Source organism: Urtica dioica, chromosome 3 (genome assembly GCF_054948205.1).
Source record: "Urtica dioica subsp. dioica isolate 48M chromosome 3, U.dioica_male_clone48M_v1_H2, whole genome shotgun sequence".
Classification (NCBI taxonomy): Eukaryota; Viridiplantae; Streptophyta; class Magnoliopsida; order Rosales; family Urticaceae; genus Urtica; species Urtica dioica.
This window is the reverse complement of record NC_142758.1, coordinates 36,906,672-36,978,760: the sequence shown is the minus strand read 5'-3', so window position 1 is coordinate 36,978,760 and position 72,089 is coordinate 36,906,672. Positions and strand designations below refer to the sequence as shown.

The window sequence follows — 72,089 nt, the reverse complement described above, 5'->3', positions numbered from 1 at the left end:
AGCGACGTCGATGGCATTGCGTGGCTCATTGGCGATGGTTATGGCGTTACATGGCTCTCCAAAAGTGGTGATGACTCTATGTGGCTCCTTGTCGATGTCAACGATGCTGCGTGGCTCTCCGGCAATGACGACGACGCTGTGTGGCTCTCTGACGATGACGAGATGTAGCGTGGTTCCTCGACGACGTTGAGAGCACTGCGTAGCTCTGTAGCGATGGGGGCTGAGCGACGTGGTTCCTTGGAAGATGGATCATAGGTGTTGTTTTTCAAATTCTTGTGGCGAGTTTAAATTTTCTTTTGATTTTTTTTTGTTTTAAGAATATTTGTGAATTTTTTATTCTGTTGCTGTGTTTTGTTTGGTTTGGTTTGTTATGGAGTCGGATTAGTCGTCGTCCACTATCCCTGTGTGGATTTCCATTTATATTTTGATCTATACAGGTTGAATAGTCATCTTCTTCGTGATCATCAGACCGAGGTTGTTTGGATTTATCCATCATCCATTATAGGTTTATTGAAAGAGCCTTGTTGTGCTCGAATTTTATTGTGCTCATTGTTCTTCTTTCTGTCGAAAGCACGCATAAAATGTGCAATCATATATGAACATAGTGGTAGATTCACTTCGGCTTAGATCTGTGGTATTCCTTGCACTAAGAGGTTATTCTCCAATATTGATGAGTGTTTGACCCAATTTCTAATAGAAAATCCGTACGATTTAAAAAAAACAATATACGAAGCCTAATATGTAAAGATAGAAATACCTTTAAATATCATTTAAACAAGTATGAAAAGATTTCTCTTAACTCACACACACTCTCTCATTCTTTCTCTCTCTCTCTCTCTCTGTCTCTCTCTCTCTCCCCCTCCCTCTCTCTCCCTCTATCTCCTTTCCTTCCCTGGTACGCTCCCTTTATTTCTGACTCTCTCTCTCTCTCTCTCTCAACTTCTATCATTTTCTTTCTACGCAAAAAGGAAAAAATAAAATAAAATATCATAGAAACGGGAATCGAATCCAATGACGAGGCCAAGAAAAGAGATTTTGTTGTTACATTATGTGTTGGCTTATTTTTTTACTACAAGTTGTTGATGGAAGATGTCGATCTTCATGTCACGATAAGTAGAGACATCTTTCTCTTTGTGTGCAGGCTGTATTTATGGCAAGTTTCTTGTTTTACCAGATCGTATCGATGAAGACTTTCCTTAATGATCTTCACGCGTTTATGGGTAAGGAAACCCTAGATTGACTTCCAGATTTGTATGACTGCTATAAAAGCCGAGTGCTACCCTCTTAGCAGTTCTTGACACTTTATCAAAATACTTAGGGTTCCTAGACATGCATGATTGGCAGACTAAGAGACTATTTGTTTTGTTAAGAGCAATGTAATTATACAAACACTATTCTAGAAGTCCGAGTGCTTGTGAGATTGGGTTTTGTGATTGCGTGATTGAAGTCTTCGCGTGCGTTTGTGTTCTCAATGGTGCCCACAAGAAGAGTTGTAATCCTTATATTGTACATTTGATGTAATAAAGTCTCATGAAGACTCTTGCTTGTAATTGCTTATTCATTAATAAAAAGTTGAAACGTTCATTCATTCTTCCTTGTCTGTTTGAATCTTTATGATAAAACATTAGTCTTTAGTCCATAAACAAACTTAACAACTTACGAAGAGACAAATGTAGATTTGCATGAACAAACTCTTCGTAGTTTGCTTAAAACGATATATTCGCAATCTAAGGGTCAAAGGACTATTGACCTCAGTACGATTGTTAGGAGAATCTATGATGTCTGGTTATGGGGAATTGAGAGTTGGAGACTCTATAGTTCTTCTAGGTATCTTCCGAAGGTACTGAATTGACCAATGCACTTCTAGAGACAAAATAAGAACAAACCATTTAACCTCTTATGTCTCGAAGGCACTACGTATGAATTGCATCGTGCTTACCTTAATCCTGAAATGAGGCATGCCATCTCACACCTTACGTATTCTCGTTTGAGAAAGTCAGAGTTCGGACTCACTATGTGATTCCGAACAAGGCCTATTGGTGAAATACTAAGTTGTGAGAATTTCATGAGTAACTTTGTGAAGTTCTCATAGATATGGAATTCATGTTCAAGATTGCTGAAATGCAATGTATATCACCTCATGATTTTTTCCTTGGAATGTGAATAATTGAACTGGCCAGTGTCCAAATTGAGTCTTGACTCTTTTTGGATGAAACAATGTGACTTGTTAGCTCCTCGTCAATACATTGTTTCTAACTTATTCACAAGCGACAAAGGAGTTGAGGAAATAACAGCTAGAAGGGTAAAATGGTAATTTCGTAAATCCCGACTAGCTGATGATATTCATGAAGGGTAAACATAGATAATATTCAGTGGATCCGTTCATCATAATTTGGTTGAATTCTTGAGTAGAAAATAAATTCATTTGAACCGAGAGATTTTCAGTGTCAACTCTTTAGTGGAGTCAGTTGACATTAAGCTAAACTTGGAAAAGGTTTGTGAACTTTTGAGTCCAAGTGTTTAGCTCAAGCTTTGTTCATTTGGATCCATGAGGTCACTGTCACAAATCATATCGAGTAGGAATAGTTAAACTAGAAGCTAAGTCAAAACAAGAACGAGACAAGTTCTGTGAAAATTGTCAAAAGGGTATTTTTGTCTTTTTAGACGTAGGATGAAATGAATTTCAATAAATTTTTTTGACATTGTCATATGATGACAAATGAAATTTAAATCACACGGCCAACTTAAAGAATTTGGGCCTTGAGGATTAATTTCATTTCATAGAATTTTACTTGAAAATTCTTAATGGGCTTTTCTTATGTTGTCATGAACAAATAAAGAAACATCTAGAAGCTCCTTCTAGAAGCTCAAATTTTGTCCAACCCAAGGAAAATAAGGCTGAATTTCGTTCATGCCATAGTGGGAAAGGGAGTTTATTTTGTGCATTAATGTATGAAGATACTTGCCAAAAGAAAAAGAGGAAACAAATTTCCTCTAGAAGGAAAGTGCTTTTTCGGCCAACTAAGAGAGAACAAATGAGGAAATAAATCCAAGGACTTGCATGACATGTCATGAACGTCCAACATGGGTAGAAAAGAGGAAATAAGATTTGCTCATGCCTCCCTATAAATAGAGACCTCATTCCTCTCATTCTAGTCATTCCACATAAGTTAGAGATTGAGAGCTTCTCTCTCTAGACCTTGTGGCCGATCCTCTCTCTCTCTCTCTAGTTATTTTTGGTTTTGTTTTGGCACCTAGGTCCACATTTGACCTAGTGTTTTAGCTCTTCGACTCTAAGACTTGTTCTTGAGTTGTCGTGTTTAAAAGTGCCCACACACTAATTCCTTTTTTCTCGAGTGATTTAGTGATAGAAACTTTCGTGGTTGCTCGAGTTGCCGAGGAAGGAAGAGAGACGTGCTGCGAGGGGAGACGAACGTTGCAACCTTTTTCCAAAAGCTTCTCAACGTTCAAGCATCTAAAAAGGTTAGTAAACTTCTATGCTCATATTAGTTTTTATTTACATGTGCTTGCTCTTTGTCTAGGTTAGTAAAAAATGTTTTGCTTGAAAAAGAAATTTTTTAAAATTATGCCGCTTAACGAAGCGTTAAACTTTTTCTTAAACCCTAGATCAATTCCAACAGTTTGACATTGAAGCTGACCAAGTATCGGAGCGTACTTGAAGAGTGGAATTGAGAGGGGTCTCAAATTCAGGGGAGTCCCTGTTTTGGTAATCACTTGTAGTAAGAGTTTATAGGGCATTGATATTTGCGTTGTTCATATAAGTCCTTGTTTGTACTATTGACTACTTGATAGTGAATTCCTTTCTACTGGCTGTGAGTCCCCAGACATAGGTGACATTGCACTGAATTGGGTAACCATATCGTGTGTCTTTACTTTTACGCCTTGCTTTGTTCATTATCCATTATCTGTGTTAAAACAAGTTGTCGGACATATTGCTGCTACATTGTGTGCTACATCTTGCCTTTCACTCTAAACAGAATTTCAATCGGTATAGGAGCGGCCATATCTTAGGGTGGTTTCTTATTTAATTTGTTCTGTTTTGTAATGGATAGTTTCAGGGAAGGAGGATCGGTTAATCGTCCTCCAATTCTGGATGGAAATGAACTACGGCTATTGGAAGGCTCGTATGGGTGCCTTCATGAAATCTCTTGATAACAAGACATGGAAGACTGTTATTCACGGTTGGGCTGCCCCTATCACTATTTATGATAAAGGGATAGAAACCGGTCTCAAACCTGAGAAGGACTGGAGTCCCGCAGAGGATGAATCAACCTTGGGTACAATGGGATCCCTTATGGCATTCGAGCTGTCCCTTCCTAAGCTAGAGAAAAAGAATAAAGGAATGGCTTTCAAGAGCTCTATCCTGGATTAGAAAGAGCGGTATATTCTGACTCAGATAAATGAGATTGATGACACTACTACTATGCTTGCAAAGAATTATAGCAGGGTGATGAAGAAGTTCAACCAGATGACCAGGAAGAATGTCTCTCAAGATGTCAATGACAACTTTCAACAAAAATTTGAGAAGAATGGAAATTTTCAAAAGAATGGTAAATGTGGAGATCGTACCTACAACACCATTGGTAGTGTTATGAATGTGAAGGGTATGGACATATTCAGAAAGAATGTCCAAATTTCTTGAAGAAGCAAAAGAGAGGGTACAATGTCACTATTTCCGATGATGAAGCAAATGAGAGTGACTCTGACAAGATAAGCAATTTTGTTGCCTTTACTGCCATTATTCCTAATCAAACTGTTCATAATCATAATGATACTGATAGTTCCTCAAAGGTTAATATTGTTTCTTTTGATGAGGATGACCTATCTGATGATACTCTTAATGATGTTTATAGTGTATTGCATACTAAGTAGGTTGAAGAATCTCAGGTTCTAGACAAGCAGAATGATCTAATTCTTGTTCTAACGAAGGACCAAGCGAGGCTCCTGGAAACCATTATTGATTTAAAGCGCGAAGTGAGCAGTCTAAATGGAGAACTTGACTAGATGACCGAATCTGTCAGAATGCTAATCTCAAGCACAGACAGCGTTGACAAAATTCTTACTACTGGAAAGCCTGATAAGAATGTGAAAGGCCTTCGGGGTATACTCATGGTGGATCTACTTCTCAGACCACTTTCATTCCTCAGAAAGACAGCTCCCCAGATGCCTCACAATATGTCTCTGACATCTGTCACTGACGAGTATCAGAATCAGCTTCAGCGGCAGCATAATAGACCAACAAGGTTTCATGTCAACAGACCTCGTCGTGGTCACATCCGCCCTTTTTGTTATCGTCTATATGGGAGGAAACTTCATCAGCATCAATCCTCCCATAGGAAACCTCGACACAACCTACCACCACAACAGGTGTGGAGAACAAAGTCAACTTCGCACCGTGCCAATATTGCTTATACCTCACTTTGTGCCTCTACCAGAGATGATTGGTATTTTTTATAGTGGGTGTTCTCGACACATGACAGGAGTTAAGAGTTTTCTATCCAACATAAAACATTACTCAAATTGCCATGTCACTTTTGGTGATAGAGTCAAGGCCAAGATTATTGGTAAAGGTCAGCTTAACTATCCTGAATTATCTTGTTTAACAGAAGCTTTGTTGGTCGAAGGTCTAACTGCAAATCTCATAAGTATTAGTTGTTATCGGCCCGACCCCAGTCGCGGCAAATCAAAGGCAAAACAGCGATCAAACTTGCCCCAGCCATTGATCGGCCCATGGGCCGGCTCGGCCAAGGGCCGACCCAATAGCCTCGGCCCAAGACCGAGCTCGACCTCGGCCTCACTAGCTCGACTTCGGCATCACGAGCTCGACCTCGGCCTCACGAGCCCGACCTCGGCCTCACGAGCTCGACCTCGGCTTCACGAGTCCGACCTCGGCCTCACGAGCTCGACCTCGGCCTCACGAGCTCGACCTCGGCCTCACGAGCTCGATCTCGACTTCACGAGTCCGACCTCGGCCTCACGAGATCGACCTCGGCCTTACAAGCTCAACCTCGGCCTCATGAGCTCGACCTCGGCCTCAGAAGCTCGACCTCGGCCTCACGAGCTCGACCTCGGCCTCGCGAGCCTATCCTCGGCCCTATGCTATCCTCGGCCGAGCCTATGTTATCCTCGGCCGAGGGGCCACCAATGACGCCATCCTATGCTATCCTCTGCCGGGCCTATGTTATCTTCTGCTAAGGGACATACCAATAATGCCATCCTATGCTATCCTCGGCCGAGCCTATACTATCCTCAGCCAAGGGCCGAGCCCATGTTATCCTCGGCCAAGGGGCCCACCAATGGCCCCTTGGTCGCCTATAAATACAGGCGCCCCTCACCTTCTCTAGGTAATCCATTCTTGAGGACTGAAACGCTGCCGAAGTCACCTCTCGCTCGTTTCTCTCAAGTCTCGGCCCCTAAACACTTAAACCCTCTATTCTCCACCTCAATCCCACTAATGTTGAGCGTCGGAGAGGTAAACAGAGGCACCCCCTCTGTTTTCCCTTCTTAGCTCACGGTTCTCTTATCCTTTCTAGGTACCCCGGCGAGCTCAGACACCATCGACAGCCAAGGGAAGATCTGGGCAACCAGGTCCGACACGCTCGAGCCCTGGCGAGGCCACTTGGTCCGGCCTTGGGTTTAATCGCCTGTGGCTCCTAAATCGTTGTCTGAAGCACGACGACAACATTAGTCAACTTTGTGATCTAAACCTGTCTGTTAACTTTACTTCTGATGACTGTGTTGTGACTAACAAGGAACATGATGAGCTGATGAAAGGAAACAGATCTCAAGAAAACTGTTACATGTGGTCTCCAAGAAAAGAATCACATGTCACAACGTGTCTCATTTCATAAGTTGATGAAGCTAAGCCATGGCACCAAAATCTTGGTTATCTAAACCTTAGAAGCATGAACAAGATTGTTTCTGAAGAGGCCATTGTTGCACTCCTTGACGTTAAGATTGTTGAAGGAAAAATCCGTGGTGATTGTCAGATAGGAAAACATGTCAAGAAGTCTCACAAGATGGTGCAACATCTTACCACCTCACATGTTATGGAGCTCCTACACATGGACTTGATGGGTCCTATGCAGATTGAAAGTCTCAGTGGAAATAAATATGTGTTTGTCTATGTCGATGACCACTTCTCCATGTACACTTGGGTTGATTTTATTCGTGAAAAATCTGACACTTTAACTATTTTTGAAGCCCTATGCAAGCAAGTGAAAAGAGAGAAAGGTGAAAGTATTGGTAAAGTGGTCAGAATTAGAAGTGATCATGGGAGGGAGTTGAGAACAATAGTTTTGCTAACTTTTGTATTGCAGAGGGCATTGCTCATGAATTCTTTGCTCCTATTACTCCACAACAGAATGAGATTGTAGAAAGAAAGAACCATACTCTTCAGAAAATGGCGAGGGTAATGATGCTTGCCAAAGACATTCTTCTACACTTTTGGGCCGAAGCTTTCAATACTGCTTGTCATATTCACAACCGAGTTTCCATTCGCCCAGGCACTACTGTAACTAATTATGAGATATGGAGGGGAAGGAAGCCAAATGTTAAATATTTTCATGTCTTTGACACTATTTTCTATATTCTGGCTGATCATGATCCTCGACAGAAGTTTGATCAAAATAGTGATAAAGGTATTTTCCTTGGCTACTCTAGAAACGTCGTGCTTATACTGTCTATAATAAATGCACTAAATCCATGATGGAATCCATATATGTTGTTGTTAATGATTCCCCTGATGTTTCTATGAGTATTAATGATGATGATGAATCTATACCCAGTAGTTCAGATGTCAGGACAGATGTTGCTGATAAGTCTAACGACATTGTGTCTTAAGATGATTCCTTCCCTGATGACTCATGCCCTGACAAGGAAACATAAGCTTTTCTTGAAAGACGTGCGTCAGAAGAATTCAAAAAATCATCTTGTTGAAGAGGTCCTTGGTGATATTAAAGATGGGATACGTACTCGGATGAAGAATCCTGTCAACTACAGAGAAATGGTTGGTAATGTCTGCTTTGTCTCTAAGATCGAACCTAAAAATGTTACTAAGGCTATTGTTGATGAATACTTGATTAGTGTTATGCAAGAAGAACTTGTGCAATTTGAAAGAAATGATGTATGGGAATTAGTGCCTAAACCGAAAAATAAATGTTATTGGAACTAAGTGAATTTTCAAAAATAAATCTGATGATCAAGGTAATATAACTTGAAACAAAGCTAGACTTGTGGCACAGAGGTATACACAGGTGGAATGGGTGGATTTTGATGAAACTTTTGCTCATGTGGCTCGGCTTGAAGCTATCAGATTATCACTTGGTAGCTCTTTTCATCTTCATTTCAAACTATTTTAGATGGATGTCAAAAGTGCCTTTCTGAATGGGTACTTGAATGAAGAGGTGTATGTTGCACAACCTAAAGGATTTGTTGACCTAACTTGCCTCAACATGTGTACAAGCTTAGAAAGGCGCTCTATGGATCCTACAACTCTTTTCAATGAAGGTATAGTTCTTTCAAACGCTGCCGAACTCACCTCTCGCTCGTTTCTCTCAAGTCTCGGCCCCTAAAAACTTAAACCCTCTATTCTCCACCTCAATCCCACTAATGTTGAGCGTCGGAGAGGTAAACAGAGGCACCCCCTCTGTTTTCCCTTCTTAGCTCACGGTTTTCTTATCCTTTCCAGGTACCCCGGCGAGCTCAGACACCATCGACAGCCAAGGGAAGATCTGGGCAACCAGGTCCGAAACGCTCGAGCCCAGGCGAGGCCACTTGGTCCGGCCTTGGGTCTAACCGCCTGTGGCTCCTAAATCGTTGTCCGAAGCACAGCGACAACATTTTGGCGCTAGAAGGAGGGGACCACCAACCTTAGCGCGCTTTCCCTCCCATTCCACACTCTCACTACTCTTACGACTCTCGAGAGATGAGTCACATTCCAGCGACCTCCGCCGGCACTCGAGCGACAAGCTCGAGGTACGGTCTCCGGAGCCTCGCTCACCGTCTTGAAGGGCAACCTCGTGATAACGAGAGCCAGCCCCAAGACCCGACGAATGACCCCGAGGCCACGCTCCGAGAGGACACGGCTCGGCAACTCGCAGAGCTTCTAGACCGTCCCGGCGTCGACGGCTCGCTTATTGCCGATCTCCTCGGCTACGATGTCGAGGATCGATCTGCCCGTAATGACTCTGACCCCGACTATGCGGGGGAGTCAAGGACCGACGAGGCGACTCCTAGCCTCGCCCACTCGCGGTCCGAGAGGCCCAGTGGTGCTTTGGCCGGTCCGTCGCGTCCGGCGCGACGACATGCACGGTCACATTCCCAGGGACTCGCCCCTTCGGTTTCAAGAGGCGAGGAGAGAGCGACTCTGGGCAATGATGGGGCCGATAGCCAAAGCGCTCGCCGCGCGGCCCGACCAAGGGCGAACTCGCCCCACCACGCGCCAAGCGTGGACCTTAGGGAGAGCTTGACGGCGTAGAGAAACTCCCGAGGGGAGAATCTCCGCCAAAGGCTCAACTCTCGGAGGGATGCGCTCCCCGCCGCAACTCTCGGCCAACCTCAGGCCAATATCGTGGACCAAGCGTCCAACGAGCGCCAGCCGGCAACTCCCGTGGCCCCGGCGGTCAGCCCTGCTAACGGGCTTGACATGGTCACGATGATTCAGAGCCTCCAAAACCAAATCATCGAGATGAGGGAGTCGGGGAGGCAGAGGCCGTATGGAGGGATCGAGGAATCGTACTCTCCCTTCGTCGCACAAATCCTCGCGCAACCTTGCGTGGGGAACTTCAAATTGCCGTCCATCCCTCCCTATGATGGGCGGACTGACCCGAACTTCCACATCCAACACTACGAGACGTGGATGACGATGCAAGGGCAGCCGGACGCGACCCTATGCCAAGCCTTCAGCCTAACCCTCACGGGGTCGGGCTTTGAATGGTTCCGGAGCTTGAGACCCGGGAGCATCCCGTCCTTCCGGGCTTTGCAAGAGGCTTTCCTTGCTCGCTTCGCCACGCTCGTGGCACAAAAGAAGTCGAATACCCACCTCATCTCCATTCGGCAAGGGAGAGATGAGACGTTGAGGCAATACCTCGCTCGCTTCACCGAGGAGTCTCACAAAGTCGAGGGGTTCGACGACAAGGACGCCATCACGGCGATCACCGAGGGAGTTCGCACGAACGACTTCCTCAAATCCATTGTTGGGAAAGTCCCGCGGAGCATGGCGGAGCTGATGACGAGAGCCCGCACGTATATGGGAATCGAGGACTATCTCGATGGCCGAGATGGCCGGAAGTCAGGGGGGCAAGGTAGTCGATGCCGCGACGACCAAGATGGAGATCGTCCCGACCCTCGAAAGAGGAGGAACAAGGGAGGCCAGGCCCCCAACGGCCGCTCCCTCCCCGGGCCGAGACCATCACAAGTCGATAGCTTCCGAAAGTTCTCGACGTTTACCACATTGAACACCCCACCAGAGCGGATCCTAGCTCTGCACCGAGACAAGCTAGCGAGCCCTACTCCTCTCACAAAGGATCCTGCAAAGAGGGATCGAAACAAGTTCTGCGAATACCACCAAGATCACGGGCATCTGACATCCGAATGCTATCAACTCAAGCGTCAGATCGAGGCCCTGATTCAAGACGGGAAACTGAAAGAGTACGTCCTTAGAACGATCGGGACGGCCGCGGCGCACGGTGAGCGTCCGCGGCAGGAAAGGAAGGGTCCGGCAACGGTGACCGTCACGGACCGAGCAGCAATCGAAGAACCGGAGAGCTCACAACTGCACATCGTGGGCTCAATCATGGGCGACCCGGAGTTTGGGGACTCGTCCACGCAAAGGAAGAAGTACGCACATGAAGTTTCCCCAGGGAAAGTAGCGCACTACATCAACCATACGTACGAGGCTCCTCCTCCGGCCCCGTTCGAGTCCATGTTCTTCACTGGCCAAGAGGCGGCGCGAGTCCTCCACCCGTACAACGACGCGATAGTCGTCTCGGCCCCGGTCGCCAACAACCTCGTCCGGAGAATCCTAATCAACAATGGGAGCTCCGCCGATATAATCTTCGAGGCGGCGCTGGACAGGATGAAGCTATCTGGGATGAGCCGACCCCGATCTCGACTCCACTCTTCGGCTTCTCCGGGGAGAGGGTCATGACGGAGGGAACCATCGACCTCCCGGTGACCTTCGGGACACCGGGGGGGCTCGAGGTCACCCACATCGTATCGTTCTTGGTCGTGGACCAACCCTCCGCCTACAACGTCATAATCGGCCGCCCGACCCTCAACCGGTTGAAGGCCATTACGTCCACTTACCACCTAATGATGAAGTTACCAACTGACAAGGGGATAGCCATGATGTTGGGAGACCAATCGATGGCAAGGATGTGCTACATCCAAGGCGTGGACGGGAAAGAAAAGGGAAAGACGGTGAGCACCGTCTTCCAGCTCGGGGACAAGTTCCCGTGCAAATTAGAGGAAGGATGAATCTTTGGAGAACTGGACCAGAGGAACGATGTCGAGCGTCGAAAGGTGGAGACACCGGACGACCTTGTTCTCGTCGTGTTGGACGATGCCAAACCCGACCAGGTAGTCAAGGTAGGAGCCCAGCTCCCATCCGAAGTCCGAGACCAGCTCGCCACCTTCCTCCGCAAACACAAGGACGTCTTCGCGTGGACACACGCCGACATGCCGGGGATCGACCCCGAGATAATGGTTCACCGTCTCAACGACGACAAGAGAGTAGCCGAACGCGTTCAACCGCGGCGGACGTTCAGCGGGGAGAGATACCAAGCCATCGGTATAGAAGTCGACAAACTTCTCACCGCCGACTTCATCAAGGAGGCGGAACACCCCAAGTGGGTGTCCAACGTGGTGATGGTCAAGAAGCCAAACGAGAAATGGCGGATCTGTATCGACTATAAAGATCTCAACAAGGCCGGCCCGAAAGATAGCTTCCCCCTCCCGAGGATCGAGCAGCTTGTGGACGCTACGGTGGGCCACGAGTTGTTGAGCTTCATGGACGCCTACTCAGGCTACAACCAGATCCGCATGCACGAGCCGGACCAGATCAAGACCACCTTTGTTATGAACCGCAGACTCTACTGTTACAAGGTCATGCCCTTTGGCCTCAAAAACGCGGGAGCAACGTACCAAAGGTTGGTAAACCGAATGTTCGCCAATCAAATTGGAAAAACCATGGAAGTTTACGTGGACGATATGCTCGTCAAAAGCCTCAAGACCCACGACCACGTTCGAGACCTGAGAGAGATGTTTGCGATCCTGCGACGCTACAAGATGAAGCTCAACCCCAACAAGTGCGCTTTTGGGGTCGAGTCCGGAAAATTCTTGGGCTACATGGTTAGCCGCCGCGGGATCGAGGCTAACCCTGAGAAAATTAGGGCGATCTTAGAGATGAGGTCGCCGCAGAAAGTGAAAGAAGTTAAGAGTCTGACAGGAAGGATCGCCGCCCTGACGCGATTCGTGTCCAAGGCCACCGACAAGTGCCAACCGTTTTTCAAGGCACTGAAGAAGACCGACGGGTTCGTGTGGACGGAGAAGTGCGAGGAAGCATTCCACGAAATGAAAGCCTACTTCGCCTCCCCCCCGTTCCTTGCAAAGCCAAAGAATGGCGAAACCTTGTACATCTACCTCGCGGTTTCCGACAGGGCCGTGAGCGCGGTTCTCATACGCGAAGAAGACAAGGTGCAATGGCTGGTCTATTATGTTAGCAAGGCGCTCCTCGACGCCGAGACCCGATACCCGGAAATCGAGAGATTGTCCCTCGCCCTTGTCATGAGCGCGAGAAAGCTCCGACCCTACTTCCAAGCGCACCCCATTGTGGTCCGCACGGGACATCCCATCGAGAAGGCCCTTCAAAAAGGGACCTCCTCTCGAATGACGATATGGTCCCAAGAGTTGGGCGAGTACGGGGTCGAGTTCCAACCGAGAACCGCCATCAAGGGCCAGGCCCTCGCCGACTTCATCGCCGAATTCACAAGCGCGCCCCCGACCGACGAGGGCGATGAGAGTAGTAAGAGCACGAAAGACAAGGAGAACGACCACAGCGAGTCATCAAAGAAGAGGACCAACAGCCCGATAGGGCCGGTCTGGGACTTACACGTAGATGGAGCGTCAAACGCCCGGGGGGCTGGCGCCGGTGTTGTGCTCACAAATCCCGATAGGGAAAAGATGAGATATGCCATGCGGTTCGAGTTCAAGGCTTCCAACAACGAGGCGGAGTACGAGGCTCTGATCGTTGGCTTGGAGCTAGCGAACAAGCTAGGCGTCCAAAACCTGTGCATCCACTGCGACTCGCAGTTGATCGTGAACCAGGTTAAGGGCGACTACGCCGCTAAAGAGCCGAACATGATCGCATACTTGTCTAAGACCCAAAAGAACCTAGAGGCCCTGTCATGGTTCGAGATCGTCCAAGTTCCTCGAGAGGTGAACATCGACGCTGACGCCCTGGCTCGCCTCGCGTCCGGGATAGACGAGGAGGGCGAAGGCAGCGTCCCGATCGAGGTGTTGACTCGACCCTACGTTTCGAGAGGCGATGTAGGGGTAGTTGACGAGACTCCGCCTCCCTCATGGATGACACCGCTCGTGGAATTCCTTAAGCGATGAGTCATCCCCGAAGACAAAGGAGAGGCCAAGAAGCTGAGAAGCTTGGCGCCGAAGTACACGATGAGGGAGGACAACTTGTTCAAGAGAGGCCACTCTATGCCCCTCCTCCGCTGCCTGACCGAGGTCGAGGCGAAGAAAGCGCTCCGCGAGGTGCACGAAGGGGTGTGCGGATGTTGGAATCGATCTAGGGTTTGAGAAAAAGTTTAACGCTTCGTTAAGCGGCGGAATTTTAAAAATTTTCTTTTTAAGTAAAACTAGTTTTTACTAACCTAGACAAGAGCATATGCATGTAAATAAAAACTAATATGAGCTATAAAAGTTACTAACCTTTTTGATGCTTGAACGTTGATGAGCCTTTGGAAGGTTGGCAACGTTCGTCTCCCCTCGCAGCACGTCTCTCTTTTCTTTCCTCGGGAACTCGAGCAACCACGATAGTTTCTATCACTAAATCACTCGAAAAGAAGGAATTAGTGAGTGGGCACTTTTAAACACTACGACTTGAGAACGAGTCTCGAAGTCGCAGAGCTAAAGACTAGGTCGAGTGAGGACCTAGGTGCCAAGACAAGAGAAAACCGAAAATAAACTAGAGAGAGAGAGAAGAGGACTTCGGCCAAGTTCTAGAGAGAGAGTCTCTCAAATCTCTTAAACTTGGATGAATGAATTGTGAGGAAATGGGGCTCCTATTTATAGGAGAGGTCTCACCTTCAATAAGGTAGTTTCCTCTTCTATAGAATATCACATATTCATGAGCAAAAATCCTTCATTTCCCATTCCTTGTTGGGCGCCCAAGGCTGCCTCCTAGAGGCTAGGATTTGTTTCCTTTTTTGTTCCTTGGCTTTCCCTTTTCTCACTTGGCCGAATTTCCCACAAGCATGTGTGGGAAATTTGTTTCCTCTTTTTCTTTTGGCAAGTATCTAAATACATTTATGCACAAAATAAACTCTCTTTCCTTGGGTATTATGGGCGCCCATTTCACTTCTAGAAGGAGCTTCTAGAAGCTTCTTCATTTATTCATGAGAACATGAAAAAGGCCCATTAAGAGTTTTCAATAAAATTCTTATGAAATGAATTTAATTCACAAGGCCCAATTAATCATATTATGGCCGAGTGACATTAAGTCATCAAATGAACTTGTCAAAATTTATTGACATCCATTTCATCCTTATGTCTCAAAAGACAAAAATACCCTTTTAACTATTTTCGTTCTTGTTTTGGCTTAGCTTCCAGTTTAACTATTCCTATCGATGTGATTCGTGACAGTGACCTCATGGACCCAAATGAACAAAGCTTTAGCTAAACACTTGGACTCAAAAGTTCACAAACCTTTTCCAAGTTTAGCTTAATGCCAACTGACTCCACTAAAGAGCTGACACTGAAAATCTCTCGGTTCAAATGAATTTATTTTCTACTCAAGAATTCGACCTAATTATGATGAGCGGATCCACTGAATATTATCTATGTTTACCCTTCATGAATGTCATCAGCTAGTCGGGATTTACTAAATTACCATTTTACCCTTCTAGCTGTTATTTCCTCAACTCCTTTGTCGCTTGTGAATAAGTTAGAAACAATGTATTGACGAGGAGCTAACAAGTCACATTGTTTCATCCAAAAGAGTCAAGACTCAATTTGGACACTGGCCAGTTCATTTATTCACACTCCAAGGAACAAAGCATGAGGTGACATACATTGCATTTCAGCAATCTTGTACATGAATTCCATATCTATGAGAACTTCACAAAGTTACTCATGACAGACTCACAACTTAGTACTTCACCAATAGGCCTTGTTCGGAATCACATAGTGAGTCCGAACTTTGACTTTCTCAAATGAGAATACTAAGGTGTGAAATGGCATGTCTCATTTCAGGATTAAGGTAAGCATGATGCAATTCATACATAGTGACTTCGAGACATAAGAGGTTAAATGGTTTGTTCTTATCTTGTCTCTAGAAGTGCACTGGTCAATTCAGTACCTTCGGAAGATACCTAGAAGAACTATAGAGTTCCTAACTCTCAATGCCTCATAACCAGACATCATAGATTCTTCTAACAATCATACTGAGGTCAATAGTCCTTTGACCCTAAGATTGCGAATATATCGTTTTAAGCAAACTACGAAGAGTTTGTTCATGCAAATCTACATTTGTCTCTTCGTAAGTTGTTAAGTTTGTTTATGGACTAAAAGACTATGGTTTTATCATAAAGCTTCAGACAAGGAAGATTGAATGAACGTTTCAACTTTATTAATGAATGAATAGGCAATTACAAGCAAGAGTCTTCATGAGACTTTATTACATCAAATGTTCAAAATAAAGACTACAACTCTTCTTGTGGGCACTATTGACAACAAACTCCCACTTGACTCAAAGAAGGTGTGTGTAGTCCTTCATGCCTAATCCCTCACGATGTTGGTCGAAGACCTTGTTCGCTAGGGCCTTGGTGAATGGATCTGCGAGGTTGTCCACCGTTGAGATCTTCTTCACTTCCACGTCTCCGCGCTGCACGATCTCTCGAATCAAATGGTATTTCCTCTCAATATGCTTAGAGCGCTTATGGCTTCTAGGTTCCTTTGAGTTAGCGACAGCCCCACTATTATCACAATAAAGGGTCATGGGCTCGTCGACGTTTGGAACAACTTCCAAATACTTAAGGAACTTTCTAAGCCATACAGCCTCTTTGGATGCTTCACAAGCAGCCACATATTCTGCTTCCATTGTGGAGTCAGCAATGCAAGATTGCTTAATACTTCTCCACACAACAGCTCCACCATTAAGGATGAACACAGATCCCGAAGTGGATTTCCTGGAATCCTTATCCGCTTGAAAATCGGAGTCGGTATATCCCGTCATAGTCAGGTCAGTACCTGAGTATGTAAGCATCAAGTTCCTAGTTCTTCGAAGATACTTAAGAACATGCTTAACAGCAATCCAGTGCTCGGGTCCAGGGTTGGATTGGAAACGACTAACTACGCCAACGGCGAAACATATATCAGGTCGGGTGCAAAGCATAGCATACATGAGGCTTCCTACGGCAGAGGCGTAAGGAATTTTCCTCATGTCTTCAATCTCTTGTGCAGTCTTGGGAGACTGGTCCTTAGAGAGTGAAACTCCATGCCTAAAGGGTGTTTGACCCCTCTTGCAGTCTTGCATCGAGAAGCGATCCATCACCTTATCAATATAAGATGCTTGAGAGAGCGACAGGGTCCGGTTTTTCCTATCTCGAAAGATTTGGATTCCCAGAATGTACGCGGCTTCTCCTAGATCCTTCATATCGAATTGCTTTGCTAGCCAGACCTTAACCTCAGATAACTTACCCACGTCATTACCAATGAGTAGTATATCATCGACATATAGTACCAGAAACACAACTTTGCCTTCGTGTATTAACTTGTAAACACAAGGCTCATCTATTGACTGTTCAAAGCCGAAGCTCTTTACCGTTTCATCGAATCTAATGTTCCATGACCTAGATCCTTGCTTTAGTCCATAAATGGATTTAAGCAACTCACAAACCTTGGTCTCTTGACCTTTATCCACGAAACCGTCTGGTTGAGCCATGTAAATGCGCTCGTCAAGATTGCCATTCAGAAAAGCTGTCTTGACATCCATTTGCCAGATCTCATAGTCGAGAGCTGCAGCTATGGATAGGAGTATGCGGATGGATTTAAGCATCGCGACTGGCGAGAAGGTTTCTTCATAGTCAATCCCTTCTTGTTGGGTATAACCCTTCGCCACAAGTCGTGCTTTGAACGTCTCAACGTTCCCATCAGGACCCCTTTTCTTCTTGTATATCCACTTACACCCTACGGGTTTAATCCCTTCAGGAAGGTCTACAAGTTTCCAGACTTTGTTGACATACATCGAGTGCATCTCAACTTTCATGGCGTCAAGCCAAAGGTTTGATTCAGAACAAGCCATTGCTTGGCTATAGGAAACAGGATCATCCATGTCAGAGACGGCTACAAGAGAGTCTCCATAAGACATGTACCTGTCAGGCTTTTGAGTAGCCCTCCCACTACGTCGAAGTACTACTTGACGAGATTCTGATGAGTTAGGTTGTGTTTCAGTTGGGGTAAGAACAGTTCTTACAGATGAGGTAGAAGCTTCCTCACCCAACTTTTCTTCAAGCACAATTTTGCTTCTAGGTTTCGCATCCTTCATAAAGTCCTCCTCGAGGAAACGAGCATTCGTGCTAACGAAAGTCTTATCGTCCTCGGGACTATAGAAAGTAAAACCTTTGGTTTCCTTCGGATATCCTACAAACAGGCACAATTCTGACCTACTAGCCAACTTGCTAGTCTTTTGCCTTAGCACGTGTGCAGGGCAACCCCAAATTCGGATGCGGCCAAGATTCACTTTACGGCCAGTCCATCGTTCATAAGGAGTACCAGGAACCGTTTTGGACGGAACTTGGTTCAGAATATAAGCGGCTGTTTCGAGGGCATATCCCCAAAAGGAAAGCGGGAGTGATGAGTAACTCATCATTGATCTAACCATCTCCATAAGAGTTCGGTTTCTTCTCTCTGACACTCCGTTTTGTTGAGGTGTGCCAGGCGCGGTAAGCTGAGAAGCGATACCTTCTTCTTTAAGAAAGTCATCGAACTCTCCAGACATATACTCACCACCTCGATCAGATCGAAGGGTTTTGATCACTTTGCCAGTTTGCTTTTCCACTAAAGCCCTAAAGACCTTAAATACGTTAAAGGTCTCGGATTTGTGTTTAAGCAAATAGACAAACCCATATCTTGAGTAATCATCAGTGAAGGTAACGAAGTATTCGTATCCTCCACGTGCATGTTGGTTGAGTGGACCACATACATCAGAATGTATTAGTTCCAGCAACTCAGTGGCTCTTCGACCCTTATCGGAGAAAGGTCGCTTAGTCATTTTTCCTTCTATGCAGGATTCACAAGTAGGTAGTGAACCTATTGCAGAGGCTTGGAGTGGACCATCCCTCACAAGTCTCTTAATCCTATCTAGACTGATATGACCAAGTCTTAAGTGCCAGAGGTATGTTGATTTTGTTAGATCGGAGGATTCAGAAAGTTTGATCCTCTTTGGCTCCCTAATTAGATCGTTATCTATTTCGGTGTCTAAGAGAGAAGGTTGAGTGGGATAGATGTAAAAAAGACCATTCTTCATACATGCATCAGTGACGAAAGAATTAGAAAAAGAAATACGAATTCCATTCTTTATAAACTTTAAATAATAATCTTGCTCGAAAAGTTGAGCAACAGATACTAGGTTTTTCCCAAAGGAAGGAACATAATAAACATTATTCAAATTTAAAGTTCGATCTTCAAAAGATAGCGTCACGGATCCCACAGCCTTCGCAGACACCACGCTCTCATCACCCCACTTGAAGCAGAAGTCGCCATCCTCTAAGCTTTTGCTTTTCCTAAAACCAGTCAAGGAGCAGCAAATATGGTTAGTAGCAGCGGAGTCAATAATCGACGATGATACATTATCAGCTACTAAACAGGCTTCAGTAACAAGTACAATACCTTTAGCTTTGGTTTTGAGGTAGGCGGGACAGTTCCTACGCCAGTGACCAGGCTCGTTGCAGTGGTGGCACTTGTCTTTAGACTTGTCCACCTTCGGAGCCTTTGGCGCCTTCTTCTTCGTTTGAACCTTAGGTTGGTTCTTTTTCTCGGCGTTGCGAGGTCTCTTCTTAGATCCAGAGGTGGAGGCAGTAGCATGTACTTCTCCTTGAGCCCTCTTTTTCTTAGTGAGTGCCTCAGCGGTTTGAAGTTCCTTCATGAGCTCGGTAACAGTGTACTCCAGCTTGTTCATGGAATAGTTCAATTTGAAGGTATCAAAGGTTTCGGGGAGAGTTTCCAAGATCATATCTATTTTGGTCTCCCCATCAATCTCAGATCCAAGAATCTCCATCTCGTTGAGATAGCTAATGATCAGCATCATATGATCTCTAACGGGAGTTCCAGCCTTCATACGACAGTTCATGAATTGTCGGACCGCTTGTTGCCTAGCTTGACGTCCTTGCCCTCCAAACATCTCATGGAGATTGTAGAGCATATCGGTGGCAGTTTCGAAATCACGATGTTGTTGTTGCAACACATTGTTCATCGATGCCAAAATATAGCATCTCGCAATCTCATCGGATCGAAGCCAGGCCGCCAGGACGTCTTTCTCCTCTTGCGTCGAATCATCATTCGTTTGAGGACAGGGGGTGGTGAGAACCCATTTGTGCTTGTCGACAGTAAGGACTATGTCGAGGTTACGTTTCCAGTCGACGTAATTGTCGCCTTCGAGTTTATTCGAGGAAAGAATTGTTGAGAGAGGGTTGAGAGACATATTGCCTATAACAGTTGAAACAAGTTTATGATTAGTCTTTGGTTTAGGATTTAAGTTTTATTAAGACTTTTGTAAAACCCAAAGGTGTTATAAACTAAACGATAATTTACTCCCTCAAGAGAAGGCCGCAAAAAATCTCCATTTATAAGTAAATGACACATCATTAATGCTAAGCCAAGACGTCAATACATCTATTTTGACTAGCCACCTTGTAAATTGGTTTGATCACTCACATCCTTTCGCAGAGCCTTAAGGAAGGATACTAGGGATTGAGCCTAAGTGTGCAACCAACCACTTAGTCCAAAAGATCAGCTTTGAAAAACAATCCCCCAAGGGGAGGCCTTGCCATCATTGCATCACTCTCGGACGTAGCTCATTGAGCAATGATCGAAGCAACAACGCCTTGGAGTACTCACATTTAAGTGAGGGTCGCAAGAGCGGCTCTTAGTCCCACGTTATTGCATCTTTCACTAGTGTTGGGGATCGCGGGTTACAAACAACGAGTATAACCCTCCCACTTAGTTTTTGGAGTTGGTTCATCGACTCTTTTAAGTTCGGAAACAGATTTCCTAGTTAGAGAGCGACAGAGCGGACAACTAGAAGAGAATCCTAGATCGACATGTTCAGAGCAGTATTAGTGCATAAAGGCACAAGGGACATACTCGATCTTTTCCTATTTTCTATTTCGGGAAAGTGCGTGAGGGAAGTGTGAACTTCAACTCACTCGAACACTTGAAAGTTTGAGATTACACATCTTTTTATTTTTCGGTTTTGTCTACAAAGAGACCTCCCACTCAAAATTTCAAGAGCATATAGATTTTGAACATATGTGATATAGATATAGTTTTGAAAACATTTTGAAAATTTATTTGATTTGGATGACAAAATATTTTCAAGTTTGAAAGTGAAAACGGTTTTTCAAAATTCAAACTAGTTTTGTAAAAATTCAATTTCAATTAATCTTTCAAAAAACAAAACTTTTAATCTTTACACATCATGTTTATAATCATATGAAAAACATTTTTGCTCAAGAAAGTTTTCTCATTAGAGTTCTATAACTCATGGTAGTGGGGTTTGAAAATCCGGATTTCTAAAAAAAACTGGAGTTTCAGACAGCCGCGCACCTCGGAGTAAAATCGCCATAACTGGCGGCTCCGATGTCCTTTTGAGCCGAAACCGGTGGCATTGGACAGAGGACAGACAGAGCTTTAATTTGATTCAAGAATCATTAAATTTCGATTTCTGAGCAGAGAGTTATGCCGCTTTTAATGCGGGTTTACATTCCAGCTCGAAGAAAAAGAAATAAATTAAAGCTTTGTCCTTTTAGATGCGAAAAAGAATCGAGTGTAACGGAACGTTTTATGAAGTTGTTTAAAGCTTTTATTTGTGTTTTATTAGCAGGGTAATAACATAGAATAAAAGAAATAACAACATGCATAAAACGATTCAAGTAAATAAACGAAACTAGCAAGAAAATAAAACTAGTCACAAAATTTACTCGAAAAATCTCAAACCTTTAAAACACGTTTTTCAATATAAAAAATTAAAAACTTTTAGAACTGATTCTAATGTGTTTTAACATCATCCCAAAATCATAGAAAAACAACATGGTTTTTAATTTAAAGGCATGAGCAATAAATTAAAAAAAATCTAAGATTACAATTCTAACTTGTCACAAAATTAGTAAACTTTCGAAAACGATTTTCAAGCTCATAATTTAAAAACATGCACATGCATTCCTTTGACCATAGCTCTGATACCATTTGTTGGAATCGATCTAGGGTTTGAGAAAAAGTTTAACGCTTCGTTAAGCGGCGGAATTTTAAAAATTTTCTTTTTAAGTAAAACTAGTTTTTACTAACCTAGACAAGAGCATATGCATGTAAATAAAAACTAATATGAGCTATAAAAGTTACTAACCTTTTTGATGCTTGAACGTTGATGAGCCTTTGGAAGGTTGGCAACGTTCGTCTCCCCTCGCAGCACGTCTCTCTTTTCTTTCCTCGGGAACTCGAGCAACCACGATAGTTTCTATCACTAAATCACTCGAAAAGAAGGAATTAGTGAGTGGGCACTTTTAAACACTACGACTTGAGAACGAGTCTCGAAGTCGAAGAGCTAAAGACTAGGTCGAGTGAGGACCTAGGTGCCAAGACAAGAGAAAACCGAAAATAAACTAGAGAGAGAGAGAAGAGGACTTCGGCCAAGTTCTAGAGAGAGAGTCTCTCAAATCTCTTAAACTTGGATGAATGAATTGTGAGGAAATGGGGCTCCTATTTATAGGAGAGGTCTCACCTTCAATAAGGTAGTTTCCTCTTCTATAGAATATCACATATTCATGAGCAAAAATCCTTCATTTCCCATTCCTTGTTGGGCGCCCAAGGCTGCCTCCTAGAGGCTAGGATTTGTTTCCTTTTTTTGTTCCTTGGCTTTCCCTTTTCTCACTTGGCCGAATTTCCCACAAGCATGTGTGGGAAATTTGTTTCCTCTTTTTCTTTTGGCAAGTATCTAAATACATTTATGCACAAAATAAACTCTCTTTCCTTGGGTATTATGGGCGCCCATTTCACTTCTAGAAGGAGCTTCTAGAAGCTTCTTCATTTATTCATGAGAACATGAAAAAGGCCCATTAAGAGTTTTCAATAAAATTCTTATGAAATGAATTTAATTCACAAGGCCCAATTAATCATATTATGGCCGAGTGACATTAAGTCATCAAATGAACTTGTCAAAATTTATTGACATCCATTTCATCCTTATGTCTCAAAAGACAAAAATACCCTTTTAACTATTTTCGTTCTTGTTTTGGCTTAGCTTCCAGTTTAACTATTCCTATCGATGTGATTCGTGACAGTGACCTCATGGACCCAAATGAACAAAGCTTTAGCTAAACACTTGGACTCAAAAGTTCACAAACCTTTTCCAAGTTTAGCTTAATGCCAACTGACTCCACTAAAGAGCTGACACTGAAAATCTCTCGGTTCAAATGAATTTATTTTCTACTCAAGAATTCGACCTAATTATGATGAGCGGATCCACTGAATATTATCTATGTTTACCCTTCATGAATGTCATCAGCTAGTCGGGATTTACTAAATTACCATTTTACCCTTCTAGCTGTTATTTCCTCAACTCCTTTGTCGCTTGTGAATAAGTTAGAAACAATGTATTGACGAGGAGCTAACAAGTCACATTGTTTCATCCAAAAGAGTCAAGACTCAATTTGGACACTGGCCAGTTCATTTATTCACACTCCAAGGAACAAAGCATGAGGTGACATACATTGCATTTCAGCAATCTTGTACATGAATTCCATATCTATGAGAACTTCACAAAGTTACTCATGACAGACTCACAACTTAGTACTTCACCAATAGGCCTTGTTCGGAATCACATAGTGAGTCCGAACTTTGACTTTCTCAAATGAGAATACTAAGGTGTGAAATGGCATGTCTCATTTCAGGATTAAGGTAAGCATGATGCAATTCATACATAGTGACTTCGAGACATAAGAGGTTAAATGGTTTGTTCTTATCTTGTCTCTAGAAGTGCACTGGTCAATTCAGTACCTTCGGAAGATACCTAGAAGAACTATAGAGTTCCTAACTCTCAATGCCTCATAACCAGACATCATAGATTCTTCTAACAATCATACTGAGGTCAATAGTCCTTTGACCCTAAGATTGCGAATATATCGTTTTAAGCAAACTACGAAGAGTTTGTTCATGCAAATCTACATTTGTCTCTTCGTAAGTTGTTAAGTTTGTTTATGGACTAAAAGACTATGGTTTTATCATAAAGCTTCAGACAAGGAAGATTGAATGAACGTTTCAACTTTATTAATGAATGAATAGGCAATTACAAGCAAGAGTCTTCATGAGACTTTATTACATCAAATGTTCAAAATAAAGACTACAACTCTTCTTGTGGGCACTATTGACAACAGCGGAAACCACGCCGCCGGGCAATCTTTGGCATTAAAGCTACTAAGACTCGGATATTTTTGGCCAACCTTGAAAAAGAACTCCCACGAGTGGGCCAAGAAATGCGACAAATGCCAAAGGTTCGCTAACGTCCCGCGCCAAGCGCCTGCCCCGCTGTGCCCGGTCATCGTGCCGCGACCCTTCGCAAAGTGGGGAATCGATCTCATCGGCGAACTACCTATGGCTCCGAGGCAATACAAGCATGCGATCGTGGCAATCGACTATTTCACGAAGTGGGTAGAGGCTGAACCGCTGGCAAAGATCACCGAGACAAACACAACGAACTTCATCTGGAAGAACATTGTCTGCCGCTTCGGGATCCCCGCGTCGATTGTGACTGATAACCGAAAGCAATTTGACAACGCGCGCCTCCAAGAAGTATGCGAGCAGTTGGGCATTAGCAAGACTTTCTCTTCCCCCCGCCATCCTCAAGCCAACGGTCAGGTAGAGGCGGTCAACAAAACGATCAAGGTGAATCTGAAGAAGAAGCTGGAGGAGAAAAATGGGGCTTGGGCCGACGAGCTCCCCAATGTCCTATGGGCGTACCGAACCACCGTGCGAAACGCGACCGGCGAAACCCTTTTCGCTCTCGCGTTCGGCGTCGAGGCCGTGGTGCCCGTCGAGACCAAGCTGCCGACCCCGCGCATCGAGGAATACGAAGAAACCGCCAACAACAACGCGATTAGGCTCGAGCTGGACCTCATAGATGAGAGGAGGGCGGACGCGCTCACCCGCCTTGCTGCACAAAAGAGGAAGGTCGAAAAATACTACAACTCCAAGGTCAAGCTGTGGCAGTTCGCCGACGGAAGCCTTGTCCTCAGGAGGGTGTTCCAAAACACCAAAGTTCAAGGGCCGGGAGTCTTGGGCCCCACTTGGGAAGGTCCGTACCGCGTGCGCCGAGCCATCCACAACGGCACATACGAGCTCGAGAACCTGGAAGGACTCGTATTCACGCACCCTTGGAACGCGGAACACCTTCGGCGGTACTACCAATAGATGCCCATTCCCGCTTACTCTATGTTTTGTTATGTCATTTCATTTTCAATTTTTGAAATGACATTTTTAAATCTCAAGTATGGCCAAACGGCCTGGGAATGTAATTTTTTAACTATTTCAACATTGTAATCGAATTACATTTCGCTTCGAAACCTTTACCTTATTTTGTAACAATTTCTCGTCTTCTCTGCGAGTACCCGAGAAACTCGGGGGGCTAGCGGATTGTTGGGACTTTGACTTCGCCTAGTCGAGCTCGTCACTTTGCCTAGTCGAGCTCGTCGCTTCGCATAGTCGAGCTCGTCACTTCGCATAGTCGAGCTTGTCACTTTGCCTAGTCGAGCTCGTCGCTTCGCATAGTCGAGCTCATCACTTCGCATAGTCGAGCTCGTTACTTTGCCTAGTTGGGCTCGTCGCTTCGCATAGTCGAGCTCGTCACTTTGCCTAGTCTAGTTCGTCACTTCGCCTAGTCGAGCTCGTCACTTCGCCTAGCCGAGTTCGTCACTTCGCCTAGTCGAGTTCGTCACTTCGCCTGGTCGAGTTCACCACTTCGCTTCGCCTAGCCGAGTTCGTCACTGCGCCTAGTCGAGTTCGTCAATTTGCCTAGTCGAGCTCGTCACTTCGCCTAGTCGAGTTCGTCACTTCGCCTAGTCGAGTTCGTCACTTCGCCAAGTCGAGTTCGTCACTTCGCCTAGTTGAGCTCGTCATTTCGAGCTGGCCACTTCGTCTAGTCGAACTCGTCCCTTCGCCTAGTCAAACTCGTCACGTCGTCTAGTCGAGCTCGTCACCTCGTCTAGTCGGGCTCGCACAATGACGCGTTTTACGCACCGAAAGGTAGCTAAAGGTTAACAAGTCGGATCCGCGCACCGGACCTCCAACCCCGCGCGACGCTCTCGCACAATTCCACGCCCCGCACACCGATAGGCAACGGGGCGTCGGTAGATCGCGTCCGCGCACCGGACCGTCGATCTCGGCAGTCAAAACCCAAAACGTGACGCGCGTACCGACAAGTACCACGCTCACTGGGAACTGGAAGCTCGTCCCGATAAGCACGCCGATAGGTAGCGTACTCGCCGGAAGACGAGCGCGACGGCCACCCAGCTCGCACACGCCGACAGGCGACGAGTCACGAATGGATGGCCGAAGGTCGCACCCGCCGGGCGAATCTGGTCTAGCCAGCGCCCGCGGGAAGCTTCGCCGCCAAGTGCGGCAATAAGCCGTGCAAACCGGTTACGCTAGGTAAGGCAGGCCGGGCTCGTGAGACATGCACCGATCACAACGCACGAATCGATTACGCTGAGCATAGCAAGTCGAGAAAATAAGACGCATAACAGACGAAAAGGCTTTAACTAAGGCAAACAATATTGTACGAGCAACCCAAAAAGAAAAGTATGAGAGTACGGCAAACTTCTAACGGAAGAAAGACATAACAAAATTCCGAAAGAAAGCATGACGCAAGCGCTAAACAAGTGCGCGGAAAACCGAAGAAAACTCGGCTACTCCGAGCCAAAGTCGATCTGCTCTTCGTCTCTTTCGGGGCAGGGGGCGCCGAACCCGCCGATGGCTTCTCCGTCGAGTTGACGGTTCGTCGACTGTGCGGCGTCCGCGGGGGCTTGGGGGAGCAGGTCATCCTCAGGCGGCTCGTCGTCCAGAGGAGGAAACATGACGTCGAAGAAGGAAAACGTGGTCCCACGAGACATGTTCTCCTTCACGGTCGCATCTCGGACCCGTTTGGCTTCCTCATAACGGGCCGCCTCCAGCGCGAGGTCCCAGTCATCCTCCAAGTCTGTCTTGGACTGCACGGCGTTGTCTTTCTCCTCGGCAAGGATCTGCACCTCCGCCCGGAAAGTATCCCTCTCCCTCTCGGCCTTGACCCGGGAGATCTCACTCACTGACAGCCGAGCGTGGACGATGTTCAGCTCCTCGTCCCGGCTCGAGAGCGCCGCCTGGAGCTTCTTCGTCTCCCCTAAGAAGATGTCGGCCGCCTGCTCCGCCTTCTCCCGAGACGCCTGCCCGGCCGTGCGAAGAAATTTCTCGGTCACCAACTCCTCGCGAGCTCGCTTCAGCTCCTCCTCGAGTGCTTGAAATTCTCGAGCGGTGCGGGCTCCCGCTAGAGCGTCAGCGTGGGCGGCCGCCGTTCGCTCCTTGTCCTTCTCCATAATCTGCATGCGCCGCAGCAGGTCCCGGAGAATGCGGCCGCTTCGCTCTTGACGTGCGAGCATCTGCAGAGACAAGTGATATACGTATAATCGAAGTAAGCATAATGGTTACGCATGAGATAAGCAGGTGTATCGTACCTTTCGGGCATCGCCGATCCCGTTTTGGAAATGCTCCAGATCGCTTGCCGTCAGCAAACCTTTGAAGTCCCGCAGAGAGGTCCCAAGAATCCCTCGGGAGCATTGATCCCTCAGCTCCGCCGCCTCCGCCAATAGCATCGAGTCCATGCTATCCGGCACCGTCGATGTGTGGGTGCGCTTGTGGCCAGAGGGTGGCCCAAAGGAAGTCGACGACGACGATCGCTTGTTAGAAGAGATCGCCTCGTTCCCCGCCCGCGGTGGCGACCCTCGGTGGCGAACCTCAGCTCGGGGGCAAGCCGCGGTCGTAGCTTCAGTGATAGGTGCCACTTTCGGCACGTGTGTGCGCGGCCGATGTCGTCTGGGCATGGTATCTGAATGAGAGAGAGACGACAGTAAGTTAGAACACACACGATAAGCGTAATACAATGAAAAGCGCGATAACGCGAGAGCGTGTGAACGACTAGTACCCCCCGCGTCGGGGGGAGGGGCGGACGAACCCCCCGCCTCTGATACAGGGTCCTCCGTAACCTCCACGCCGAGACCAAGACACGGAGGGACGTTGTCACAAGGCACGAACCACCCGGTCCTCACCATCAGGTCCGGGGACTCGAACAGTGACCCCTGCCGCCTCGAATCCGGGATCACTTTGATCACGGATACAAGTTCGGAATCTTCTACGTCCCCGACGGAGGGAAAATCGACCGCGGACCCAAACGTCAAGGGCGCGGACCCGAAGGCCGACTCGGAAACCCACACCCAAGGGTACCGATGCTTCGAGGTAACCTTGGTAACGATGGAGATGCGTTTCCGAGGGCACGCGCAGTAGAAGCCTGGTTTCCCCGGGACCCCGCGAACGACCACGAGATCCTGGATATCGTCTGCGGTGACTGCCCGTTTCTTTGCTCGGTAGAGCATCATATGGCACGCGGCCACCGCCCGGTAGAAGGACGGAGACATCTGCGACGCGTGCACCCCCAACCGCTCTCGCCCGGCCCATTAGCGCCTGCGTCTGGCCCGGCGGCATGGCCCGACTCGCCAGATGGGATGCCGCCGACCCCTAGGGCTAGGGCAACCAGCGCCTCGGCCGCCGCCCCCTGGCCGGCGCTGTCCGGCCGCCGCTCGTCGTCTCTGGCACCGACGTTGCCGCCAACGACGCCGCCCGCCTCCGGCGGCCCTCCATCGACGCCCTCTGCCTCCGATCGACCTCCACCGGCGCATCCCTCCTCGGGGGAGGCCGGGCCCAGAGTACCCAGGCCTCCCTCGCCGCCGCCCGCTTGCCGGACAGTCCCGACATCGCCACCCAGGACCGGCGTGACTCTCCCTGCGCTCGGCTCGGCCGACGCGACTCCTTCCAGGGCAGGCGCTCCACCAGCGCGGCTTGGGCCTCTCCCGGCAACGCTTCCAGCACAGACAAGGCCGACGGGGGTCGGCCCACCTTCGCGCAGACTCACCTCGGCGGGCGCACCTTCCCAAAGGCCGCGCGCTTCCCCGACGACGTCGGGGTCCCCTCTGGCGACGTCTCTGGTGCGCGTACCCTCCTCCGCGTCAGCCAGCCATGCATCGACCGAACGAAGATCGCCTCCAGCCATCTCAATCGACCTGTTGCCCGAAGGCGGTGAGGGGGGCGCTGCGTTTTGGGTATCCACAAGGGATGAGAATTGCGCCCAAAGGTCGTCTAGGTTTACATCTTGATTCCCGAGCAGAGGGAAGAGGTCATCTTCAACGAACCCACGCCCCGACAGGTGGTTGGTGGGGACCATTGGCACGTGTAGCGAGGAAAAAACGAAAAGAAACCAGAGAAAGGAAAAATAAATAGTAAAAGAGGCTTGAGTCGAACCTTTTCGCGATGGATCGCTTCGGTGGGGCGACGATGACAGGAATCTTGAGTTTACCGCATAAGCTTCACTCGACGATAAACTCGGGGGGCTAATGTTATCGGCCCGACCCCAGTCGCGGCAAATCAAAGGCAAAACAACGATCAAACTTGCCCTAGCCATTGATCGGCCCATGGGCCGGCTCGGCCAAGGGCCGACCCAATAGCCTCGGCCCAAGACCGAGCTCGACCTCGGCCTCACTAGCTCGACCTCGGCCTCACTAGCTCGACCTCGGCATCACGAGCTCGACCTCGGCCTCACGAGCCCGACCTCGGCCTCACGAGCTCGACCTCGGCTTCACGAGTCCGACCTCGGCCTCACGAGATCGACCTCGGCCTCACGAGCTCGACCTCGGCCTCACGAGCTCGACCTCGGCCTCACGAGCTCGACCTCAGCTTCACGAGTTTGACCTCGGCCTCACGAGATCGACCTCGGCCTCACAAGCTCGACCTCGGCCTCATGAGCTCGACCTCGGCCTCAGAAGCTCGACCTCGGCCTCGTGAGCCTATCCTCGGCTCTATGCTATCCTCGGCCGAGCCTATGCTATCCTCGGCCAAGGGCCGAGACTATGTTATCCTCGGCCGAGGGGCCCACCAATGACGCCATCCTATGCTATCCTCTGTCGGGCCTATGTTATCCTCTGCCAAGGGACATACCAATGACGCCATCCTATGCTATCCTCGGCCAAGGGCCGAGCCCATGTTATCCTCGGCCAAGGGGCCCACCAATGGCCCCTTGGTCGCCTATAAATACAGGCGCCGCTCACCTTATCCAGGTAATCCATTCTTGAGGACTGAAACGCTGTCGAACTCACCTCTCGCTCGTTTCTCTCAAGTCTCGGCCCCTAAACACTTAAACCCTCTATTCTCCACCTCAATCCCACTAATGTTGAGCATCGGAGAGGTAAAAAGAGGCACCCCCTCTGTTTTCCCTTCTTAGCTCACGGTTCTCTTATCCTTTCCAGGTACCCCGACGAGCTCAGACACCATCGACAGCCAAGGGAAGATCTGGGCAACCAGGTCCGACACGCTCGAGCCCTGGCGAGGCCACTTGGTCCGGCCTTGGGTCTAACCGCCTGTGGCTCCTAAATCATTGTTCGAAGCACGGCGACAACATTAGTCAACTTTGTGATCTAAACCTGTCTGTTAACTTTACTTGTGATGACTGTGTTGTGACTAACAAGGAACATGATGAGCTGATGAAAGGAAACAGATCTCAAGAAAACTGTTACATGTGGTCTCCAAGAAAAGAATCACATGTCACAACGTGTCTCATTTCATAAGTTGATGAAGCTAAGCCATGGCACCAAAATCTTGGTTATCTAAACCTTAGAAGCATGAACAAGATTGTTTCTGAAGAGGCCATTGTTGCACTCCTTGACGTTAAGATTGTTGAAGGAAAAATCCGTGGTGATTGTCAGATAGGAAAACATGTCAAGAAGTCTCACAAGATGGTGCAACATCTTACCACCTCACATGTTATGGAGCTCCTACACATGGACTTGATGGGTCCTATGCAGATTGAAAGTCTCAGTGGAAATAAATATGTGTTTGTCTATGTCGACGACCACTTCTCCATGTACACTTGGGTTGATTTTATTCGTGAAAAATCTGACACTTTAACTATTTTTGAAGCCCTATGCAAGCAAGTGAAAAGAGAGAAAGGTGAAAGTATTGGTAAAGTGGTCAGAATTAGAAGTGATCATGGGAGGGAGTTGAGAACAATAGTTTTGCTAACTTTTGTATTGCAGAGGGCATTGCTCATGAATTCTTTGCTCCTATTACTCCACAACAGAATGAGATTGTAGAAAGAAAGAACCGTACTCTTCAGAAAATGGCGAGGGTAATGATGCTTGCCAAAGGCATTCCTCTACACTTTTGGGCCGAAGCTTTCAATACCGCTTGTCATATTCACAACCGAGTTTCCATTCGCCCAGGCATTACTGTAACTAATTATGAGATATGGAGGGGAAGGAAGCCAAATGTTAAATATTTTCATGTCTTTGACACTATTTTTTATATTCTGGCTGATCATGATCCTCGACAGAAGTTTGATCAAAATAGTGATAAAGGTATTTTTCTTGGCTACTCTAGAAACGTCGTGCTTATACTGTCTATAATAAATGCACTAAATCCATGATGGAATCCATATATGTTGTTGTTAATGATTCCCCTGATGTTTCTATGAGTATTAATGATGATGATGAATCTATACCCAGTAGTTCAGATGTCAGGACAGATGTTGCTGATAAGTCTAACGACATTGTGTCTCAAGATGATTCCTTCCCTGATGACTCATGCCCTGACAAGGAAACATAGGCTTTTCTTGAAAGACGTGCGTCAGAAGAATTCAAAAAATCATCTTTTTGAAGAGGTCCTTGGTGATATTGAAGATGGGATACGTACTCGGATGAAGAATCCTGTCAACTACAGAGAAATGATTGGTAATGTCTGCTTTGTCTCTAAGATCGAACCTAAAAATGTTACTGAGGCTATTGTTGATGAATACTTGATTAGTGTTATGCAAGAAGAACTTGTGCAATTTGAAAGAAATGATGTATGGGAATTAGTGCCTAAACCGAAAAATATAAATGTTATTTGAACTAAGTGAATTTTCAAAAATAAATCTGATGATCAAGGTAATATAACTTGAAACAAAGTTAGACTTGTGACACAGAGGTATACACAGGTGGAATGGGTGGATTTTGATGAAACTTTTGCTCATGTGGCTCGGCTTGAAGCTATCAGATTATCACTTGGTAGCTCTTTTCATCTTCATTTCAAACTATTTCAGATGGATGTCAAAAGTGCCTTTCTGAATGGGTACTTGAATGAAGAGGTGTATGTTGCACAACCTAAAGGATTTGTTGACCTAACTTGCCTCAGCATGTGTACAAGCTTAGAAAGGCGCTCTATGGATCCTACAACTCTTTTCAATGAAGGTATAGTTCTTATAAACGATTTGATACCTAACTTTGATTGTAGACAGGGTCTTGATAAAGTTGTCCTCACGATAAGAATTGATACAATATATCTCTTGATCAAGAGATTTGATACCTCTTCAAAGACTTCGATTATTTCATGGCATTTAAAGAGTTTTTATGTGTTGTTAAATAAAAGCCGTCATAACAACATATGGCATTCGGGCGACTATTCAAGATATAGACAATGATAGAATTGTTAAGACAATAACCAATCTGACAGAGATACATAACAACTGATAAAAAATTGTCTAGTAAGATTGGCATAAATTAGGATAGAAATAACATACAATATAGATAAGAAGGTAAACACCACGATAGAATTCCAGCATAATGGGTATGAAAGACTGACTCAATTTCTTGTGCATAATGGGTATGTTCGTGGAAGAGTCGATAAAACTCTGTTCATAAAGAAAGATGAAGGAAATCTATGATTGCGCATATTTATGTTAATGACATTGTGTTTGGAGGAATATAGAATAAGATGGTGGACCTTTTTATGTGACAAATGCAATCTGAATTCGAAATGAGCATGGTAGGTGAGCTCAACTTCTTTTTGGGCTTTCATATCAAACAGATGGATGACGAAATCTTCTCACAAACGTACTTCGGCTGCCACTCGTGTGAAACATACTATAGATGAACTTGGTGAATCTGTTGATAAAAGCATGTACATAAGCATTATTGGAAGCCTCTTAGGGCATGTTTGGTTAGAAAAGAAAACTGGAATGTGAATAGGAATGAGAATGACAATGACAATGGAATGGGAATACAAAGCTATTCTGATGTTTGGTGCTTATTTTTTATCAAATAAATATTAGAATGGAATAGGCTAGTAATTGACAAAAATATCCCTATTTCATCTTCCCCAAAGTTCAGGCCATGGTTTTTGTTTTCTTGGAAACCAGCAAAATTTCTGGAAAAAAAAAAAAAAGAAACCAGGATAATAAATCAATGTCGTTTGATTCAACTCCACGATTCATGAAACAACCACACCTCTACCATCTCCAGCATTCTCACCCTTCTCCTCCGATAAGCCTCCGTCCAACCACCGCCGCCACGTAACCATCTCCGGCCCGCCTCGCTGCTCACTGTGGGAAAAGACCACTGCTCCACATGATTTTCGACCATGTGGAATCCATCTAGAAACATCAGTGACCAGAACTAGGAGGGATTCGACAATCTCGTGTTCAATCCAGAGGCCAGAGGCGGAGATTCGACGGCGGACGGAAGAGACGGCGCCGATTTTGGCCGGAGTAGAGGCAGAATGTTTTTTTTAAGCAAGTTCAATGGAATCCATGTGTGTGAGTTTTTTTTTTCCAGCCATTGTTCTTAGGTTGTAATACAAAGGTTTATTTTTTTTTTAACTTTGTTTTTATTAATGTATTCTTATCGTGAATGACCGAAGAATTGTTAAGATTTTTAAAATATTTTTTTTATGTGTGTGTGTTTTGTGTTTGAAATTTAGACATGGGTAGTTACGGTAAAAAGTCGATTACAAGATGGAATCCTTCATTCCACTGGGGTTGCTAAGTAATACTCATTACCTCAAATCAAAGTAATGATGATTCTATAGAATCATCATTCTTTCATTTAAAAATAAACCAAACGTAAGAAAACTAAATTTTATGAATCCATTCCATTCCATTACATCGAATTGGCTCTAACCAAACATGCCCTTATACCTTACTGCCATTCATCCAGATATTGCTTATTAATTTGGTGTGTGTGCTCGTTATCAAGCCAATCCCAAAGCTAGCCATCTCTCTCAGGCTAAGCGTATTGTAAGGTACATCTCGGGAACTGCTGACTTTGGTTTATTGTACTCTTTTAATACCACCTATACTCTTGTGGGATACTGTCATGTTGACTTGATAGGAAGTGCAGTTGACAAAGGAAGCACTTCAGGCGGTTGTTTTTATCCTGGAAACAAACTAATCTAATGGTTCAGCAAAAAGCAGAACTGTATTTCTCCATCTACTGTAGAGTCAGAATGCATTGCCGCGGGGAGCAGCTGCACTAAACTGTTCTGGATGAAACAAATCCTTGCTGAGTATGGCGTTGGACAAGATGTCATGACATTGTTTACGACAACATCAATGCTATCAATATCTCTAAGAATCATATTCAACACAGCAAGACTAAGCACATAGAGATCAGACATCACTTTATTCGAGACCTTATGGAAGATAAGAAGATCAGGCTCGAGTACATTCACACTGAAAAACAACTTGCTGACATATTTACTAAGGTTTTAGATGCCAATCGCTTTGAGGATTTGTGGTCCTCCCTTGGTCTATGTGTTATTAATCAATAGCAATTACTGGATCCTCGCCAGTTTTGTGCCTTAAAGGCTCTTGTGTATCTTGAGCTCATTTTTCTGAATTGTTGCTTATGGATCGATGTTTTTTTTCTTTTTCATGGGCCCATTTATCTGCTAGCCCATTCGACACGGTTACAGGGCTATAGTGCCTATATGGTTCTTCTATTTGGGCTTGTGCTATTTTTTTGCCCCACTTAGCATAGGACGTCGTTCGGAGCTTCATCACCTCCAAACGCATGTAATTGACGCTTTGTATCTCAAGGAAGTTTGGGAAGTTACTTGGTTTAAAAAATTATCGAGCTTCAAAATTCGTATTTTCCCGGCCTATCTCTTGTGATTTCTCTGACTCGTGTAACCACCTTTTTCCTTGATATATTTTGTGGTAGTTATCTTGAAATTTTTGTTAGGATGGTTGGAACAAGAAGTTGAAAAAGGACCTCTGATATGGCTAAGAAGAAGGATGTCCCTAAGGAAGGTTCTGATGTTCAGATCACCCAACATGGGGTTCGGGTAAAGGGAATATCTTCCGAGAAGAGTGCCGATGGTCAAGCCGAAGGTGCTCAACCCAAAAAGACTCTCTCTTCCAGAGATAATGTCCTTGAAAAAATGAAATAGGTGAAGTTGACCCAAGAAAGACTGCTTTAACGATTCAAGATGTCACTGGGTCCGTCTCATCCTGTGATTCCTCCGAGATAGAAGATTGTGCTGACAAGACCAACAAGGAAAACGTTCCTTCCAAGGAACAAGAGTCCGCATCTCCGATTGAAGCTCCTCATGTGAGCATTAAAGGTATCACCGGTTCTGTACCTTCTTCTTTAGTTGATGAAAAAGAAAAGGAAATTGGGAATGTGAATTTGAGTAGTGGTGTTTCAGAACCTAGAAACTTGAATGAGGATAGTGTAGAAAGAAACTCTGACAACTTAGGATCTCTACTTGTTTCCACTGATCCTCCTCATGCTGATGTGATTAGTGGGATCCTTGGGTTATCCCACAATGTTACTGTTGACAATCCTGTTGTTGAAAAAGATGTTGCTCAAGATGTTGCTACTTCCGTTAGAGAAAGTGATGCTGTAAGGGATCTGCCTAGCGATGATGCTATGGAGACTGAAGAAAATGTAATGGTCTCGGAAAAAAGAAAAGAAACTGGTGATGATAAGAAAAATAAAAGTATTGCGAAGAAACCTGTGAAGAACAAAGAACCTGTGGAAGACGAGGAACCAGTTAAGTCCAAGGTTCCTAAGAAGAAGAAGAAGAAGAAGAAGAAGAAGAAGAAGAAGAAGAAGAAGAAGAAGATCAAACCTGTGAAGATGGGTTTGAAGAAGAAGAAGTTAAGAGAGAAACATGTTGAGAAAGAAGTCTTTGACATTTTGGAAGACATTGAGGAAGAAGCAGCTCATCCTGAGAGCCTGTCCTTGGCTACCAGAAGATCTGTTGGAGGCCAAAAACTTTCAAAAGATGTCCTTCATGCTATCCTTGATAACATCTCTTTTCACAAAGAAGATTGGGTTAGGAAATGGAGTTATGTTTATCACAGGACTTTGTTTCCTGAGAAGGATTTGTCTGAGGAAGCCTTGAAGATTGATGTGATCATGGAGCTGCTGCATGATGCCCAACTTCTCAAAACTGTCACGGGGATAGATCCTTACTACCCTAAACTAGTGAAGGAACTTGTGGTGAACCTGTCTGCTTCCATTGATCAGCCTCATAGCCTCCAGTTCAGTAGAGTTTAAGTCTGTGGCCACTGCTTTAATGTCTCCTCTTTTGCGATCAATGATTTCTTGGGTAGAGGGAAATTATCAAGGCTAATCTGGCCTGCCTTATCTACCAGATAGGTACGCGTGCTCCCTTTGATTTTGGAGAATTTGTTTTTGGACAATTAGTCAAACATGCCAAGTCATATTCCGTGAAGCTTCCTATTGGATTTTCATCTCTAATATCTGGAATGATGCTGGCTCAAAAGAGAGACCTTCTTAAGGCTGATGATATTTGTCACGACCCGTGACCTCTCGTCGCCGGTTCACGAGCCGCGACGATGGATTACGTCACAGATCACATATCAAGATATATCATATTAAACAGATACACAATTAAATAAATATAATAACCATAATACTTATATTAAACATAATACGATAATACATAAGTATTATAAGTGGTTATATGAAAAATCCGGGTAAATTTTTCGCGTTTTAACTTTAGGAATTAAAGCCTTATAGCAACTCTTATTTATACACAAGCTCCCGAAATTTAAGTATATATACAAGGGATAGTTTGGGGAGCATAGTTTAAACAGAGTTTTACAAAATACTTATATATAGTAATTTGATGCCGGGTGAGTTCTCATTAGCCCAAAGGTCAAGAGATACACGTTCTGTCTTCGTCTTCAGTTCTGTTATTCACATCGCCGCCTTGCCCTTCTCTACATTACCAAGGGTCATAAAACTATGAGTCGACTGACTCAGTAAGTGAGAGTCTAACTTAGAAAATAAAGCGACTAATGTTGTGTGATAACATGTGACTTGCAAACAAGCACATAAGAATGCATTGATGCAAATCTAACAAGTTCAAGAGCATGACTGGTGTGTGCACACTCTAACTAGTCCATGTCGTCTTTAAGGTGACACACATCCCCCGGTATAACCTCTAGAACGACAAGAGACCAGCCTTAGACTTCGAGCAGCAGTCGTCCGGCGGCCTAAGAGTTTTAACGTCTATCTGGGATCCACTAATGGTACCACCTCATTCGACGTCGTCGCAACCCCCATGCCCACATAGCCCGTCAAGGTGCATTCTTCAGGCCTTCATAGCCTAGAAACAAAGTCGGGTACGAATCTTGGTCGACTCCCCGAGATATGAGTACTCAGCGCCATCCCCCAGGCCCTCATAGCCCGTCAGGGTTCATTTGCTTTTGGTACCATCGACACATCAATTCTTTAGGGTTCGAGTACTCTGCAGCACTCAGAGTACATACCTATGCTACTTACAGGAGAGCGACTCGGGTTAAATCCCGAAAGAATTATGGTTTCCCTTTCATGCTCGTTAACTGTTTTAGATTGAAGACTCTGGACGTGACTCCCAGTACTTCTACCCTTAGCTCGAATCCGAGAGTCCAACATGCACTCCTGCCACCTCAGATCTAGTCAAACTCTATGATTAGCAGAGGGATCTAACAAAGTAGCAACGTGGCTGGTTCAAGTTAGCATTTAAACCTATGGGTATAAACCCAATTAAATTCTCCATAAAGAGTGGCTGAAGCCTCAATCTTTGGTGTTTGTATCTTTTAAGGCTTTTCCTACTCTTTATTATTATTAACATGTAAATGCACGTAAACATGATTATTCCCTTGGTAAATAGTTGACTTATATCTCCACACTTACCTGAAATAGTGCGACAGAAAGTTCGACGACTTCCAGCGATGTCTTGCTTTTCACGTTCTCTGAGATACTTGACACTTGTCGAAATGTCAAAAGAACTAGCATCCGAGATTAGAAGTCCGTTAGTTATTGGATTCGAGATTACTTGAAGAAGATAAGGTTCGCTGTCGGGAAAAGGTTCGAGTCGGTTCGGAATTCGAGTATTTAGTTTATTATTCTCCGGTTTTTCGGAAGTTAAACTTATTTAAGACCCACGATGATACAAAATAAAATTCAACAATATAATTATGAGTCTTAAATAATTTAATTAATCCGAATCAAAATAACCTGGAATTCCAAAACGAATAGTTAAATTAAATTCATAAACGTTTTTTTTTAATAAATAATCACAAATTATTTATTTAAATAAACGAAATAACTACCTAATGAATTTCACGATTTAATTCCGAGAATATTTAAACGCTATAAGCGATTAAAAGACTCACGAGTTAATCGAGCTTTACCTTCGATAACTCTTTTCTCGAACTTCAAATTCCGGTTCGTTGCTTTTGACTCTTCCGGTTCCTACTCATCCGTCTAAATCTGCAATTAAGTCGCGGAAATCCGATCATGAGTCAATTCCTCAAATTCCAAACTCACATGAATTCCGAAATCAAAATCCGACATCTCGACCCAAAACCCGAACCCAAACAAATCAAGCAACCCAACACGAATTTCAAATTCAAACATAACTTGTCATAAAATCCTTATTCGATTCCAATTTCTCAAATCAATTTCAAATCCAAATCATGCTAACCAATCCAGACCCGATCTTAATTTCTCAAGTCAAATCACACAGTTAGACCGAATCACACAGCCAAACTAGATCACACGGCCACACAAGTCACACGGCCACAACAACACACGGTCACAACAAATAATTCACCCAAACTTCGTCCAAAAAGCTCATAATTCCAACCAGCCATTTTCAATCAATATCCATTCATAAAACATGCTTAGAAACGTCTCAAAATCATCAAATAACACGCAAGAACAAAAAGCCCCAAATCAAAACCTAGTTCATGGTGATTTTCGGCCAAAATTCAATCCAAACCAAAAATTCGAACTCAATCATCCAAATCAAACTATATACATCACTAATAAGCTCAATGAACACTTAGATCCAAGCAATTTCACATAATTCATCCCGGAATCGAAAAACCCCCCAAAAATCCAACCATGAACCCTAGCTTCGAATCCAATTCAAGGAGAGAAAATTTCTTACCTCCAATCACGAAATCAGCTTCTCCGGTCCTCACTCACCCCTTCTCGGGTGGCCACTCTGCTCTGGCGTCCACACGACTCACGAAGACGTCATTTTCTCTCGGTCGGCGCACGCGGTGGAGAGAGCTCGGGTGAGAAAGATGGCGCTCGATTGTGAAGGAATGAAGAAGAAAAGGAAGGGTTATGATGTTGATGGTGAGGATCGGTGGTTATGAATGAAGCTAACATAATATTTTTTTTCTTTCTGCAGGTGTGGCTGGTGCGCGCGCGGGACAAGAGAAGAAGAAGAGAAGAAAAGAAAGAAAGAAGAAGAAGAAGAAAGAAAGAGAAGAGAGAGAGAGAGAGAGAGAGAGAGAGAGAGAGAGAGAGAGAGAGAGTGGCCGAAAGAGAGAGAGAGAAAGAAAGGGATAAGAATTCCACGTGGCAGCTTTTCATTGAGCCAAACGTCCACCTCTAAACAACCCCTCAACAAGTTTTTCTTTTACTCTCGTCCCTCACTTTGTTGCACTTAAGTCCTTTCAAAATAAAACCTCGAAATTTTGTCCTTAATTAATTAAAAATATTGTCGCACGAAAATGAACAACGATTATCTATACCTCGGGCGGTTCAATCCAAGGCCGGACCAAGTGATCGCACCCGGGCCAAAAGTGTGAACTCGAAAGTCTCAAGCTAGGTTTTCTCCGATCAACCCACCTCTCAGAGGAGGAGAGGGGTGAAGAGGAGGAGTGACCGTGCCTTTGTGGTGTAGGCTGCCTACGTACCCGTGTGTGGGATCAGGTCAGAACGTAGTTCAGGGCGTATGTAACGCAGAATGAGGCGCGGAGCCTAAGGGAGAGGCTGTTGTCAATGGTGCCCACAAGAAGAGTTGTAACCTTTATATTGTACATTTGATGTGATAAAGTCTCATGAAGACTCTTGCTTGTAATTGCTTATTCATTAATAAAAAGTTGAAACGTTCATTCATTCTTCCGTGTCCGTTTGAAGCTTTATGATAACACATTAGTCTTTAGTCCATAAACAAACTAAACAACTTACGAAGAGACAAATGTAGATTTGCATGAACAAACTCTTCGTAGTTTGCTTAAAACGATATATTCGCAATCTAAGGGTCAAAGGACTATTGACCTCAGTACGATTGTTAGAAGAATCTATGATGTCTGGTTATGAGGCATTGAGAGTTGGAGACTCTATAGTTCTTCTAGGTATCTTCCGAAGGTACTGAATTGACCAGTGCACTTCTAGAGACAAGATAAGAACAAACCATTTAACCTCTTATGTCTCGAAGTCACTACGTATGAATTGCATCGTGCTTTTCTTAATCCTGAAATGAGTCATGCCATTTCGCAGCTTACGTATTCTCATTTGAGAAAGTTAGAGTTTAGACTCACTATGTGATTCCGAACAGGGCCTATTGGTGAAATACTAAGTTGTGAGAATGTCATTAGTAACTTTGTGAAGTTCTCATAGATATGGAATTCATGTACAAGATTGCTGAAATGCAATGTATATCACCTCATGCTTTGTTCCTTGGAGTGTGAATAAATAAACTGGCCAGTGTTCAAATTGAGTCTTGACTCTTTTGGATGAAACAATGTGACTTGTTAGCTCCTTGTCAATACATTGTTTCTAACTTATTCACAAGCGACAAAGGAGTTGAGGACATAACAGCTAGAAGGGTAAAATGGTAATTTTGTAAATCCCGACTAGCTGATGATATTCATGAAGGGTAAACACTTATAATATTCTGTGGATCCACTCATTACAATTAGGGTGAATTCTTGAGTAGAAAATAAATTCATTTGAACCGAGAGATTTTCAGTGTCAACTCTTTAGTGGAGTCAGTTGACATTAAGCTAAACTTGGAAAAGGTTTGTGAACTTTTGAGTCCAAGTATTTTAGCTCAAGCTTTGTTCATTTGGATCCATAAGGTCACTATCACGAATCACATCGATTAGGAATAGTTAAACTGGAAGCTAAGTCAAAACAAGAACGAAAATTGTCAAAAGGGTATTTTTGTCTTTTGAGACATAGGATGAAATGAATGTCAATAAATTTTTTGACAATGTCATTTAATGACTCAATGACACTCGGCCATGACTTGATCATTGGGCCTTGTGGATTAATTTCATTTCATAAGAATTTTATTGAAAATTCTTAATGGGCCTTTCTCATGTTGTCATGAACAAATGAAGAAGCTTCTAGAAGCTCCTTCTAGAGACATGTCGGGCGCCTACCACCCAAGAGAAAGAGATAATTTTTTTTGCATAAATGTATCAAGATATTTGCCAAAAGAAAAAGAGGAAACAAATTTCCTATGCAAGGCAATAGGAATTTCGGCCAAGAGAGAGTCAAAGGCAAGGCATGGAACAAAATAAGAAACAAATCCAAGGCTTATTGAAGCCTATGTTGGCCGAGTATCTCAAGAGGAAAAAAGGGAAATTGGCTCATGAATATGTGATATTCTTTAGAAGAGGAAACTACCTTATTGAAGGTGAGACCTCTCCTATAAATAGGAGCCTCATTCTTCTCATTTCATTCATTCCACATAAGTTAGAGATTGAGAGCCTCTATCTCTAGACCTTGTGGCCGACTCCTCTCTCTCTCTCTATAGTCAATTTCGTTTTATTATTTTGGCACCTAGGTCCTCATTTGACCTAGTGTTTAGCTCTGCGATTTCAAGACTCGTTCTTAAGTCGTAGTGTTTAAAAGTGCCTACACACTAATTCCTTTTATTTCGAGTGATTTAGTGATAGAAACTTTCGTGGTTGCTCGAGTTACCGAGGAAAGAAAGAGAGACGTGCTGCGAGGGAGACGAACGCTTTCAACCTTCCGAAGGCTCATCAACGTTCAAGCTTCTAAAGAGGTTAGTAAATTTATTATGCGCATAATAGTTTTATTTACATGTGCTTGCTCTTTGTCTAGGTTAGTAAAAACTATTTTACTTGTAAAAGAAAATTTTTAAAATTCCGCCGCTTAAAGAAGCGTTAAACTTTTTCTTAAACCTTAGATCAATTCCAACAAATGGTATCAGAGCTATGGTCAAAGATATGCATGTACATGTATTTAAAAATATGAGCTTGAAAATCGTTTTCGAAAGTTTACTAATTTTGTGACAAGTTAGAATTGTTATCTTAGATTTTTTTTTTTTAATTTATTGCTCTTGCCTTTAAATTAAAAATCATGTTGTTTTTCTATGAGTTTGGGATGTTATTAAAACACATTAGAATCAGTTCTAAATTTTTTTAATTTTTTATATTGAAAAACGTGTTTTAAAGGTTTGAGAAATTTCGAGTAATTTTGTGACTAGTTATATTGTCTTGCTAGTATCTTTTATTTACTTGAATCGTTTTATGCATGTTGTTATTTCTTTTATACCATGTTATTACCTTGCTAATAAAACACAAATAAAAGCTTTAACAACCTTCATAAAACGTTCCGTTACACTCGATTCTTTTTCGCACCTAAAAAGGACCAAGCTTTAATTATTTCTTTTTCTTCGAGCTGGAGTAAAACCCGCAGTAAAAGTGGCATAACTCTCTGCTCAGAAATAGAAATTTAACGATTCTTGAATGAAATTAAAGCTCTGTCTGTCCTCTGTCCAATGCCACCGGTTTCAGGTCAAGAGAACATAGGAGCCGCCAGTTATGGCGATTTTACTCCGAAGTGCGCGGCTGTTCCGAAAGTCCAGTTTTTTAGAATTCCTGATTTTTAGCCCCACTACCATGAGTTATAGAATTCTAATGAGAAAAATTTGTTGAGCAAAAATATTTTTCATAAGACTATAAACATGATGTGTAAGATTAAAATGTTTTGTTTTTTGAAAGTTTAATTGAAATTGAATTTTTACAAAACTAGTTTGAATTTTGAAAATCCGTTTTCATTTTCAAACATGAAAATATTTTGTCATCTCCAAATCAAATAAATTTTCAAAATGTTTTCAAAACTATATCTATATCACATATGTTCAAAATCTATATGCTCTTGAAAATTTGAGTGGGAGGTCTCCTTGTAGACAAGCCAAAAAATAAAAAGATGTGTCATCTCAAACTTTCAAGTGTTCGAGTGAGTTGAAGTTCACACTTCCCTCATGCACTTTCCCGAAATAGAAAATAGGAAAAGATCCGAGTATGTCCCTTGTGCTTTTATCCACTAACACTGCTCTGAACATGAAGATCTAGGATTCTCTTCTAGTTGTCCGCTCTGTCGCTCTCTAACTAGGAAATCTGTTTCCGAACTTATAAGAGCCGATGAACCAACTCCAAAAACTAAGTGGGAGGTATATTCTTTAAATCTGATATATGCCTCATTTTATTCTTTAATCCAGCAATTTCTTCCAATAGATATGTCTTTTTTTTTCTCAGTTCTATGTTTGTTTAAGAATCCATGTTATTGAATCTAAGTTTTCCTTCATTCATAACAGTGTCTATGTTTATAGTTCATCATAAGAAATCTTATGATTGACTTGATTAGGTCAGTTTTATTTTTTGAAACTGATTAAATAGGCGAGTTTACCTGGTTTGAACTTTGAAGGCAATAAGAAGAGTTAATAAACGAATTCATGAAGACCATCAAATTATCTGGTTCGGCAAGTTTTATCTCTTTCTTTTAGGGTTTGAATATTTTCTATTTTTTATTTCTCTGAATCAGGATTTAAAATTGTTACTCAATTCAAGTATTTGGTTCACTCCCTCTTTGATTTTTTGCTCGTTTTTTGGTTTGGTTTCATAATATATTTCAAACATCTGGTTTGATTTGAAGCATGGCTTCTATAATGTTCGATCGTAAGTTTCTTCGGGGTTTTACTCATTTTCATTTCACTTTGACAGATTTAGAGGGTTAAGGTTATTCTTGGTACTCTTGCAATAGCTAAATTTGGAGGTAGAGAATGACACTTTTGACTAATATTGTGTGGTTTTTTTATTCTGGAATTATTTAGTTGTGCCTTCTGATTTTGTATTTTTGGCGATTCTTGATAAAACTATTCCTTTTCATTCTTGATATGCTATTCCTTAGTGCAAGCCATTATTGGTGAAGCCGAAGTGGCCTCCGGTGAGGGCGTCGATTGCCTGCGGTACAGTCAAGCTCCGCCAACTCCAACTTCAAAAGTGCCGTCCAAAATTCTATTATCAGCGATATAAAGGTCTGTAATTTTATTCTCTATGGTTATGGGATGCATTATGAAATCTAGATTGATTTCGCGGTTTAGCTCGAATTTTGAAATTGATTCAATAGTTTAGTCTAGGTGACTCTTATGAAATCATTATTTTGAAAACATCAGGTGACAAATCAATTTTTTTTCTTTCTATTTTGTAAAATGAATTGTCGTTTAATGTTTTCTTGCGCATGCCTAAAACCCTGAATTCTTTGATATCTATATAAAATATTATAAGTAAGAATCCGAAATCACTGTTCATAAGGTTTTTATCCAATTATAATAAGACACGTGAGCTTTATTTTTTTTTTCTTTTTTGTTTTGTATTTTGTACGCTCAGTAACCACGTTGTGCGTTTTTTTGTTTTTTATTTTATTTTTTATATTGGCTTAACTGCTTTGAATAATTTACACGCGAACGAGGAGTTACCACCTCTGAAGCGATTTCTTCTTGGTTGAAATGTCGTCTTTTTTTCTCTGTATCCCAAATAGAAACCAAATAAATAAAAAAAAACGCAGACAAGCGGAAAAGAAAAGAAGAAAGAAAAAAGTTGCGCCACATCCCATTTTCCTCATTACCGTGTCTGAGAGTTTTTCCGATTATCGCACATCGGCTATCGCGGACTCGCTGCACTACTCTAGATTGAAATCCGTGTTCTGCTTTTAACTTCGCAAAGGCATCGGTAAGCTTTGCAGAAATCGTTTTTTTTTTTTTGTAAGAGTACTTTGATTTGGGCTGGTCGTTTATGTTAAATACAAAGACGCGATTTGGACAAATGACTCTGGTTTGGGATTTTTTTGTCTGGCAATTCAATCTGCGATATTCTCTTTCTTCTTTCTGGAATCGCTTCTTTCCAGAGACCATTGTTGAATAAGAAAAGAAAGAAAAAATACGCCATCTCTTCTTGCTGAGATTTTGTTTATGGAATTGTTTCAATCTCGTTTTTTTTTTGGAATCGCTTCTTTCTAGAGACCATTGTAGAAAAAAATGCTAGGAAGAGCAACAAAGTAGAAAGAAGAGAACCGGCCGAGAAGAGAGTGAGGGGGTTAAACAGAGAAGAAGAGTAACCACGCCAGAGTTCGTCGCGTATCAAGGTAAGAAAGCCTTGTTTCGCGTCTCTCTCTATATATATAGCTGAGAAATGTGTACGTAATTATATGAACTCGTGGTGTTTGGTTTAAGTAAGGAGTTCTTTGTTTGGGGTATTAGGTCGAAGAGAGCATATGCAAGTTTGCGAAGAAGGTCTGACTCTGTCGCAGATCAGAGTGATTCTCGGTGACTCGCACGGTACCGCTTAGGTCAGAAGTGTCACCGGAAGCAAGTTCCTTCGAATCCACAAGGCTAACGGTAATATATCTCCTCAATTTAATCCACCTTTTTTTTTATTTCTTATTACGAATTAAGTTTCTGAAACCTTAGGCTTTAGATACATTTTGGGGTTAGTTGCTTAGAGCTAATCGTTTCCAATGTTTTTGGTAGATAGTGTGAGGATTTCATATTTTGTGTGAAAATGGAATTGGTAATGCCTTTTGATGTTTAGTTTAATAATATGATTTTAGATAGAATGTAAATAATGAAAAATCATGTGAAAGAAATTCGAAACAGAGACTTTAAAAACATATAGTAAAAAGTTGAAAGGAGAAAAAAAAAAGTGAATAAACCAGACATTGTAGCTCTTTTCAAATCGGTCCATGACGTAGAACCATAGAGTCCTGCCGAGAATCATGCCAAAGATGATTCGAACGTACGCCCACGCTTGGAAACGAAGAACCCCCATTTTCCCTTGCTTTTACGGATTAAATCCTTGAATTCCTTTGGAAAATAAATAGGAGTTCTGATTATATCCCCATAGTGTTAATTGGCGGTTTGGTTCTCTCTCCCCTTGCAAGCAAGGGTGAGCTTTCTACACCAAATAAAAGATATAGAAAAGTGAGACTTTCATAGAAACACTAGGGTATAGCTTCTGTACAACATTTTGAGTAATTTTCTGTGAGAGCGCGTCCGCAGGTATATATGAGCCACAAGGAATAAATGTCCCGGAGCCAATCCAAACAGTGTGTACCCGATGGGGCAGCGATCCCTTTTGCCTGGGCTCATATTCCAATGTTGCAGTAGGGGCATCTGGAGATGACTATGATATTTTAGCAGAAAGCGTGGGAGATGGAAGGTTGTTCTTCGCTGGGGAAGCAACTACCCGACGATACCCTGCAACAATGCATGACGCTTTTCTCACCGGCCTCAGAGAAGCTGCAAATATGGCCCAGCATGCTAACGCGCGATTGCTGAGGATCAAAATCGGCAGGAATCCGCCAAAAAATGCCCATGCTTGTGCCTCTCTTCTCGCAGATTTGTTTCAAGAGCCCGATCTGGAATTCGGGAGCTTTTTCGTGATCTTCGGTCGAAAGAATGCGGATCCGAAATCCACAGCAATCTTAAGGGTGACATTCAACGAATTGCCACCAAAGAGAGCTCACGAAGGTTCGAATCCGGACCAACAACATTCAAACAAGTTGCTTTTTCAGCAGCTTTAGTCCCATTTCAACCAGCAACAACGGCTACACGTTTACACTTTGTTGTCGAGGCAGCAAGCCCTAGAGCTTAGAGAAGTTAGAGGGGGCGATGAGATGAGATTGAACTTCCTCACTGAAAAAATTGGAGTAAAACTGGTGGGACGAAAAGGTTTAGGGGCCAATGTTGATTCTGTTATTGCCTCCATTAAAGCCCAGAGAGGAAATCGGAAGACCTCTACAACTTCGTTGGCCCTAAAGACTGGTGAGCAGTTGGTTTCGAAACTAATCACTACCTTTCTCTATTTTGGCTTCGTTGGCCCTAAACTCTGTTATTGCCTTTAAATCAATTTTAGTTGTTACATTTCTCTGTGAATTTGAATAAGCTATTTTCTTTGCAAAGGTACATCAAAACTTAAAGCTGGCAATTTGACAAGGAAGTTGCAAACAACCACAATCTTCGATTACTGAACTGGGGATACTGGTTGACGAAGTCAAGAGCCTTCGCCACTATTTTGACGAGTTAAGCTTCGTATTTATTCCCCGAAGGTGACATGTACCTGCTAACAAGCTTGCTAAATTCCCTTGTAACCTGGATTGAATATACTCCTCCTTGGTTGTACTGTGATATTCTGCTAAATTTGCCCAAGTAATAGAAGTTGATAAAAAAAAATTATTTAAGTGTGTTTAAGTAACTTGTTTGTGTTTTTTTTTTTTAACGAATGTGGTGATGACGGCTTGAAGTCTTTTTGCTTGAAATTCTTTTGATCTCCTCTTTGTAATTTCATTATTTTGTTTCATTCTAATTGATGTTAAATGTTATAAACGATCTATTCCTTCAAAAATGACATTGAGAATTTGACATTAATTTGTTAATTAGGTTTTAGCATGCTCTCGCATCATTTTGGTGTAGCAGCATGGTGGAGGCCGTCAAGCTCATATGGCTTTGCTAAAAAAAAATAGACCATGATCGAAAACTCCAGGGACGGAGATTCAGAATCAAGTTTTCCTTTTCGATTCGAGTTTTTCCTTTTCTATGATTATTCTGAAATATTTTACTTCCACAATCACGGATATATTAACTTCATATTTTATTTTTCAGTTGACATCTATCTTGATGAATCTAAAAAAAACTCTTTAACAAAAAATATTAAGAACCCCATAACATTGTTTTTTATGTTAATTTACAAATTAATATCTATAGTTACCATGTGCTACACACGTGTTACATAAAAAAATAAGCAAGGATATCACCGCTCTCAAGATATAAAGGTTAATCAATACAGAAAATTAATCAAGATCACAAGGAACTGAAGGTTAATCATGATAAAAAAAATCAAGAAACGAAGAATAATAGTCAAGATTTTTTTTTTTCCGATTTGCGTTTTATTCATTTCTATTCCTATTATCTCTTACTTAATTTGAATTTTTTTTCTTTTCTATTTCTATTTCTATTATGAAATATTTTACTCGCACGGTCATATATAGTACAATTTCATATTATTTTTCAATTGAATTTACTTTGATGAATATTCGTAAAACTCTTTAACAAGATGTATTAAGAAGCCATAACATTATTTTAAAATAAATTTACCAGTTCATATTTATAGTCACCACGTGTTAAGCACGTATTACATCCTAGTGTATATATATTTGTTTTGAAATCAACAATTTAAAGCATGAGGGTTCCTTCGAAGGTCAGGACATTCACATGGAGCTTTGTGAATGAAAGTCTTCCGACCTTCGCTGTCCTTGCCAACTGAGGTATTCCTTGTTCTCGAATATGTCTGTTCTGCTTTTCATTGAAAACCACGTACAAACACATGCTTTTTTGAAATGCAAAAGGTTCATGAGATCTATCTTCCACAACTGATTTCATCCTTCGACAGGTATGACTAAGCGCAAGTTCATGTTCTCTAGATGGCCATCATTCTCGAAGGAAGAAAGGATCAGTTTTGCATCCATATATTTTCTCATGTGGCGTTCCAGAAATGGCAAGGTCCACGGCTCTGCCGATCCTCATCTAGATAGTATTCCATAAGCGACGGGTGTGTGGATTTTGGAATTCCATAAGGCTTGGCGCAGACCGCCTAAAAACGCGAGAGGGCTCTCAGAGACTAAAAAAAAGTGGGTCCCACCACGTTGGGTAACTTAAACTAAACGCAACGCTTCTATACCAAACAATGGCATGGGGACTGATTTTGGTGGGGTTGTTCAGGACAATTCTAGGACAGTCATTTGGGGTCGTTCATTTCTGAGTGCATTGCTCTTCGAGAGGGTCTACTCTTTTCCAAGACTAATGGGCTCAAGATTGCTATGGTGGATAGTGATTGTATCCTTCCGGTCAATGCCACTAATAGCTCCAACGCCTCTGTGGTGGTTGCATCCATTATCCTTGACATCCGCTGGCTCTTGGAAGACGTGGGAGGTGGAACATGCGGCTTTATTTTTGGGGAAGGGAATTTTTTGGCCCTCGTACTCTCACCAAAGAAGCTTTTATTTACCATAACTCAGTTTGTTGGTTAATTGAGTATCCGTTGTGCATTGAGTTCTCCTTAGCATCCGATTGTGTTGCTAATTCTTAATGACAAATTACTCATTAAAAAAACAAATCAAAATTAGGTGTAACACTATTCATTTGGTGTAAAAATTACACAAAATATTTAAGCATTATTTTAATTAATTCATAATCCATAATTAAAGGAACATATTTTTGTTCATCCAAGTTTAATCAATATGTTTTGATCTGTTTGGAGTATTATTCATAATTAAAATAAATTTCTTCAATACCACTTAAATATAGCCGATATTTTTTTAAAAAATTCTATAGCTATCAAAACCAAATTAAGTCGATAATTAATGACAATAATTTATAGATATCAAACCAAATTAATCCGATAATTAAAAGATACTACTGTTGTCGCTTGTGTTTGAACAACGATTTAGAGACTCAAACGGTTTGACCCAAGGCCTGACTAATTCATCTCGTTCGAGCCTAGGTGTCTTGAACGCGGTATCCCGAGTCTATTCTCAACGGTGAAGTGCCCTTCGCGCTTCTAAAGGTATCATAAAAGTTAGAGGAAATAAGACACAATCAAAGGATAATAGAGGCGTCGTCTGTATTTAACTCTCCAACGGTCAACATTAGTTGGATTGAGGTAAAAAAAAAATAGTGCATTTTGGTGAGTTTGAGTGTTTACAGAGAAATTTGAGTGAAAAAAGCTTCCACGATGTTTAAGCAGCGTGTCGAGACTCCAATTCCGATTACTTGAGTAATGGGACAAGGTCTATATTGATAGACTTTGGGAGACATGCCTCTAGAGCTCCTATGAGCCCGAGACATGCCCGCCGACCATGTCGACGAGACTCGGCCGGCCACTGACATCATGGCCGTCGACCGGTCGGCATGTTGCTGCACGCGAACTTGTTGGCCGAGAGTCGGGGGCCAGATGGGCCGAGGGGCTCGTGCCCGTTCGGCCACAAGCCGGCTTGGAAGCCAGGGGTCCTGCTATGGAGTATGGGCCGACGACTGGGTGACTTGGAGGCCGAGGGGTCGGTGTCTATGCAATTTGCGTTTCCTGATGAGCCCAGAAAAAGAAAGAGAAAAAGGTTATTACTTCTCCATCCTTTTCCACCTATCTCTTTTTTACTTTAGTTTTTTTGCACGTGTAATTTTCTCCCTCTCTACGCCGACAATTTCGAGCCGAATGGGTCCCCATGACGAAGGTCCTGAGGTTGACGACTAGAGGAAACGAAACCTTAATCTTAAATGGTATAGATGAAGACAGAAAGGAAGGTTGAGGGCTATCTGACAGTCTCCTTAAAGTGTTATTGCTCTCAACCAGGTCCTTGAATCACGACCAATCATCTCCCAAGATATAACGGCAGACAAGACGAGCTATGACACCACAACGCTCGGCTTCGGCGAACAAAAATCATGGCCAAAATTCTATCATTGTACTACAATGGAAAATAAACAATTTCGGATGGAGAGAGAAAGCTAGGAACTCTTGGTTTGATGTGTTCTCGAATGAGATCTCAAGCCTTCTTATATAGGCAAGGCTAGGGAAGGTTTCAAGCTTAAAGCATTAAGGCATGACCACACCTTAATTTAGCATTAAAATGGATGTTACAACCGTTTAAAATTACATGCTATGATGTAAAACGCACATGATAAATTCTGTTGGAATCGATCTAGGGTTTAAGAAAAAGTTTAACGCTTCGTTAAGCGGCGGAATTTTAAAAATTTTCTTTTTAAGTAAAACTAGTTTTTACTAACCTAGACAAGAGCATATGCATGTAAATAAAAACTAATATGAGCTATAAAAGTTACTAACCTTTTTGATGCTTGAACGTTGATGAGCCTTTGGAAGGTTGGCAACGTTCGTCTCCCCTCGCAGCACGTCTCTTTATTCTTTCCTCGGGAACTCGAGCAACCACGATAGTTTCTATCACTAAATCACTCGAAAAGAAGGAATTAGTGAGTGGGCACTTTTAAACACTACGACTTGAGAACGAGTCTCGAAGTCGCAGAGCTAAAGACTAGGTCGAGTGAGGACCTAGGTGCCAAGACAAGAGAAAACCGAAAATAAACTAGAGAGAGAGAAGAGGACTTCGGCCAAGTTCTAGAGAGAGAGTCTCTCAAATCTCTTAAACTTGGATGAATGAATTGTGAGGAAATGAGGCTCCTATTTATAGGAGAGGTCTCACCTTCAATAAGGTAGTTTCCTCTTCTATAGAATATCACATATTCATGAGCAAAAATCCTTCATTTCCCATTCCATGTTGGGCGCCCAAGGCTGCCTCCTAGAGGCTAGGATTTGTTTCCTTTTTTTGTTCCTTGGCTTTCCCTTTTCTCACTTGGCCGAATTTCCTACAAGCATGTGTGGGAAATTTGTTTCCTCTTTTTCTTTTGGCAAGTATCTAAATACATTTATGCACAAAATAAACTCTCTTTCCTTGGGTATTATGGGCGCCCATTTCACTTCTAGAAGGAGCTTCTAGAAGCTTCTTCATTTATTCATGAGAACATGAAAAAGGCCCATTAAGAGTTTTCAATAAAATTCTTATGAAATGAAATTAATTCACAAGGCCCAATGATCAAGTCATGGCCGAGTGAAACATGTCATAAAATGACCTTGTCAAAAAATTTATTGACATTCATTTCATCCTTTGTCTCAAAAGACAAAAATACCCTTTTAACTATTTTCGTTCTTGTTTTGGCTTAGCTTCCAGTTTAACTATTCCTATCGATGTGATTCGTGACAGTGACCTCATGGACCCAAATGAACAAAGCTTTAGCTAAACACTTGGACTCAAAAGTTCACAAACCTTTTCCAAGTTTAGCTTAATGTCAACTGACTCCACTAAAGAGCTGACACTGAAAATCTCTCGGTTCAAATGAATTTATTTTCTACTCAAGAATTCGACCTAATTATGATGAGCGGATCCACTGAATATTATCTATGTTTACCCTTCATGAATGTCATCAGCTAGTCGGGATTTACTAAATTACCATTTTACCCTTCTAGCTGTTATTTCCTCAACTCCTTTGTCGCTTGTGAATAAGTTAGAAACAATGTATTGACGAGGAGCTAACAAGTCACATTGTTTCATCCAAAAGAGTCAGGACTCAATTTGGACACTGGCCAGTTCATTTATTCACACTCCAAGGAACAAAGCATGAGGTGACATACATTGCATTTCAGCAATCTTGTACATGAATTCCATGACCTAGATGCTTGCTTTAGTCCATAAATGGATTTAAGCAACTCACAAACCTTGGTCTCTTGACCTTTATCCACGAAACCGTCTGGTTGAGCCATGTAAATGCGCTCGTCAAGATTGCCATTCTGAAAGGCTGTCTTGACATCCATTTGCCAGATCTCATAGTCGAGAGCTGCAGCTATGGATAGGAGTATGCGGATGGATTTAAGCATCGCGACTGGCGAGAAGGTTTCTTCATAGTCAATCCCTTCTTGTTGGGTATAACCCTTCGCCACAAGTCGTGCTTTGAACGTCTCGACGTTCCCATCAGGACCCCTTTTCTTCTTGTATATCCACTTACACCCTACGGGTTTAATCCCTTCAGGAAGGTCTACAAGTTTCCAGACTTTGTTGACATACATCGAGTGCATTTCAACTTTCATGGCGTCAAGCCAAAGGTTTGATTCAGAACAAGCCATCGCTGGGCTATAGGAAACAGGGTCATCCATGTCGGAGACGGGTACAAGAGAGTCTCCATCAGACATGTACCTGTCAGGCTTTTGAGTAGCCCTCCCACTACGTCGAAGTACTACTTGACGAGATTCTGATGAGTTAGGTTGTGTTTCAGTTGGGGTAAGAACAGTTCTTACAGATGAGGTAGAAGCTTCCTCACCCAACTTTTCTTCAAGCACAATTTTGCTTCTAGGTTTCGCATCCTTCATGAAGTCCTCCTCAAGGAAACGAGCATTCGTGCTAACGAAAGTCTTATCGTCCTCGGGACTATAGAAAATGAAACCTTTGGTTTCCTTCGGATATCCTACAAACAGGCACAATTCTGACCTACTAGCCAACTTGCTAGTCTTTTGCCTCAGCACGTGTGCAGGGCAACCCCAAATTCGGATGCGGCCAAGATTCACTTTACGGCCAGTCCATCTCTCATAAGGAGTACCAGGAACCGTTTTAGACGGAACTTGGTTCAGAATGTAGGCGGCTGTTTCGAGGGCATATCCCCAAAAGGAAAGCGGGAGTGATGAGTAACTCATCATTGATCTAACCATCTCCATAAGAGTTCGGTTTCTTCTCTCTGACACTCCGTTTTGTTGAGGTGTGCCAGGTGCGGTAAGCTGAGAAGCGATACCTTCTTCTTTAAGAAAGTCATCGAACTCTCCAGACATATACTCACCACCTCGATCAGATCGAAGGGTTTTGATCACTTTGCCAGTTTGCTTTTCCACTAAAGCCCTAAAGACCTTAAATACGTTAAAGGTCTCAGATTTGTGTTTGAGCAAATAGACAAACCCATATCGTGAGTAATCATCGGTGAAGGTAATGAAGTATTCATATCCCCCACGTGCCTGTTGGCAGAGCGGACCACATACATCAGAATGAATTAGTTCCAGCAACTCAGTGGCTCTTCGACCTTTATCAGAGAAAGGTCGCTTAGTCATTTTTCCTTCTATGCAGGATTCACAAGTAGGTAGTGAACCTATTGCAGAGGCTTGGAGTGGACCATCACTCACAAGTCTCTTAATCCTTTCTAGACTGATATGACCAAGTCTTAAGTGCCATAGGTGTGTTGATTTTGTTAGATCGGAGGATTCAGAAAGTTTGATCCTCTTTGGCTCCCTAATTAGATCATTATCTATTTCGGTGTCTAAAAGAGAAGGTTGAGTGGGATAGATGTAGAAAAGAGCATTCTTCATACATGCATCAGTGACGAAAGAATTAGAAAAAGAAATACGAATTCCATTCTTTATAAACTTTAAATAATAATCTTGCTCGAAAAGTTGAGCAACAGATACTAGGTTTTTCCCAAAGGAAGGAACATAATAAACATTATTCAAATTTAAAGTTCGATCTTCAAAAGATAGCGTCACGGATCCCACAGCCTTCGCAGACACCACGCTCTCATCACCCCACTTGAAGCAGAAGTCGCCATCCTCTAAGCTTTTGCTTTTCCTAAAACCAGTCAAGGAGCAGCAAATATGGTTAGTAGCAGCGGAGTCAATAATCCACGATGATACATTATCAGCTACTAAACAGGCTTCAGTAACAAGTACAATACCTTTAGCTTTGGTTTTGAGGTAGGCGGGACAGTTCCTACGCTAGTGACCAGGCTCGTTGCAGTGGTGGCACTTGTCTTTAGACTTGTCCACCTTCGGAGCCTTTGGCGCCTTCTTCTTCGTTTGAACCTTAGGTTGGTTCTTCTTCTCGGCGTTGCGAGGTCTCTTCTTAGATCCAGAGGTGGAGGCAGTAGCATGTACTTCTCCTTGAGCCCTCTTTTTCTTAGTGAGTGCCTCAGCGGTTTGAAGTTCCTTCATGAGCTCGGTAACAATGTACTTCAACTTGTTCATGGAATAATTCAATTTGAAGGTATCAAAGGTTTCGGGGAGAGTTTCCAAGATCATATCTATTTTAGTCTCCCCATCAATCTCAGATCCAAGAATCTCCATCTCGTTGAGATAGCTAATGATCAGCATCATATGATCTCTAACGGGAGTTCCAGCCTTCATACGACAGTTCATGAATTGTCGGACCGCTTGTTGCCTAGCTTGACGTCCTTGCCCTCCAAACATCTCATGGAGATTGTAGAGCATATCGGTGGCAGTTTCGAAATCACGATGTTGTTGTTGCAACACATTGTTCATCGATGCCAAAATATAGCATCTCGCAATCTCATCGGATCTAAGCCAGGCCGCCAGGACGTCTTTCTCCTCTTGCGTCGAATCATCATTCGTTTGAGGACAGGGGGTGGTGAGAACCCATTTGTGCTTGTCGACAGTAAGGACTATGTCGAGGTTACGTTTCCAGTCGACGTAATTGTCGCCTTCGAGTTTATTCGAGGAAAGAATTGTTGAGAGAGGGTTGAGAGACATATTGCCTATAACAGTTGAAACAAGTTTATGATTAGTCTTTGGTTTAGGATTTAAGTTTCATTAAGACTTTTGTAAAACCCAAAGGTGTTATAAACCAAACGATAATTTACTCCCTCAAGAGAAGGCCGCAAAAAATCTCCATTTATAAGTAAATGACACATCATTAATGCTAAGCCAAGATGTCAGTACATCATTTTGACTAGCCACCTTGTAAATTGGTTTGATCACTCATATCCTTTCGCAGAGCCTTAAGGAAGGATACTAGGGATTGAGCCTAAGTGTGCAACCAACCACTTAGTCCAAAAGATCAGCTTTGAAAAACAATCCCCCAAGGGGAGGCCTTGCCATCATTGCATCATTCTCGGACGTAGCTCATTGAGCAATGATCGAAGCAACAACGCCTTGGAGTACTCACATTTAAGTGAGGGTCGCAAGAGCGGCTCTTAGTCCCACGTTATTGCATCTTTCATTAGTGTTGGGGATCGCGGGTTACAAACAACGAGTATAACCCTCCCACTTAGTTTTTGGAGATGGTTCATCGACTCTTTTAAGTTCGGAAACAGATTTCCTAGTTAGAGAGCGACAGAGCGGACAACTAGAAGAGAATCCTAGATCGACATGTTCAGAGCAGTATTAGTGCATAAAGGCACAAGGGACATACTCGATCTTTTCCTATTTTCTATTTCGGGAAAGTGCGTGAGGGAAGTGTGAACTTCAACTCACTCGAACACTTGAAAGTTTGAGATTACACATCTTTTTATTTTTCGGTTTTGTCTACAAAGAGACCTCCCACTCAAAATTTCAAGAGCATATAGATTTTGAACATATGTGATATAGATATAGTTTTGAAAACATTTTGAAAATTTATTTGATTTGGATGACAAAATATTTTCAAGTTTGAAAGTGAAAACGGTTTTTCAAAATTCAAACTAGTTTTGTAAAAATTCAATTTCAATTAATCTTTCAAAAATCAAAACTTTTAATCTTTACACATCATGTTTATAATCATATGAAAAACATTTTTGCTCAAGAAAGTTTTCTCATTAGAGTTCTATAACTCATGGTAGTGGGGTTTGAAAATCCGGATTTCTAAAAAACTGGAGTTTCAGACAGCCGCGCACCTCGGAGTAAAATCGCCATAACTGGCGGCTCCGATGTCCTTTTGAGCCGAAACCGGTGGCATTGGACAGAGGACAGACAGAGCTTTAATTTGATTCAAGAATCATTAAATTTCGATTTCTGAGCAGAGAGTTATGCCGCTTTTAATGCGGGTTTACATTCCAGCTCGAAGAAAAAGAAATAAATTAAAGCTTTGTCCTTTTAGGTGCGAAAAAGAATCGAGTGTAACGGAACGTTTTATGAAGTTGTTTAAAGCTTTTATTTGTGTTTTATTAGCAGGGTAATAATATAAAAATAAAAGAAATAACAACATGCATAAAACGATTCAAGTAAATAAACGAAACTAGCAAGAAAATAAAACTAGTCACAAAATTTACTCGAAAAATCTCAAACCTTTAAAACACGTTTTTCAATATAAAAAATTAAAAACTTTTAGAACTGATTCTAATGTGTTTTAACATCATCCCAAACTCATAGAAAATCAACATGGTTTTTAATTTAAAGGCATGAGCAATAAATTAAGAAAAATCTAAGATTACAATTCTAACTTGTCACAAAATTAGTAAACTTTCGAAAACGATTTTCAAGCTCATAATTTAAAAACATGCACATGCATTCCTTTGACCATAGCTCTGATACCATTTGTTGGAATCGATCTAGGGTTTAAGAAAAAGTTTAACGCTTCGTTAAGCGGCGGAATTTTAAAAATTTTCTTTTTAAGTAAAACTAGTTTTTACTAACCTAGACAAGAGCATATGCATGTAAATAAAAACTAATATGAGCTATAAAAGTTACTAACCTTTTTGATGCTTGAACGTTGATGAGCCTTTGGAAGGTTGGCAACGTTCGTCTCCCCTCGCAGCACGTCTCTTTATTCTTTCCTCGGGAACTCGAGCAACCACGATAGTTTCTATCACTAAATCACTCGAAAAGAAGGAATTAGTGAGTGGGCACTTTTAAACACTACGACTTGAGAACGAGTCTCGAAGTCGCAGAGCTAAAGACTAGGTCGAGTGAGGACCTAGGTGCCAAGACAAGAGAAAACCGAAAATAAACTAGAGAGAGAGAGAAGAGGACTTCGGCCAAGTTCTAGAGAGAGAGTCTCTCAAATCTCTTAAACTTGGATGAATGAATTGTGAGGAAATGAGGCTCCTATTTATAGGAGAGGTCTCACCTTCAATAAGGTAGTTTCCTCTTCTATAGAATATCACATATTCATGAGCAAAAATCCTTCATTTCCCATTCCATGTTGGGCGCCCAAGGCTGCCTCCTAGAGGCTAGGATTTGTTTCCTTTTTTTGTTCCTTGGCTTTCCCTTTTCTCACTTGGCCGAATTTCCTACAAGCATGTGTGGGAAATTTGTTTCCTCTTTTTCTTTTGGCAAGTATCTAAATACATTTATGCACAAAATAAACTCTCTTTCCTTGGGTATTATGGGCGCCCATTTCACTTCTAGAAGGAGCTTCTAGAAGCTTCTTCATTTATTCATGAGAACATGAAAAAGGCCCATTAAGAGTTTTCAATAAAATTCTTATGAAATGAAATTAATTCACAAGGCCCAATGATCAAGTCATGGCCGAGTGAAACATGTCATAAAATGACCTTGTCAAAAAATTTATTGACATTCATTTCATCCTTTGTCTCAAAAGACAAAAATACCCTTTTAACTATTTTCGTTCTTGTTTTGGCTTAGCTTCCAGTTTAACTATTCCTATCGATGTGATTCGTGACAGTGACATCATGGACCCAAATGAACAAAGCTTTAGCTAAACACTTGGACTCAAAAGTTCACAAACCTTTTCCAAGTTTAGCTTAATGCCAACTGACTCCACTAAAGAGCTGACACTGAAAATCTCTCGGTTCAATTGAATTTATTTTCTACTCAAGAATTCGACCTAATTATGATGAGCGGATCCACTGAATATTATCTATGTTTACCCTTCATGAATGTCATCAGCTAGTCGGGATTTACTAAATTACCATTTTACCCTTCTAGCTGTTATTTCCTCAACTCCTTTGTCGCTTGTGAATAAGTTAGAAACAATGTATTGACGAGGAGCTAACAAGTCACATTGTTTCATCCAAAAGAGTCAGGACTCAATTTGGACACTGACCAGTTCATTTATTCACACTCCAAGGAACAAAGCATGAGGTGACATACATTGCATTTCAGCAATCTTGTACATGAATTCCATATCTATGAGAACTTCACAAAGTTACTCATGACAGACTCACAACTTAGTACTTCACCAATAGGCCTTGTTCGGAATCACATAGTGAGTCCGAACTTTGACTTTCTCAAATGAGAATACTAAGGTGTGAAATGGCATGTCTCATTTCAGGATTAAGGTAAGCATGATGCAATTCATACATAGTGACTTCGAGACATAAGAGGTTAAATGGTTTGTTCTTATCTTGTCTCTAGAAGTGCACTGGTCAATTCAGTACCTTCGGAAGATACCTAGAAGAACTATAGAGTTCCTAACTCTCAATGCCTCATAACCAGACATCATAGATTCTTCTAACAATCATACTGAGGTCAATAGTCCTTTGACCCTAAGATTGCGAATATATCGTTTTAAGCAAACTACGAAGAGTTTGTTCATGCAAATCTACATTTGTCTCTTCGTAAGTTGTTAAGTTTGTTTATGGACTAAAAGACTATGGTTTTATCATAAAGCTTCAGACAAGGAAGATTGAATGAACGTTTCAACTTTATTAATGAATGAATAGGCAATTACAAGCAAGAGTCTTCATGAGACTTTATTACATCAAATGTTCAAAATAAAGACTACAACTCTTCTTGTGGGCACCATTGACAACAAACTCCCACTTGACTCAAAGAAGGTGTGTGTAGTCCTTCATGCCTAATCCCTCACGATGTTGGTCGAAGACCTTGTTCGCTAGGGCCTTGGTGAATGGATCTGCGAGGTTGTCCACCGTTGAGATCTTCTTCACTTCCACGTCTCCGCGCTGCACGATCTCTCGAATGCACTGTTACAACATACAAAACTGTAGAGATATGCATTTTAATACAAAAAATATTCATTTATGAAAACAAATAATAATTCTGGAAGAAAAAATAAATTAGGTCCAGCTCAATCAGCCGGTTCGGCACGCTCGACAGAGGACGACGACGCATGCGTTGTGTTGTGGACTTAGGCTAGCCTAAGCCCTTAGTCCTCGACAAAATTGGGTTACCCATGGGAGCTTAAACCCTTTAGCACAAATTGCACATACAAGCTGTACAAATCTCACATATCTCTTACATTCGGAACTTTTGTAAATGCACTATCGACCACACAATTATTGATATTTTTCAATACACTTTGAGCATTAATTTCTCATTCAACCTAGCTTCAATTTTGGAATATAATACTTGATCTGAAAGACGTCGCAACAAAGATTATGGATAGGCTGAAATTAATCAATTCTAATGAGTGGAATCTAGCTCTCCTGAAAGGGAGTAAATGTTCGCTCACCTGATAGTTTAATCCAGAATTGATAGATTGCGCACACTTTTGTAATATAGATGAATGAAAGAATCTTCCTCTACGGATTCAATGGTACTCAAGGCTAATAAGTGACATGAAGTGTATGATGGTAATAAGTTAGGACGAATCATAAATCACCAACATCAGCAACTAGTGATCTTCAATTTTTGATTCTCTTCTCCACATGTCTTTCCTCGATGATGTTGAAGAGAAACAACAAAAAGAGTGTTCAACAATACTAAACAAAACGTGTATAAATGTGTGTGGGCACAAGTGAATCAATGTGACATGAAATCAATTTTCAAGGCTCAAAGCTACTTAGAATGTCTCGGAATCGAAGCACGATGATCAAGACCGAGTTCCAAAAGAGAAGAGAGAATTTTTTTTCTTAGAAGAATTTAGAGAGAAACAACGAGTCAAGCTCCTATGTTAAGTGTGTCATTTGTCCGTTCCAAGTGATGTCAATTTATAGCCAAACATGGCCGAGTTGTTTCTATCCCATGATCCACAATATGTGGCACCATGATCTCCACCACTCTCTCCACTTCTCTGATCTTATTTGTAACTCGCGGCCAAGTCATTCCCCTAGATCCGATGATGACTTGCCATGATGGTTTGACACATGTTAATACTGTGGCACCATGACTTTCTATGATGGTTTGACACATGTTTATCCTTCATTAATATAATTACCTAGATAAGAAATACCATTTCAACATTCTAGTTATTATTTTTTCAACTCACATTTGTTCTCAGTGAATAAGTGCAAGCATTCTATTGTGAGTTGGAGCTACTAATTCACAATGCTTGATTGAATGAGTAATCTCAATTGAATATCAAACCTAGTAAATTTATTCACTCTTTCAAGAGTAAAGTATAAAGTGATATATGTTGCACTTTAGCAATCTTAATCACCAATTCCATATCTACGAGTGTCATCTCACTAACTTACCCAATCAAAAGTTCTCATGCTTCATAATTTTTAGTTGTAGGTTTTTATTTGGTACTTAAATAGTCAATTGAAATATAATATAATTGTAAAATAGTTCCAATTTTTCCATTAAAAAAAAACGAATAATAGACTACAACACTCACTTGGCATAACCAGTATGTTCAAACAAAAGGATAAAAAGATATAAAAATTTCGTATTAGAAAAACATTATAATTTGGACTAAAATAAAATATATATATATATATATATATATATATATATATATATATATTAAAAATATGCACAAAATATAAATATGTAAAAATTTCAGATGGGACATACCCCTGTCGTCCCTTGTTGGCTCCGCCAGTGCCAATACCCTTATTGTTAAAGAGAGCTTAGAAAACTAGACATTTGTTAAACTACCTCATAAATTAAGAAAATGGTTTAATATGAGATAGACATAATTAGATGAGATCTAGACATGTGCTGAACTATGTCTTTATTAGAAATATATAATGAATTGAAACTTTATAATTGAAAAATAGCAAATAGCTGATGTGTCGATCCAGACAAACTTTTCAATCCCACTAATAATCTTTCACTTTCATTTAAATTAAAAATAATAAAAAAAAATCAATTTTTCTTTCTTCCTTTCTATGAATTTTTTTATTTGAAATATAGACCTGTTGACCTTCATTTTCTGTGGCAAATCCGTGTGAAACAGGTCTTCCTAATCTATCTCAAATATGCAAAGCTAAGTCAGAGGCAGCACGTGGCTGGTACCACCGACGATGGCCAAGTACTTGTTGGTGTTCCAGCCCCTTTCCAGCCAAGGACGAGTCGTGGGAGTCCCTCTATCAAAAGCCGACATAAACAAAAATAAATAGAAAAAATTGTACAAAATAGATGGTTGAAACTTATTGATTAGCAAAATAATTAAAGTTTCAACTTTTCAGCAAAAAAATTAAGATAAACAAGTTATCACTTTCAAAAAAATTAATCTTAGCACTAAATTTTTTTTTGAAACAAGATTACTACACATTTTGGCTATTTTACTAAATTAACATAAACCATAACTATTTTGCAAATTCATAACTTTAAATTGGCTATTTAGTTACATCACTCGAATAAATAAGCTAATGGTACATATTAAAAAGAGAAATGAGCGAGTTAACGACGATAAACTGAAATAAACAAGTCAACGACAATAAATATAAATAAACAAGTTAAACATAAATTTTTAGTATGAGAAACTATGTTAAAAAAAATGGATGGATTTGAAATATTGAAGAGTATAGAAAATAACGCGATTTTTTATGTGGCATCAAGAATCTCATTTGTAAAATTAAGTTGGCTAAATTATAAAAATTAAGTTTGTATGTGGTTAGAGAAATTTCATTAATTGGGCTTAATAAGCCATTAATTATCAAGATTAGACCCTAATGTTTAAAAATATCTAAATATGGACTTTTGGACACATTTTGGACCAAAATATCCCTGATTCAAAAAACCCATATTTTTCTCTCATTTTCATCACAATTCTTTTCATTTTCGAATTGGTTGCGCTAGAATTAGAATTTTCGGTGGTCGATTTTGAGGGTTTCACATTGTATCTCATCGTACGGCATCGTATCGCATCGTACGGCATCGTACAGCATCTTACGACATCGTACAGTATCGTACGACATCGTACAATATCGTACATTATAATGTGTATGAATTTTATCGTACATTATAATGTATCGTATCGCATCGTATCGCATCGTACGACATCGTACGATATAATGTACGATAAAATTCATACACATTATAATGTACGATATCGTACGATGTCGTACGATGCTGTACGATGCCGTACGATGCGATACGATGCCGTACGATGAGATACAATGTGAAACCCTCAAAATCGAAGCTGAACACATACCCAAAATTCTAATCCTAGCGCAACCAATTCGAAGATGAAAAGAATTGTGATGAAAATGATTTGAAAATGAGAGAAAAATATGGGTTTTTTGAATCAGGGATATTTTGGTCCAAAATGTGTCCAAAAGTCCATATTTAGATATTTTTAAACATTAGGGTATAATCTTGATATTTAATGGCTTATTAAGCCCAATTAATGAAATTTCTCTTTGGTTGTATAGCTACAATGTCCATTAACCTTTTTATTATTTGAAATTAAGCTATAACTTTAATTGCATGCAATCATCATTGGACTATTTCATTATTATGATTATTGCATTCAACGTTTCTTATCATGTTCTTTTTTTCTTTCTTTTTTATAATCTTTCAAAACAAAGGGCATGCACATTTTGATTAAAACCTTGATTAGATTTTATTCGTTAAATTATCCTTCTATTACTTTTAATAATAAAAAATTGGTTTAATTTTTAGTTTTTGTAATATAGCTATATACTACGTACGATATACTTACATATGATCATTAAATAATAAAGACTTTTTAAGCTAGCTTAAAATCCTTTTCCATTAATGAATGGCAGTCATATATTTTGGTCGCTTAACTGCATTAAAAGCCTCAAGTACAATCACGTTCGTTGCCCTTTAATTTATTGGCTATCATGTAACTAAAGTTCCACGATGACCTGCATTCAAAGTTGAATTGAGGACCGTGAAAGAGACTGAGGTTGTAATTATTTGCCTTACAACCGCAAAAGAAAAAAAAACATAAAAAATAAAGAAGCTCTCCTGTTGTAATCAATTACAGTGATAGCACTGACAGGGACTAATCCTATGTGCAATACTCATAATCTTTACATGAGTAGTTATGTTGTTCTGATAACGAAATCTGAAAATCTTTATCAAAAGCTAGAGTAACCCTTTTCAACTATTAGTACCTTTTTTTCCGAGGCTAAACGAAAATTACTTGAGCCGCCTCATTATAAATAAAATTCTTAGATTACCTAGCTTTTCATTCTTATTTTGAGAATGCCTCATTTTATTATGAAAATAACGTGTTTTTATAATTTTTGCTGTTGTTTACAGTTTTATTATACTTATCTTTTTTTTTAATTTTACAGCCATTTTAATTTATTTATTACTTTTTATTAAATTTTCATTGATAAATTCTGAAAAATTATTTAAAAAAAAAAGAACGAGGTATTTATGCAATTTTGGAAAACTATAAGATATTTAAAGAACCATCGTCTTTAAACATGATAGCTGTGTAATTTCCCTGAAATATAGCGTCTTTCAAAGTTAACCTCTAATTGGGCCTTTTGAATGGCCCAAATTTCTCTTGGATGAGTTTGAGCTCATGTCCTCTTCCCTAGATGACATTGTCCTCATAGTTGGACAACTTTAGAGTTATGTTGCATCTTTAAGTTTGAAACTAAGAAAATATATGAGAAAAAGTGAAACTTCTGAGAAAAATAAAAATTGACAAGTATAATGCATGGGATTTTGTTTTTTAAATAAAAAATTACGTAAATAATCAACTAAACTAAAACGTTTGAAATTGTTGTATATCTAATATTTAGCAAATTTTAGATAAATAGCCATATAGATGTCATGACCTTATAAATGAAAATACTTATTTACCTAAGATTTACGTATGTAAATATATCAAAGTAGTTATTTACTTAAGATTTACGAAACATTGACTATTCAACAATGTCAAATTGTAAATATGACTATTTACCTAAAAGACATTTTTTTATTTGAAAGTGATGAAATTAAAGTTCTCTCTTATTTTTCTCAATTTAAATAATTCTTGAAAAAAAGAGCAGATTCTCTTTTTTTTTCTCTCACATTTTTGAGTTCCAAACGAACCCTAAATGAATTGAGAGAACCTTAAATTAACATGTGTGTTAGCCAAATTTTTTGAACATTATCCACTAGACTACCAAGTTAGGTTCTTTCCCTTCATCACATTTCATAGCTGCTCCACATGGAAATACCCCAGCTAGATGGTTTTAGAACATCTTTTCCGGAAAAGCTTATTTTTCATGCTTATTATTTTCCGTCACATTTTTGAGTTCCAAACAAACCCTAAATGAATTGAGAGAACCTTAAATTAACATGTGTGTTAGCCAAAAATTATTATCATTATCTACTAGACTATCAAGTTGGGTTCTTTCACTTCGTCATAATAGCTGCTCGACATGGAATTGCCCCAGCTAGATGGTTTTAGAACAACTTTACGGGAAAAACTTATTTTTCATCCTTATTATCATAATAAATACTTTATTTTATGGGTCCATTAGGTAACTAGCCATATTTACAATTTGAAATTGCTAAATAGCAAACGTTTCGTAAATCTTAGGTAAATATTCACGTCCATATATTTACACGTATAAATTGACGTAAATATCATCTTTTTTTATTTCAATAAAAGGGTAACCTAGGAATGCCATGTCATTATTATGGCTATTTATTTAAGATTTACGAAACGTTGTCTATATAACAATTTCAAATGTTTTAGTTGGCTAATTACCTAATTTTTTCGTTATTTATATAATTCCGAGATTAATACTTTGGTTTACAGGTTTTTTTTTGTTGTTTACATTTATATTTTGACTTTTTTTTCATTAGTATTTACCGTTTTAGTTGAATTTTTCTTAGTTGTTTACAGTCTCCTTGAAAATAACGCCAATATCATACGAAAATAAGAAAAAAAAAATGAGTTATTTATCAAAGTTATAAAATTTAAGGTATTCAGAAAGTCACAATCTTGAAATGAAGTGTTTGTGGCTCATACATTTAAGGTACTCATAGAATTTCTATCTTAAAATGAGGTATTTACGAAATGTTTCCTATTACAGCCAGACCTCTAGAAAATTACTAAGAAAAAAATACATAACTTTTCTGGAAATTTTATACATTATGTGACTAAATTTGTTTATGTATTTTTTTCATATGATAAACAATAACTTTTTCGTATTTACAGAATTTACAAAAATTTGTTTATAGTCTCTAATTTACTTAATGGTCAATTTTATTTCGGTTAAACTGTTTGAAGAAACACAAGTTTTATGATAAAAATATTTGTCGCACGAAAATGAACAACGATTTAAAGCTTCGGACGGTTCGACTCAAGCCCGGACCAAGCGACCGCACTCGAGCCAAGGTGGGAACTCGAAATTCTCGAGTTAAGGTTTTCCTCCAGTCGGAGGGCTTCTCTGAGGAGAGAAGGGGTGAATAGGGAGAGTGACCGTGCTTTTTTGTATAAGCTGCCTACGTACCCGTGTGTGGGATCAGGTCAAAACGTAGTTCAAGGCGTATGTAACGCTCTATGAGGCGTGGAGCCTGGGGAGTGTGCGCGACAAAAGAGACGGAGCGCGGAGTAGATCTCGACGACATCTCTGGACACTAGGATCGAGTTACCCGGGAGAGAATGTGTGTTTTCTCTCTTTTAGAGACGTAGGAGATTCTCAATGGGGAATTCCGGGCGCGTTTGGACGCGTATGAGATTTTCAGTGGAAAATCCTGGACGTGGCGGGCGTGCTAGACGCATAGGTGATTTTCAATCGAAAATCATGGACGCAAAAGGCTGGAATTCGTCTAATCCTCATCAATTTCACGCCGGAGATGCTCGCCGGAGCTCCTGGAATACACGGCCGAGAAGAACCAAGAAAATGGGTTTCAAAACCTAGAAAGAATTCAAAAGAATTCGGAGAGAAATCGAAGGAATCAAACTCGATCCTTACCTCCAATAGCTTCCCCGTCGTCCCCTCGTTCTTCGATGGCTGGGTTAGTGCACGCGAAGGCTGGGCAAGGAAGAGGAAGAAGAAAGGCAGAGGAAATTGATGATAGTGGTGGTCGGGTTAGTGTTGTGGGTTGTTTGTTGTTCGCTCTTTTTTTCCCTCTGTTTTGCAGGTTGGCTGGCGCACGGGAAGAAGAAGGAAAGAAGAAGTATGGAGAAGAAGAAAAGGTTTTTCAGAATTTATACAGGCCCAACTTTTCAAAATTTACATTTATAGCCCAAAAATACTCTTTTATATCATTTAAGTCCTACAACTTCTGTTACAATTAGGTCCTTTTTTGCATAATTATTTAATTAAATCTGTAATCGAACGGATTTTAATTATATGATTAAACCAAGAATTGTATCGATCGTTCTCGATTAATTTCAAAATATTTAAGGTTTCTCGGAAATAATTCTCGTCCTTGAGAATTTATTTCTTAAATTAAATTCCAGAATATTTTTTCGAAAAATAATTGAACACTCGAGACAAAATCGATAAATCCTTTATTTATTAATTCGGTAAACTTATATTGTTGTCGCACGAAAATGAACAACGATTTAAAACTATGGGTGGTTCGATCCAAGACTGAACCAAGTGATCGCGCCCGAGCCGAAGTGCGAACTCGAAGACCGAGTTGCACCTTCCAAACCTGGAGGTGTGTTTTGGAAGGTGTGACCGTGCCAAATGTTGGCTGCGTACATAGTTCAATGTGAAGGTTTTTGCTATCTTAGACTCGGAGATTGAGAACTTAAGACGTTAGAGAAGGACCTCGCTTGTGGCTTCTATTGAAGACTTTAGAGGATTCGCTTGACTCGTGGCTTAGCGTTCTAACACAAGGGTCTAGAAGCGAGGGTGCAGCTTGTGTTCTATGAATACTCGGATCTCAAAATTGGAACGCGCTCCCTGTAGAAATGGAGGTCTCGGATTTCTGAGAGGAGCTTGGAGAAGAGGAGAGAGCTGTGTGAGACAAGAGTTGTGTGAATTGTCTCTCAAAAGCTGTGTGGAAAAGTCCTCTCTTCAAGTGACGAGGGGAGGGGGGGGGGGGGGGTATTTATAGTTATAGAGGAGGCCATGGGCCGGCCTCATTGGAGCTCATGGAAGGGCAAGGCGCGGGGCGCGGTGCACGCGTGGGAAGGAGACTCGGCCAGGGCGCAGGGCGCGCGCGGGTAGGAGACCCATCAGGGGCGTGGGGCACGTGCGCGGGAAGGATGCCCGGCAGGCACTGGGCTGTGCGCGGGATGAAGGTCCGGCCAGCGCAGGGTGCGCGCGTGATGTGTGCGAGCAGGAGGCCCGACAGGGACGGGCCGCGCACGCTGGCTAGGGGCCCAGCAGGCGCAGGGCATGCGCGCAAGAGGCCTGGCAGGGGGCGCATGGCGCGCGAGCGGGCAGGAGGCCCCGGCGTCACCGAGCGCGCACGGGCTGGAATCCCGGCCGGCGCTGGGCGCGCGGGCTGGAGGCCCGTCCGGCGATGGGCCACGCGCACAAGCCGGAGGCTCGGCAGTGGCATAGGGCGCGCGCGCGGGCCGAGGGCCCGGCAAGGGCGCAGGGCGTGCGCTTGCAGGGGGCACGGTAGGGGCGTGGGCCGTGCGTGGGCCAGAGGCTCGGCAGAGGCGCACGGGGCGCGCGCGGGCCGGAGGCTGGGCAGGGGCGTAGGATGCGTGTGTGGGCCGGAGGCAAGACATGTGATCTGGTCGGCGAAGCTCACCAGGTAGGTAAGCATTTATTTGTTTTTATTTTTTTCTGCTTTTCGAAAACGAACGGTAACATTAGCCCCCCAAGTTCATGGCTCGGGGAATCACGAGTCGTGAACTTTTAGTTTTTCAAGGGCGTTTGAGGCCTTCTTTTTTTCTTTTTTTTTGCCGGCGGGGGCTGGGCCCTTTGCGGTCGGACCGCCGGCGCAGGGCTCGGTCCAAGCCGAGCGCCTAGACCACCTTCCAAAACATTTCGCACGGTCACATATTCCAAAACACACCTCCGGGTTTGGAGGGTGCAACACGGCCTTCGAGTTCACACTTTGGCTCGAGCGCGATCACTTGGTCTGGCCTTTGATCGAACCGCCCATAGTTTTAGATTGTTGTTCATTTTCGTGCGATAACAATAGTAACCTCATGGATCCAAATGAACAAAGCTTGAGCTAGCATACTCGGACTCAAAAGTTCACAAACCTTTTCTAAGTTATAGCTTAATGTCAACTGACTCCACTAAAGAGTTGACACTGACATCTCTCGGATCAAATGAATATATTTTCTACTCAATAATTCTACTTAATTGTAATGAGTGGATCCATTGAATAATATCTATGTTTACCCTTCATGAATATCATCAACTATATGGGATTTACAAAATTACCATTTTACTCTTCTAGTTCTTATTTCCTCAACTCTTTTGTCGCTTGTGAATAAGTTAGAAACAATGTATTGGCGAGGAGCTAACAAGTCACATGGATTCATCCAAAAGAGTCACGACTCAATTTGGACACTGGCCAGTTCATTTATTCACATTCCAAGGAACAAAGTATGAGGTGATTTACATTGCATTTCAGCAATCTTGTACATGAATTCCATATCTATGAGATCTTCACAAAGTTGTTCATGACATCTTGTCTATATCACATAGTGAGTCTAGAGCTCTGACTTTCTCAAATGAGAGTACGTAAGCTATGAAATGACATGTCTCATTTCAGGATTGAGGTAAACATGATGCAATTCATAGGTAAGCTATGAATGACATGTCTCATTTCTTGTACATGAACTCAGAGACGTAAAAGGTTAAATGGTTTGTTCTTATTCTGTCTCTTGAAGTGCACTGGTCAATTCAGTACCTTCAAAAGATACCTAGGAAGAACTATAGAGTCTTCAACTCTCTATGCCTCATAACCAGGCATCATAGATTCTCCTAACAATCAAACTGAGATCAATAGCCCTTTGATCCTTAGATTGTGAATATACTATTTTAAGCAAACCATGAAGAGTTTGTTCATGCAAATCTATATTTGACTCTTCATTTGTTGTTAGGTTTATTTAAGGACTAAAGACTATAGTTTATCATAAAGCTTCAAACAGACAAGGAAGAATGAATGAACGTTTCAACTTTTATTAATTATTCGGCAGTTACAAGCAAGAGTCTTCGTGAGACTTCATTACATCAATGTACATAAGTAATGACTACTACTGTTGTTGTGGACACCATTCACAACAAACTCCCACTTGATTCAAAGAAGATGTGAGTAGTCCTTCATGCCTAATCCCTCCCGATGCTGGTCGAAGACCTTGTTGACAAGGGCCTTGGTGAATGGATCTGTCAGGTTGTCCACCGTTGAGATCTTCTACACCACCACGTCTCCACGCTGCATGATCTCTCGAATCAAATGGTATTTCCTCTCAATATTCTTAGAGCGCTTATGGCTTCGACGTTCCTTTGAGTTAGCGACAGCTCCACTAGTACCACAATAAAGTGTCACAGGCTCGTCGACGTTTGGAAAGACTTCCAAACACTTAAGGAATTTTCTAAGCCATACAGCCTCTTGGGATGCTTCACAAGCAGCCACATATTTTTCTTCCATTGTGGAGTCAGCAATGCAAGATTGCTTGACACTACTCCAAACAACATATCCACAATTTAGGATGAACACAGATCCTGAAGTGGATTTCCTGGAATCCTTATCTGCCTGAAAATCAGAGTCGGTATATCCTGTCATAGTCAGGTCAGCACCTGAATATGTAAGCATCAAGTTTCTAGTTCTCCGAAGATACTTAAGAACATGCTTAACAGTAATCCAGTGCTCGGGTCCAGGGTTGGATTAAAAAACGGCTTACTACGCCAACTGCAAAGCATATATTTGGTATAGTACAAAGCATTGCATACATGAAACTTCCCACGGCTGAGGCATAAGGAATTTTTCTCATGTCCTCAATCTCTTGTGCAGTCTTGGGAGACTGGTCCTTAGAGAGTGAGATTCCATGCATAAATGGTGTTTCACCGTTCTTGGAATCTTGCATCGAGAAGCAATCCATTACCTTATCAATATAAGATGCTTGAGAGAGCGACAAAGTCTGGTTCTTTCGATATCGAAAGATTTGGATCCCCAGAATGTACACAGCTTCTCCTAGATCCTTCATATCGAATTGCTTTGCTAGCCAGATCTTAACCTCGGATAATTTACCCACATCATTTCCTTTGAGTAAAATATCATCGACATATTATGCCAGAAACACAACTTTGCCTTCGTGTATGAACTTGTAAACACATAGCTTATCTATTGACTGCTCAAAACCGAATCTCTTCACAGTTTCATCGATTCTAATATTCCATGACCTAGATTCTTTCTTTAATTCATAAATGGACTTAAGCAACTCACAAAGCTTGGTCTCTTGACCTTCTTCAACGAAACCGTCTGGTTGAGCCATATAAATGCGCTCGTCAAGATTGCCATTATGAAAGGCAGTCTTAACATCCATTTGCCAGATCTCATAGTCGAGAGCTGCAGCTATGGATAGGAGTATGCGGATGGATTTTAGCATTACGATGGATTATACCTTCCTTTTGGGTATAACCCTTAGCCACTAGTCGTGCTTTGAACGTCTCGACTGAGGTGTAAGTAATTTTTCTCATGTCCTCAATCTCTTGTGCAGTCTTGGGAGACTGGTCCTTAGAGAGTGAGACTCCATGCCTAAAGGGTGTTTGGCCCTTCTTGGAGTCTTGCATAGAAAAATGACCCATCACCTTATCAATATAAGATGCTTGAGAGAGCGACAGGGTCCGGTTTTTCCGATCTCGAAAGATTTGGATCCCCAGAATGTACGCGGCTTCTCCTAGATCCTTCATATAAATTGCTTTGCTAGCCAGACCTTAACCTCATATAATTTACCCACATCATTACCTATGAGTAATATATCATCGACATATAGTACCAGAAACACAACTTTGCCTTCGTGTATTAACTTGTAAACACAAGCCTCATCTATTGAAGTTCAAAGCCGAAGCTTTTCACAGTTTCATCGAATCTAATATTCCATGACCTAGATGCTTGCTTTAGTCCATAAATGGACTTAAGTAACTCACAAACCTTGGTCTCTTGACCTTTATCCACGAAACCGTCTGGTTGAGCCATATAAATGCGCTCTTCAACATTGCCATTCAGGAAAGTAGTCTTGACATCCATTTGCCTGATCTCATAGTCGAGAGCTGCAGCTATGGATAGAAGTATGCGGACAGATTTAAGCATTGCGACTGGCGAGAAGGTTTCTTCATAGTCAATTCCTTCTTGTTGGGTATAACCCTTAGCCACAAGTCGTGCTTTGAACATCTCAACGTTCCCATCCGGACCCCTTTTATTCGTGTATATCCACTTACACCCTACGGGTTTAATCCCTTCGAGAAGGTCTACAAGTTTCTAGAATTTTTTTGACGTACATCGAGTGCATTTCAACTTTCATGGCGTCAAGCCAAAGGTTTGATTCAGATCCATCCATTCCATGGCTGTAGGAAACAGGGTCATCCATGTAAGAGACGGCTACGAGAGTATCCCCGTAAGACATGTACCTGTTAGGTTTTTG

At 41.9% G+C, this 72,089-nt stretch overlaps 1 long non-coding RNA gene across 3 annotated transcripts; it reads left to right on the top strand.

The window, feature by feature from the left end:
* Positions 1-43,465: 43,465 nt before the first annotated feature.
* LOC149402682 (uncharacterized) lies at positions 43,466-47,533 on the top strand. Of its 3 annotated transcripts, none has more exons than XR_016295989.1 (6): positions 43,466-43,919; positions 44,055-44,875; positions 45,163-45,287; positions 45,376-45,540; positions 46,201-46,965; positions 47,104-47,533. It is a non-coding gene; the product is annotated as an uncharacterized LOC149402682 (long non-coding RNA). The 3 variants fall into 3 exon arrangements; XR_016295990.1 differs by having other exon boundaries at positions 43,466-44,181; positions 44,712-44,875; positions 47,104-47,526; XR_016295988.1 differs by having other exon boundaries at positions 43,466-44,875; positions 47,104-47,525.
* Positions 47,534-72,089: the final 24,556 nt, after the last annotated feature.